The sequence below is a fragment of the Elaeis guineensis genome, chromosome 7 (assembly GCF_000442705.2).
Source record: "Elaeis guineensis isolate ETL-2024a chromosome 7, EG11, whole genome shotgun sequence".
NCBI lineage: Eukaryota > Viridiplantae > Streptophyta > Magnoliopsida > Arecales > Arecaceae > Elaeis > Elaeis guineensis.
The window spans coordinates 11,772,843-11,844,931 of record NC_025999.2 but is presented as its reverse complement, the minus strand read 5'-3'; the positions used below and the strand labels follow the sequence as shown (position 1 = coordinate 11,844,931).

The window sequence follows — 72,089 nt, the reverse complement described above, 5'->3', positions numbered from 1 at the left end:
AATCATTTAGAAGATTAACAAAATGATAACACATATTCTGAAAGAGTTGAGAATTTGAGATATGTATCATTGATGGTTAATTTCTAAATTACTCCTAGTTATAGGTATTAGATGTATGTCCTAGAAGCTAATCTAGCTGACACATTGTAATACATCTAGGGTATAATTTTGTACTTAATATATTGATTTGATCAATAAATGGGCAAGTTTAATTTTTATTCAAGAGTAATGTGTCTTTGAATCATCAATGAAATTAATACTTTGAATATATTTCTAAGGTGTTAAAAATTAGAAGCATGTATAATTAATTTTTAAATATTTTTGAACATAGTATCATCATGAAGATGATGATCAATTTGGATAAATCGATACACAAATCACTTTCTTCAGAATAGATGAGTCTCTGATCTATAGTGTAGAGACACTGAGCAATAAGTGCGAGTAGTTGTTAAAGAACAATTAGTACTGAGCGTGACCATATGAGAGATTACTTGAAATTTTAATCAATCATCAGTGATTGTCTCGATACTGTAGTTGTGTGTGATCCTTTAATCTGTGATGGTATGATTGCTCGTAGTGAGGCTACTGGAGTTTGATTGACACATAAACATGACCTCATTGAGATCTTGTAGTGGATGTTGATGACAGTTGATTTACTATAGGAGTAGGGTGCACAACTAGATGAAATCTATCAATCTTGATAGAGAGTAGTCTTATAAGATTTGAGAGGCTAAGTCTGAGAGTCTATGGTCATAGTAGTGTGATTGATGGAAAAGAGTTTCTATGAGGATTACAATTATGCTTGAGTTGATCAAATCTATCATATGACTGATGATGAAATTTGATGATTTATCTATGACCTATTGTCTAGTCAGAACTCATGATAGAATGACTGAATCACATGTTAACTACATCTTAAGATTTTTCTTTGGCTCTACTGGATTGTCACTATATACTGCTAGATGTCACTAGTAGATTATGAGAGTTCACTGGAGTTGCTCAGGATTGACAATCTTTGATAAGTTAAAGTAGAATTATTTTGACCCATTAAAAAGAGTTTCAATGATGCTATGATAGAGATCATAGTATATCTCACTATCAGATAGAATTGAACCTATGAGGTCACATAACAAAGAGATTAGATCTGAAATAAGTAATTGGACTTATGAAGTTTCAATTGAATTTAGAGAAACTCTATTGAGTTCAAGGTAACCTTGCTAGCACACGGTTGGATCCAATTTTTTTTATATTTAAATTATTTATTTGATAATATTAATTTAAATTAATTATCTATTAATAATCTTAATGAATTAGATTCATTGAACTTTAATTATTGAATATCTAGAGTTTTGGATCATATGGATTAAGGGATCGAATCCTTAATCAATTTTCTTGATTGTTTGCATGGGACGCCACTTGATTTGATCAAGTTGGACATGCCCACCTATAAGAGGATGTGTGGGACCAGCATGGGGCATCCCCTAGGCTCCATGTGGAATGTTAAAAAGTAGGTGCAAAGGCTCCAATAGTTGGCACCTAATGGATCTCTTAAAGGGGGTCAAATAATTAAGGAAATAAAAATTCTTAATACAAGTAGGACTTATATTGAGAGGCTATTTGATTTTAAATAGGATTCAAACCTTTTACCTATTTAAAGGAGCTTTCTCTAAGGCTCCTTACCTCTGATTTTCAGTAGCCCATGCCTCCCATAAATCCTTCCCACTTCCCCTTTCTCTTCTCCCTCTCTTCTCTCTTCTAGCTCCAACACCTAAGGAGCTTGGGCATCCTCTGTCTTCCATGCCCAAAAGGAGTTTGAGCATCCCCTTGCTTACTGATTTTCAGATCTTAATTGCTTTATAATCAAGAAAAGAAGAGTAAGAGAAGAAGAGAAGAAAAAGATCAAGAAAAAGATCAAAGAGTTGATCGTGATCCAGGCTTCATTTAGATTCACAGGATAATCATTCTTAGAGAAGAAAGATTAATATCAAAGAGGATTGATTCAAATTGATCTTGAGTGAATATCCATGGAGGTTGGGTACTTGCACGGCTAAGGGAGAACCTACTCTCTTTCAGATCTAGATTTAAAGAAAAAAATTATAAAACAGGTATGTGATTTGATCACATATTTAATTTCAGCATAAAATTTAATATATATTCAATTTCAGTATATGAAATAGATTCGTTTATTCTATATTTTATGTATATATGATTTAAATTAAAAAATATTTTAATCTTCTATTTCACTATATTATTTATAAAAAAAATTGAAACATATATGCATGCCTTGATATGAAATTCCAATAGTGGTATCAGAGCTACGGATTTCATATGCATGAAATTAACATACATATTTTGAAAAAAAATTTAAAATATAATTTTTTTTATATATGAGATATATAGATGATTATTTTGAATCTAAAATTTATTTTAAATTTAATTTTTAGTTCATATATTTGATATGTGAAGGCATACATAGATCTGAAATTTGTTCTAAATAATTTTTAATTCATATGTATGTGATATATAGAGGCAGATATAAATTTAAAAATTATTTTAATCTAATTTATGATTCATATATGAGATATATGATTATATAATTTGATCTAAAAATTAGTTTCAATATGATTTATGATTTATATATGAGATATATGAAATCATATTATGATCTAAATTTTTGTTTAAATCTGAATTTTATATACATATATGAGATATATGCTTGTATATTAAATCTAAAAATTAGTTTTATGATTTAAAACTTACCATTTATGTAAAGAATTTAGATTTAAAATTTAATTTTGGAACCTAAAATTTATGTTTATGCATGAGAGTTTTGGTCAAGAAAAAATCAAAAATAGGTCATGTAATTCGATTGCATCTCAAATTTTTGATTTGAACATAATGGGTCTAATTCGATTAAGTAATTAATCAAACTGAGTCAAATATTGATTAGAGTTATATTAATTAAGTTATAAAATCATATAATTATTGTTGATCAAATCGATTAAATTCATATGTAGAATCGATTAATCTAAAGATCTAATTCAGCTCGATGGTTTGAGCCTGATCGCTTAAGCTAATCTATTTGGATCAATTAACCTATTAGTATCTAAGATAAGTAATTAAAAAATAATTATTTAATTAATTTTGTTTACAGATCTAGTCAATTTATTGGTGTCTAAAGAAAGCAACAGAGAGATCGCCACTGATCTCCACTTATTTGATCAATTTGGAAGATTGAGTCTTGAATAAGATTGCTTGATAGTTTGGTTTAACCCATGCCAATTAGATCAATCATATGATGATTGATTAGATGAGACCTAAACCTAAATCTCCTTATAAATATTAAGTTTATAGGTCTTCCACCATTACAGAAGTACGGGCATGATATTGATGTTGATTGTTCTCGGCTGATTATAATGGTTTAGTTGCATCGAAAATACACAACCACTCTATTAATAAAGAGTTGCTCCAGAGAATGGATGGGGTTGGGTCCAATAACTGTTTAGTGAGGATTCCAATGACAGCTTTATACTTACTTGTGAATGGTGGGTCGGACTTAATTAAGGAGTATGGTCAATAATTATTACGTGAGCCCATATGACTTAGAGACCAAGTCACTGCAACATGCTTAGAGAAGTATCTGGACAAAGAGTTCTCTATGCATCGATATGCATGTTACTAATAACTGTTAGATGAGGTACATGGTATTGGTGGGACTACAGCACCCACTAAAAATCCAATTGTCGCATTAGAATTTTCATTTCTCACCCAGAGAGTATTGAAAAATATAGGCAATTTAATACATATATTTTAAAATTTTTTGAAATAAATCATAGAAAGAAGTAACAAGATTAATCATATTAATCTAATATGTATATGATCAGATCAATAAATTAACCTACTCAAGGATCTATGACATGATATGTGAGATATAAATCTAAAAATTAGAAAATAAAATTTGCATGCATAGATGTGAACAGTAGATCAAATCTACTTTTAATCTGAGTTCAAAACTCAATACTTGAGTATAGGTCGATAATCGTCACTGCTGATGAACATGGTAAAGAAGGTCTTCACTGATTGCTCACACCCGCACATGTGTTTGACCTCTACGGATAGTTTCAAAAATAATCGATCTCCTTACATGTGTTAGCTCATACGAAGATCATCTTATTGACTGATCTGGATCTTTTCTTCAAATCTCTCGAACCTTTCTAGAGGTTGAAGAAGGATATCTAGAGGAGATGAGGATATAGAAGAAATATGGAGAGGAGATATTCTTCTCTCTTCTTTTTCTCTCTTCCCAAATCCTTAGGAACAAACCCTAGAATCCTAGATTTAGCTCACCCAAAGAGGAGAGGGCTCTTCTCTTTTTCTCACACCATGACTTCCATGCCCCAACCCTTCATCATGGAGAATTTTTCAAATCTCTCTTATGCACGCACACAAGAAAAAAAATCTTTTTTATTTGACGTCAAAGTGATTAGGGTTTGAAAAGTCCAAGAGAGGTTGGACTCTTAAGTTATCGCCCCCTCTCACAAAAGCCACGCACAAAATATTGTGATGCCCCATCCCACTTTTCTTTCTCATGGTAAATCAGATCTCATCTAAATTCCTACACCACATATTCCTCATTTTGCCACACAAAATAAAAAGAATAAAAAGCATGGCATGAAGGTGGTTGGGATGAGGTCCAATCTCATCTTGATAAGGAGTTTCATTCAAATCAAATTCAAACTTTCCTTATCAAAACCCATCCATATATGGTGTTAAGAGAAAGAGGCAACATTTGATGTTTTTGGCATGGAGAAACCTCATGCAAAAATACTCTGAGCATGAGGAATGTTGGCATCCAAAATTTGAGTGGTGCAAGGGAAGAGTCCAACACTATATGGACTCTAGGATTCCTTATTTGATTCAAACCAAATCATATTTGATTAAGCCCAAATAAATAGATGAAACCCAATCTAATTAGGTTCATAAATTTTTTTATCAAATTTTAATTTAATTAAAAATTGATGGAACCAAAATCTTCATCAAATCAGGGATAATTCTCTCTTAGCGATTAGATCATTTCTTAACCTAATTGGATCAAACCTAATTGAATCAAATTTAATTAGATTTGATCTAAATTTCTTTGCTCAATCAAATTGAGCTAATCAGTAATCTAATTACTAATTAATCTTTCATTAATTCATCAATACTTAGTGAATAAATTCATTACAACTATTATATGAGGTTAACCATCAATCGAATTGACGATTAAACCTTTGAACGACTCTCAATCATTGATCAACCACATAATCAGTCAGAAACTTCTTTTGAGTATGATGTCACAAGTTGGAACCTAAGCTGATAGTATAGAAATAAAATTTTAAACTAATCGATGTAACCATCTAGCAATGAGATCTGACGTTCGGATAAGTCGAATGATTGCAAAGCAACATTCAAGAACCTACTGACGTCTGATTACTATATAATTCATCTCTTTGACCCTAATACTCAAGGATGACTTAGGATTTAAATATCAATCCTAAATAAGTCATCCACATTATATTTCACTTTTTTAAATCCATCATATGGATTACTTAGGCCCAAGTTTTACTAATTGAAATACACTGATGCATTAACTCCTTATTCTGAGGGATCAATTCCTTCTTGACTGACACACCGATATGACAAGTGCTTGACTGCACCTAGAAATCTTTCATCACTAAATTAAAAATTTAGATAGTTCGATATCAAAGTACAGTGAGTTGCTTGCAAGTCATCATAGTGATCTGAAATCAGAGAGACACTTATACCCCTACCCTTCACGAGCTACTCTTAATAGCAGAGTGCTCCGTAGTTGGTCACGTTTGATAAAATGTACTCCTATATCTCGCTTGCATGCTATACCAGTATCTCTACACTATTGGTTATAAGGACAACCAACGTATATGGTATACAACGATCTACACTTGATAATCGCTATCGTCCTAGTAATAACGTATCATTTGGTCATGAACCAGTTTAAGGACTATACGATAAATCCTCCTTTATCGATCAAAAGTAGTCTTAAGGACTTCATTATAATATAGGAGTTCATTAGAAGATATAATCTTATGATAAAAAATATCAAATAATTTTTATTATTGATCAATTCATATACATTTAGAAATAGCACAATCGTCAAACGATTGGCTTTAGGACATAATTCTCAACAACTCCCACTTGGATTAAAGCCAATCAATATAGTATCATATATCCATCTTTGATTTATCATCTTAAAACTCTTAGATACTGAGGCTTTAGTAAATGAATTGGTTAGATTCTCCTTTCCATCGATATTCTAAAGTTCGATGTCATCTCGATCCATGATTTTTTGAATATGGCGGTAGCGATGAAAAATATTTAGTAAGCTAATAGAACTTCGGTTCCTTAGCATAAACTATAGTTCTGGTGCTGTACAATATAGCAAGACTATCATTAGAGAGTGCTACTTCTAGCTTACCAATGAACCTCTACAATCACACAGCTTCCTTGCAAGCATCAAAGTTTACAATATCTTTCGTCTCGCAAATTGAATTGGCTATATTGTTCTGCTTGAAATTTTTCTAGCAGATTGCTTTATTATTTAGGATAAAGATGTATTCTGATATATTCTTGCTATTATTATATCCAATTAAAAATGAAAATCAAACTCCATAAGTTTTAAGTCAGATTCTCCATAATCGAGCCATTGGTCCTTAGTATTTCTCAAATACTTAAGGATGACCTACCAGTGATTTTCATCCAGATCTTGCAGATATCCACTCACTATCCTAGTGAGTATATTGTATCCAGTCTCGTACATGATGTACATGATAGAACAAATTCTACTTATAAATAATCTATATATGTGGATTGGGATAATCCAAGAAGCCTCTTAGATCTATCTCTATAGATCTTCATCCCTAGGATGAGGAATATTTTTTTCAAGCCCTTTATGGAGAATAGTGATAACAGTGAAATCTTTATTCTTTGTAATATAAAAAATATTATTGGGTATAAAATACCCTCAGCTGAAGTTCTTAACGGGATTGACCATCCCGAGACTCCTCCGATTTCGACCGTCGGTAAGCTTCGTTCGGACTCCTACAGGAGCCGGACTCCGTCTCCAACTTCAACCACAGACGAGCTCCGTCCGGACTCCTACGGGAGCCCGGCTCCATCTCCAACTTCAGCCGCGGACGAGCTCCATCCGAACTCCTACGGGAGCCGAACTCCGTCTCCAACTTCAACCGCAGACGAGCTCCGTCCGGACTCCTACGGGAGCCAGACTTCGTCTTCAGCTTCAACCGCGGAAGAGCTCCGTCCAGACTTCTACAGGAGCCAGACTCCATCTCCAACTTCAACCGCAGACGAGCTCCGTCCGGACTCCTACGGGAGCCAGACTCCGTCTTCAGCTTCAGCTGCGGACGAGCTCCGTCCAGACTCCTACGGGAGCCGGACTCCGTCTCCAACTTCAACCGCAGACGAGCTCCATCCGGACTCCTACGGGAGCCCGACTCCGTCTCCAGCTTCAGCCACGGACGAGCTCCGTCCGGACTCCTATGGGAGCCGGACTCCATCTCCAACTTCAACCGCAGACGAGCTCCATCCGGACTCCTACGGGAGCCCGACTCTGTCTCCAGCTTCAGTCGCGGACGAGCTCCGTCCGGACTCCTACAGGAGCCGAACTCCGTCTCCAACTTCAACTGCAGACGAGCTCCGTCCGGACTCCTACGGGAGCCCGACTCCATCTCCAGCTTTAGCCGCAGACGAGCTCCGTCCGGACTCCTACGGGAGCCGAACTCCATCTCTAACTTCAACCGCAGACGAGCTCCATCCGGACTCCTACAGGAGCCAGACTCCGTCTTCAGCTTCAGCCGCGGACGAGCTCCATCCGGACTCCTACGGGAGCCAGACTCCGTCTCCAACTTCAACCGCAGACGAGCTTCGCCCAGACTCCTACGGGAGCCAGACCTCGTCTCCAACTCCGGCTACGGGAAGACTCTGCCCGGACTCCTATGGGAGCCGGACTTCATCCCCGACCTCGACTGATGGTAAACTTCATCCGGACTCCTACAGGAGCCGGACTCCACCCCTGACTTTGATTGCAGGTAGACTTCGCCCAGACTCCTACGGGAGCCAGACCTCGTCTCCAACTCCGGTTACGGGAAGACTTCGCCCGAACTCCTACGGGAGCCAGACTTCATCCCCGACCTCAACTGATGGTAAACTTCATCCGGACTCCCACGGGAATCAGACTTCACCCCTGACTCTAATTGCAGGTAGACTTCGCCCGAGCTCCTACGGGAGCCAGACCTCATCTCCAACTCCGACTACGGAAAGACTCCATCCGGACTCCTGTGAGAGCCGGACTTCATCCCCGACTTCAACTGAAGGAAGGCTCCATCCGGACTCCTGCGAGAGCAGGACTCCAAGCTCCTCTCAGACGGATGGCTAGCCACCTCTCTCCGCCAGACACCCCAGCCAAACTCCGATCGATAGGCCTGGACCCCCTGGCAGGCCGCAGCAACAGCCATGACTCTGCTCCACCTCCTGCGACGGATTCCACACGGCTCCATTACCCCCTGGCAGGCCGCAGCAACAGCCACGACTCTGCTCCACCTCCTGCGATGGATTCCACGCGGCTCCATTACCCCCTGGCAGGCCGCAGCAACAGCCACGACTCTGCTCCACCTCCTGCGACGGATTTCATGCGGCTCCATTATCCCCTGGCAGGCTGCAGCAACAGCCACGACTCTGCTCCACCTCCTACGACGGATTCCATGCGGCTCCATTACCCCCTGGCAGGCCGCAGCAACAGCCACGACTCTGCTCCACCTCCTACGACGGATTCCACGCAGCTCCATTACTCCCTGGCAGGCCATAATAATAGCCACGATCCTGCTCCACTTCCTGCGACGGATACCGCGCGATTCTTCCATCCTCTGACAAGTCGCGACAACGGACACCGCTTCGCTCTCCGTGGCAGACTCCACGTGGCACGCCCCGATGATAGCCACGGGTCCACTCCACTACTCTCCATAACAAACTCCTCCTGACTCTGGGCGGCCCACTGCCAGACGGTTACAGACATCGTATCAGTTTGTTGCCCCTTCCACCTATAAAAGGGGGACCCCAGATACGTTATTCTCTAAGCTCTTATTTTTACCTAGAAACTCTACTAAAATTTCCATTCGAGCACTCCATTCTTATTGAGGCAGAGAACTGACTTGAGCGTCGGAGGATCTTGCCGGAGCAACCCCACCTCCGGTTTAGACTTCTTTTGCAGGTCCCGACGGCGACCGCACTCCCTCAACTCCAACTTCTCCGACGCTAGCGGATTTTTGCACCAACAAGATTGGCGCTAGAGGAAGGGGTGTGTCTTCACAGTACCCTTGTTCTTAAAGGAGTGCTCAACGGGACCGTCTTTGGTCATCTTCTTCGAGCATCTTTTTCGACGTCCTCTCCTCCTTTTTCCACTTGGTCTTTGCCCGATGCCCCCCGCAAGGCGTCCACACAGCAATCCACGGCCTCCGCGGCCAAATCTCAGGCTCCGACCTCACCTCCAGTTTTCCAGCCTCCTCCTCCTCCTCCGGCAATGACGGTCACCACGGAGCAATTTGATCTGCTGGCACAGCAGGTCAGAGGCCTCACTGAAGCTGTGCAGGCCATGCAGCAGCAGCCGCAGGCATCAGTGCGCCTGGAATGAGTGTCACCGAAACACCAGAATCCGGCGGTAGGGCGGGCCACTTGGGCCAGTAGCCCCATCTTTCCCGGGAAGATGAATCTGAGGGTGGAGAGCCCTCAATCGGATCATGACTCCATCCCTAGAAGATCTCTACCCCCATTCTACCAGAGGACCCTCAAGACCCGAAGTCGAAAGGACTTCCTGGATCGAAGACTCCAGGAGATGAACCGGCGGATCGAAGAACTCCGCCACGCTCCCCCCGCTTATGGTGAGGATATTTGCACTGACCCTCCCTTTTCTCAAATGATCATGCAGGAACCGATCCCGTCAAACTTCAAACTCCCTCAGTTCGAAAGCTACGACGGGACTTCAGACCCGGTTGATCATCTGGAGGCCTTCCAGACGATGATGCTGCTTCATGGTGCACCCGACGCCATTCTATGCCGAGCCTTCCCATCCACCTTGAAGGAAGCGACGAGAAATTGGTACTCGATGCTGAAGTCGGGTACCATCTTTTCCTTCGATCAGATGAGCCACCAATTCGTGGCCCATTTTGTCAGCAGCCGGCACCCTCGAAAGGATTCAGAGTCCCTCATTAATATCAAGCAGAGGGAGGGGGAGTCCATTCGGGCCTACATCAATCGTTTCAATGTCGCAGCGCTGGAGGTCCAGAATTTGGACCAATCGGTAGCAATGGCCGCTCTGAAGGGCGGCCTTCAGAAGAATGACCTTTTGTTCTCCCTGGAGAAGAAGTACCCCAGGGATTTTGCTGATTTGTTGGCTCGGACTGAAGGGTATGCCCGAGCGAAAGAAGCCTTCAAAATGAAGGATGAGGAGACTGCGAGAGAGCGGCAGGCGGGAGACTCGAGTAAGCCCGCAGTCGAAAAAGAGCCGAGGGAAGCTCGGCCACGTTCTCGATCCCCTCCTGGGCACAAGCGTGCCCAAACTCCTCCTCGGGTACGTAGACAGAGAAGTCCAGATCGCGGGGTGCGGTGGGGTTCTCCACCGAAAAGGTTCCGCAGCTACGCCCCCCTCAATGCCTCGAAGACCCAGGTACTGATGGAGGTCAGAGAGCAGCTCCCTAGGCCAGAGAGGATGCGCACACACCCCGGGAAGCGCAACCCCAACAAGTTCTATCTCTACCATCGCGACCACGGCCACGACATGGAGGAATGCATTCAGCTCCGAGACGAGATCGAGGAGCTCATCCGGCGAGGTCGACTCGATAGGTTCATTCGACGTCGGCCTAAGGATAGAGAAGATCAGCCAAGGGCCCTGCCACAACCTGAACCGCCAAGGAGGGAGGAGCAGCCCGGAGATCGACCTTCAATCGGGACCATCGACTCCATCACCGGAGGGCCTCAAGGAGGAGTAGACCTTCCATGATCATGGAACTCGAGAAACCTGTAAATATACTGCTCACGACTTTGCTTTGAATCAAAATTCTTTTCGACTTTGCATGTCTTTCCCTTTTGGAATGGATTTATCCCTTCAAACAATTAAAATAAGGTCATGTTAGGAACAGGAGGAGAACCTTATCCTAATATGAGCCAAATGAAAGTCCGATTATTTTAAGATCGGATCGGGGGAAGGGCCCATATAACGGCCCTTGAGTGCCCCCATGGTCATGTTAGGAACAGGAAGAGAACCTCGTCCTAACATGAGCCAAATAAAAGTTCGATTATTTTAAGATCGGATTGGGAGAAAGGCCCATATAACGGCCCTTGGATGCCCCCTGAGTCATGTTAGGGACAGGAGGAGAACCTCGCCCTAACATGAGCAAAGTCAAAGGCCCGATTCTTTTAGACCGGATGGGGGGAGAGGCCCTGCAACGCCCTTACGCACCCCCACAGCCATGTTAGGGACAGGAGGAGAACCTCACCCTAACATGAGCAAAGTTAAAGGCCCGATTCTTTTAGACCGGATGGGGGAAGAGGCCCTACAACGCCCTTATGCGCCCCTACGGCCACGTCAGGGACAGGAGGAGGACCTCGCCCTAACATGAGAAAAGTCGAAGGCCCGATTCCTCTTAGACCGGATGGGGGGAGAGGCCTTGCAACGCCCATATGCGCCCCCACAGTCCTGTTAGGGACAGGAGGAGAATCTCGCCCTAATTTGAGCAAAGTCGAAGGCCCGATTCTCTTTAGATCGGATGGGGGGAGAGGCCCTGCGACGCCCATATGCGCCCCCACAGCCCCGTTAGGGACAGGAGGAGAACCTCATCCTAACTTGAGCAAAGTCGAAGGCCCGATTTTCTTTAGACCGGACGGGGAGAAGGGCCCAGCGACGCCCATATGTGCCCCTACAGTCGTGTTAGAGACAAGAGGCGAACCTCACCCTAACAAGAGCTGAAACTTGTTATGACAGAAATAGGGAAAGAACCTCACCCCGACATTAATTAAGGTCTGATCATTCAAGACCAGATGAGAAAAAGGGGGACCTTCCCTAGCAGCCCCTTCACAGACAAGCTTCTTTCGGATTCCTATGGGAGCCGAACTCCATTTCCAACTTCAACTACAGGTAAACTCCGTCCGGACTCCTACGGGAGCCAGACTCCGTCTCCAACTTTGATTGCTGGTAAGCTCCACCCGGACTCCTACGAGAGCCGAATTTCACCTCTGACTTCAACTGCAGGTAGGCTCCGTTCGGACTCCCTCGAGAGCCGGACCTCGCCCCGACTTCACCTACGGGAGCCGAACTCCCGCAACCCCACCAAGAGCGGAGGAAAAAATCTCACTCGAAAAGGAAAAAGGGGAGAGGAGTTAAAAGGGAAAGCGATGGACTACGTCAGCGACGAATGAAAGACAAACAGTGTCAAAGATGCAGAGGACCCCATCTCAGCAAGGGTTGGAGTTCTTATCAAGAACTCCAGCTTTCAAGGAAGCTTTCAATGCAAGCCCGAGATGAGATGACTTTCTCAGGATGACGGAAGCTCAGACCTCCGAGCTTGAGCCCTAATGGGGGGCGCCAAACCCGAGCGATCCCAAACGAATCTGTGGCCACGGATGAAAAAGATGAGTCGATACGATGGCAATCGGATACCTCCGAACGATGCGAAGGCTGAAAAGAAGCTCGGCAAGCGACAATTCAACACACGAGTAAAAGAAGTAGCAGAAAATTCCCTTCTCATATTATTCGTCAAATATACATCGTAGAGCCATTGAGGTTAAGGGAGAAGGACAACTAAAAGGTGAGCTGACGTGACAACTACCGATGACCTACGGACGATGTCAAAAAGAAAAAAAAAAGAAGAAAAGAAGAGAAGCAGAGAGAAGGAAATACAACAACAACAATGGTAAAGGAAAGAAGTTCGGCAGACAACAATTCGATGCAAAGCACGAACGAAGTAACAAAATCTCTTTCTCATTTCTCGATTAACAAGATGTACATTACAAGACCCGGAGGGTCAGAAAAAGAAAACATTATTACAAGACTCGAAAGGGATACACCGGAGGCCACTTCGAGCTGTAGATTTCTCTTCCCGATTCTGTCCTTTCCAGTAGCATTTTCCAGACGTATGACAAGTCTCTCGGCTCTCGCCCCCCGCCTCGTTTCACTCCACCTCTGAAATCCCAACCCTAGGGGGAAAAGGATGGGATAGATTCCATGGGGCAGCAAGGGCAACAGCAGCGGCAACGACGACCTGTTTCAAGAAGAATCGGAATTACCCCGGAGGCAGTGGTGGCGCCGAAGACATGCACCACCGCCATGTGCTCCATGACAACCACCATCCTGGGTGTTCTGGTAAGGTCGGCATGCGCTACTTCCACCATCCCTGCAACAAGTTCTACTGCCCCACCATCGGTGCCGACCGCTTCTGGTCCCTCGGCCCCAACGACATCAAGGATCCCACCATGGCTTGTGATGAAAGCTCTGCCCCCTTTACCGGTGTCACCCCGTTTGGCTACTCCAAAGTTCTCGGGCGGAACACCTTCACCGGTTGTCCCCGTTATTAAACCCCTGTTGTTGAAGAAATTCTCCCTGGAGCCTCATTTAAGGTGGCGGGAATCCTCAGCGGCAGTTTGACAACCGGAGAACTCGCAGACTGCTGTTCTCCTCATTGCACTCTTCCTAGTCCGTGGCATCATCTTGAGATTGGCCTCCGGGGCGGAGGCCCCAGCGGGGGAACCCCTTGGAGAGACCCAGGGGACTGAAAATGGTAGAAAGCCGGCGGAGATGGCAAAGACCGGCGCGAAGGATGCTCGAAGTCGGAAGGGACACCGATGGAGTGGCTGAGTGGCTAAGCTCTCAGGCGAAAGAAAGATGTCGTGAAACCCCTGGAGGAAAGGTGGGGGCTTAAATAGGCAACGGAGCCTGGTGCAGTTATGGTGGCAGGTGTCCCTAGGCCAACCAGTACCTGCCGCGTGTCCCACTCACCGCGACCTGGGGTTGACCGTTTGCGGACTTTCATGGCACGACGCTTGGGATCACATCCCGGTGGGGGTTCCGAAAAGACTCTTCGGGTCATCCTAATCGGAAAAAGACTCTGGCGCACGCGCATTAAATGCCAAAATATCTGAGGACGATCGTGCACGGATGTCGAGGGAGGAACTTCGGCTGTGACAATCTTTCTGTACTTCTTTCGTTCGAAATTCAAACTCGAAAGTAGGGGGACTGGTGTTGGGTATAAAATACCCTCAGTCAAAGTTCTTAACGGGATTGACCCTCCCGAGACTCCTCCGATTTCGACCGCCGGTAAGCTTCGTCCGGACTCCTACGAGAGCTAGACTCCGTCTCCAACTTCAACCGCAGACGAGCTCCGTTCGGACTCCTACGGGAGCCCGAATCCGTCTCCAGCTTCAGCCGCGGACGAGCTCCGTCCGGACTCCTACGGGAGCCGAACTCCGTCTCCAACTTCAACCGCAAACGAGCTCCGTCCGGACTCCTACGGGAGCCAGACTCCATCCGGACTCCTACGGGAGCCGGACTCCGTCTCCAACTTCAACCGCAGACGAGCTCCGTCTGGACTCCTACGGGAGCCAGACTCCATCTTCAGCTTCAGCCACAGACGAGCTCCGTCCGGACTCCTACGGGAGCCCGACTCCGTCTCCAGCTTCAGCAGCGGACGAGCTCCATCCGGACTCCTACGGGAGCCGGACTCCATCTCCAACTTCAACCGCAGACGAGCTTCGTCCGGACTCCTACGGGAGTCCGACTCCGTCTCCAGCTTCAGTCGCGGACGAGCTCCATCCGGACTCCTACGGGAGCCAAACTTCATCTCCAACTTCAACCGCAGACGAGCTCCGTCCGGACTCCTACGGGAGCCCGACTCTGTCTCCAGCTTCAGCCGCAGACGAGCTCCGTCCGGACTCCTACGGGAGCCGAACTCCGTCTCCAACTTCAACCGCAGACGAGCTCCGTCCGGACTCCTACGGGAGCCAGACTCCGTCTTCAGCTTCAGCCGCGGATGAGCTCCGTCCGGACTCCTACGGGAGCCGGACTCCGTCTCCAACTTCAATCGCAGACGAGCTTCGCCCAGACTCTTACGGGAGCCAGACCTCGTCTCCAACTCCGACTATGGGAAGACTCCGCCCGGACTCCTACGGGAGCCGGACTTCATCCCCGACCTCGACTGATGGTAAACTTCATCCGGACTCCTACGAGAGCCGGACTCCGCCCCTGACTTTGATTGCAGGTAGACTTCGCCCAGACTCCTACGAGAGCTAGACCTCGTCTCCAACTCCAGCTACGGGAAGACTCCACTCGGACTCCTACGGGAGCCGGACTTCATCCCCGACCTCGACTGATGGTAAACTTCATCCAGACTCTCACGGGAGCCGGACTTCGCCCCTGACTCTAATTGCAGGTAGACTTCGCCCGAGCTCCTACGGGAGCCAGACCTCATCTCCAACTCCGACTACGGGAAGACTCCGCCCGAATTCCTGTGAGAGCCGGACTTCATCCCCGACTTCAACTGAAGGAAGGCTCCATCCGAACTCCTGCGAGAGCTGGACTCCAAGCTCCTCTCAGACGGATGGCTAGCCACCTCTCTCCGTCAGACACCCCAGTCGAACTCCGACCGATAGGCCTGGACCCCCTGGCAGGCCGCAGCAACAGCCACGACTCTGCTCCACCTCCTGCGATGGATTCCACACGGCTCCATTACCCCCTGGCAGGCCGCAGCAATAGCCACGACTCTGCTCCACCTCCTGCGATGGATTCCACACGGCTCCATTACCCCCTGGCAGGCCGCAGCAACAGCCACGACTCTGCTCCACCTCCTGCGATGGATTCCACGCGGCTCCATTACCCCTTGGCAGGCCGCAGCAACAGCCACGACTCTGTCCACCTCCTGTGATGGATTCCACACGGCTCCATTACCCCCTGGCAGGCCGCAGCAACAACCACGACTCTGCTCCACCTCCTCGACGGATTCCACGTGGCTCCATTACCCCCTGGTAGGCCGCAGCAATAGCCACGACTCTGCTCCACCTCCTGCGATGGATTCCACACGGCTCCATTACTCCCTAGCAGGCCATAATAATAGCCACGATCCTGCTCCACTTCCTGTGATGGATATCGCGTGATTCTTCCATCCTCTAACAAGTCGCGACAACAGACGCCGCTCCGCTCCCCGTGGTAGACTCCACGTGGCACGCCCCGGTGATAGCCATGGGTCCACTCCACTACTCTCCGCAACAAACTCCTCCTGACTCTGGGCGGCCCACTGCCAGACGGTTACAGACATCGCTATCAGTTTGTTGCCCCTTCCGCCTATAAAAGGGGGACCCCAGATACGTTATTCTCTAAGCTCTTATTTTTATCTAGAAATTCTGCTAAAATTTTTGTTCGAGCACTCCATTCTTGTTGAGGCAGAGAACTGACTTGAGCGTTGGAGGGTCTTGCTGGAGCAACCCCACCTCCGGTTTAGACTTCTTTTGCAGGTCCCGACGGCGACCGCACTCCCTCGACTCCAGCTTCTCCGACGCAAGCGGATTTTTGCACCAACAAATGTTATTTTCGATTAAGACAATGTCATCCATATACAAAAGAAGAAATACACTTGCAAAACTAGTAATCCATTTGTATTTATAGGGTTCTTCTTTGTTTTTAACAAAGCCATGCATTTTGATCACTTATCAAAATGCATGTTTCAACTCTGAAATATTCAACATTACCATAGGAGAAAATATTTCATTATGGTCAATACCATAATGTTGACGATATCTTTAGGCAACCAGATGGACTTTGAAGGTCTCCATCTTCTCATCTGCACACTCTGATCCTATTGAAGATCCACTTACACTATATAATTTTATCTTTTTGAGTGGATCAACATGTGTCCATATACCGTTGACTTTTATGGACTCTATTTCAGACTTTATGGCTCGAAGCCACTAATCAGAGTCAAACCTCTGCATAGCATTCATGTAGGTGATCAGATTCTTATTGTTCTTATCGGGTTCAATAGGATCACATTCCGGACCTAAAAATTGAAGTATCTATCCGACAGATGTAGTACTCTACCAGATCTTCTTAATGGTGCCTCTACAATGGGTTCTAGATTTGGTCTAATCAAATCTGATTCTATGAATTTTCTAGATTGTATCGATTCTTCTACTTGTCAAACTTCATAAGTTTCATATTAGAGACATCAGTTCCTTCATCAAGGTACTTCTTTTCTAAAAAGAATGTTAAACATCTTTTATTCTTTAGCAAGGTAGAAGTAATATCTCCTAGATTCTTTTGGGTACCCTATTAAATAATATTGATAAGATCAGGATCTAAGCTAATTGGTCTGCAAATGCTTGACGTAAACCAAACACTCCCAAATCTTAAGGTAAGAGAGTACCGACTTATGCCTAATCCATATCTCATATGGTATTTTTGCGACTGATTTGCTTGAAATCTTGTTGAGAACATGACAAGTAGTCTCAAGAGCATAATCCTAAAAGAAGACTAGCAAACTTGTAAATTCTATCATGGATCGAACTATATCTAACAAAATCGATTTCAATAAAAAAAAATTCTATTCTTTTTTAGATATGTCACAAATCTATTGGAAAGGTATTCTCCTCTTTGGTCTAATTGAAGAGTTTTAATACTCTTTCTGATTTATTTTTCTATCTCATTACAAACTTGTTTGAATATTTTAAATAATTCAAATTTATGATAAATATGTTCATAGATCCAACATATCATTATGTATCAGACTCAGAACATCATTAGCTTGTTCATCTTTTTCAGTAAAAGATGATTTGATTATTTTATCAAGGAGATAGGATTGGTAGATTGATAATGATTCACAATCATTAATTTTAAGAATTATCTCCTATTGATCCTATTTTTGTTTATATAACTGAGCCTACAGTGTCAAAGATAGGTATCTGTGATATTTTCTACTTTAGGATATTTGTTTGTTACTAATAGGTGTGACTATTTGTAAATACCATTTCTCAATTGTCGATATATGATTTTGACATTATCCATAATGATATCACAAAAATCATTCTATATTGACAATGTAAATCCATCTTTGGTCAAAAAGCCTATGAAAATTATATTCATCAAAATAAACAATGACAATAATCACTGAAAATGACATTATTAGAATCAAAAACTTACTTGATAATTCTTAAAGCCAAAACTGAAATATAACTTCCAACTATAACATTCAGAAATCTTTTACTATTTCCAATCTTTCTACTAACCTATAGTCTTTGTAACAATTTGTAAATATAAATCAAACTTTTGATATCTAATACTCAGATAGTATTACCACAGACAGAGAAATCACTAGGTGTTATCATATAAGCACTATGTCTAGCAATCATTTGCTGATTTCTCTTCTTTAGCCTGTTGGATTATGAAAAACTAGATACAAAGAATAATTTCTCTTCCAGTATCTCTGCTTCTTTTAAATGAAGTACTCTGCCAGACTCAAATTAACCTAAAACTTATGTGTCAGTTCGAGCTCCATAGCCCAAGCACGACACGCTTGCACCTACCTTTCCTATCCTTTCTCAAAAGATTGATGTCTTGTAGAAGACACATCCTCAGAGGTGCTAAAGAATTCCTTCAACATTTGAAAGATTCTTCTTTGGCTAGCATTCTTGAATTTATAATTAAATTTGTTGTTCGATGCTGTCCTCATATATATCACACCATGATTCTATCATTAAGCTACTTCTGTTAAATGTCTCTGATTTCATCATGTGCATTGGGTGTGGGAATATTAGATGCTGGATCCATAATCATATATAATATCCATTCATACTTTAGAATTATTTACAACTTTCGATACCAACTATCGAAGTTGGATCCTATAAGTTAGTCATTATCAAATAGTGAACGGAGCAACAGACATCTTGCTATTACTGAAAGGTAAATACAAGACCTCTATATTTATGAATTGATTAAATCTAAAGACTTAGACTTTGGTCTAAAGATTCTTTCACTATTTTAGTCGAAGTGATAGCCTCTACCTCCAATTCAAGAAATTATCCTAATTTCTTAATGGGTATTAGAATTCACATAGTTACACATGAGCCTGACTTTGATCGGCTCGTCTATGTACATCTATGAGTAGGTTCTTAATCAATTATTTTACTAAATAATTTTTAATAATTAATTTTGCCCCTGGATCCTAGCAATAGGCTTTGGCCTCCACTAAAAGGTCTGGTTAGGTCTAACTGTTAATATAATCATACTCAGAAATCAAACTACAAATGATCAGGTCCGACTTTGATCGATCATCCTGATCACCCATAAGAGAGACTCGACTGAGTCATCATATTATGAATGATAATTTTAATAGTAGATGAGCATCAAACCTTTGAGCCATCTAATGATCATTCAACTATTAGATCCATTATCATCCAACTTAATGAAAGGCTATTATCTAGTCATCACCATAACTATTTTATTTTTAGAGACCTAATAATTTTAAAAGATTTATTAATTGAAAAGACTTGATCAGTTATTCTTAATCCTCCCACTGACTTCACCAAGTCAGATCCAAAAGGATTAGGCTTAATCTGATCCACCCAACCAGTCATAAATCCATCCACTGACTTCATCAAGTCATGAAGAAGACTCAAAATAAGTTGGTCATTCCGACAAATCACAAAATTCTCCCACTAACTTCATCAAGTTATGAAGAAGAATACAAACAAGTCATACTAGGGATACCTAAATTAGTTATACTAATTTTTGAGTTAGCATGAGTCAACTTGAATCATTAAATAATCTAATCAAAATATAATTCACCATATTGGCCAGATAAGTAAGATCAGTGGGAGAGACATGCTATTAACTCACCCTAGACTTAATGTATGCGAGTAGCTCCCAATTAATGACTATTGATTAAGACTGCCAAACTTATCTTAAATACCAACTAGTTAATTGTTTCAATTTGATCAGCTTATAGATTTGAGTTCAACCGCTGAGCTAAAATCAAGATCCATTTGGTCTAATCAAAGACATAGACTTGATCAACTATAACTATTATATTTGATCTAGAGTATTCTTGACCAAATCTAAATCAACTTTTGGTTAGATTTGATCGACTATTGTTGTCTAGATATGGAGTCCAAGAGGGAGGGTGAATTAGGTGTTTTAAAATTTTTGTGATTAGTGCTGACAAGCAACGTGCTATACTTGATGAGTGAGGTGAATTGATTAACGAAAAAAAGAAGATCATCCATAATTAACGAATAAATAAGTATAGAGCACAATGAAGAAAAGAAAATATGCAAGCACAATAAACACAAAAGATTTATAGTGGTTCAATGCGAACCTTGTACCTACATCTACTCTCCAAGTTTTAATTTAAAAATTCAATCCACTAAAAAGATTTTCAATTTACAACATATCAGATTACACCGACCCTTGCTACCCAAGCAAGAACACTTATTTTTTGGATACAAACCAACCCACAAACCCTCCGATTATAGGTTCGGATCAACCTATCTGGATTTTAAAATCCCTCAAAACTGAAAACTCAATATACAATAGCAAAAAAAAAGAGTACAGAAATTTCAGCATACAAGAGCTCCTTAAATGAGCATAATAAAATAATAAAAATACAATACTCAAGGAGTAGAAGCTTTTGTTGGACACCCTCAAATATTTTGGACACTTGAATACAGCTGAAGAGTAGTTGGTGAGCTGATTGAATACTTTTTTTCTCTCTTTCTTGGGTTTTCTTTCTTTTTCATGGATTTGAGCTTGAATACTTCTTGGTTCTCTTGATTTTCCATCTTTAGAGAATATTTATAGTCTTCATTTTATCTTGAGAGTGCCTTAAAGTCGGTTAAGAGCTATTGGAGTATATTTAATGCTCATTCAATGCATCAAAAATAGACTGAAAACTAGCCATTATGAGTGCTAGCTCCGCATGGGTCGACCCATAGGATGCCTCACTGGGAATGGGTAGACCCATGAGTCATCTCATTTGGCTAGACAAGAAAGCAAGCTCTCTATTTTGGTCTCAGAGTCTCAGAGGTCGATCAATGGATCGTCCCACTATGTGTCACAAGCCAAAACAGGTGCATACCGGCTATCCAATACAATGGGATGATCCAGTTGGGTCATCCCATTTTGTTCCAACCTAATTTTTCATATATTTAAGGTCTGAAACTTATCAAAATACTATCAAACACTCTTAAATAGATTTGAATGAATTTGACACTTTCAAAAGACTTCAAAAATATCTCCAACTTACAGAATCTTCAACTTTGACATCCTTGAAGGAGCTTTTCAAACTCAACATTTTGGGACTACCTGAAATAATACCAAAGTATCTTTCAAGAATAAGAAACTCATTAATAGTCTCCTCAAATAGTTTGTGACCATCAAAAATAATTCTTGAGGCAACAACTATTCTTTTAGTCCATTAAATTGTTGATTTTAATCTTAGGTCTACCCTATTTAAAAGGATCTGATCTGAGCCAACCCATACCTCATATTTTATACAATATCATTAGATCTTTAATTTATAATTTTAGATCTTAGGATTCATCTCTTAATTCCTAATTAAGTGTAGGATTAACATAGATTAAAATTTTTAATTAAAACCATTTCAATATGTAAATCCCTTTACAATTTGTAAACTTCTATATATTGATTTTATGCACAAATATTTAGTTCTGGAAATTGAGTCAGTTTACCCCTGGATTGTGCCGGCTTCATAATAATGGGTCGATTAAGTTCTAAACTTAGTCGGCTCATTGAGATAAGCAATAATATTTATTTTCTACCTATGTAAACTGGATCAGCTTAACAAGAAGCTGAGCTGACCAACCAAGATATTGGATCGACTCAAATCAAAACCAAATCGACTCAGCAGGCAGAAACAACAATACTTTATATAATTTTCAAATCTAAATAATTTTACATAAACTAAAATAAAATTAATCATAAATTAATTTTAGATCTTATCTAAATTTATTTATGATTCTAGATTTTATTTTTTATAATTAAATATTTTTAATCACTAAGATTAGATGTTACTATTTTTCGTACAACTTGTATCACATACAGTAAGCTTAAGATTTTAATTCTGAATTTTATAAAAAAATAAATTTTTTTCCTTTTATGGTTCATCTTTATGAACAAATAGAACCCCTACATACAATAAGAGATCCCCATAGAATGAGAGGAGAGGGTTTTAAAATCTTATTTTCTCCTATGATCGGATAGTCAAGAATATCCAATCTGATTACTTGACTACTAGGCATCTAATCAAAACATATCATATATAAAAAAATTTAGATCAAATCTAAATCATATTAGATCTGATTTTAATATTAGATCATATCTAAATCAGATTAAAAATATCATATGCATCATATAAAATCAGATTTTATCAAAGATCGGTACAAACTAGGATAATATTTTTACTATAAGAGATAAACCATACAGCAGGACAATCTTAATTTAGTTTGTGCGATCAATCAATAATTAAATTTAGATCAAAGATATTATATATTAGATCTAAATAAAATTAAATTTTAGATCTAATGTGTACATATAACATGTCATGATGAACTTCAGCTCTGATACCACTATTGGAAAATGTAAATGATTTCATACATATATTTCAAAAGATTTTGAAATAAAATACAGCAGAAAGTAACTAAATTAATCATATTAATCTAACATGTATATGATTAAATTTATAAATCAACCTACTCTATGATCTATGACATGATATGTGATATATAAAATCTAAAAATTAGAAAATAAAATCTGCATGCATAGATGTGAGCAGTAGATCAAATCTACTTATAATCTGAGTTCAAAACTCGATATCTGAGCATGGATCGATATTGCCACTGCTGATGAACATAGTATAGAGAGTCCTTGCAGGTTGCTTGCAGTCGCATATATATCTGACCTCTGTGAATAGTCCACTCGAAGTCCTGATCTGATCGATCTCTTTGGGAGTACTAGCTCACACGAAGATCATCTTGTTGGTTGATTTAAATCCTTTCTTCAAATCTCTTAAACTTTTCTAGAGGTTGAAGAAGGATATCTAGAGGAGATGAGGATGTGAAAAAAATATAGAGAGGAGACTCTCTCCTCTCTTCTTTTTCTCTCTTCTCAAACCCTTAGGAACAAACCCTAGAATCTCAGGTTTCGCACACCGAAAAAGGAGAGGGCTCTCCTCTTTTTCTCACACCATAAGCTCCATGCCCCAACCCTTCATTGTGGAGAATTTTTTAGATCTCTCCCATGTATGCATATAAAAAAAATTCTTTTTATTTGGCATCAAAGTGGTTAGGGTTTGAAGAGTCCAAGAGAGGTTGGACTCTTGAGTTGTCACCCCCTCTCACAAAAGCCACGCACATAATATTGCGACGCCCCATCTCACTTTTCTTTCTCATGGTAAATCAGATCTCATCTGATGTCTCATGCCACATATTCCTCATTTTGTCACACAAAATAAAAACAATAAAAATAATGGTGTGAAGGTGGTTGGGATGAGATCCAATCTCATCTTGATAAGAAGTTTCATTCAAATCAAATTCAAAGTTTCCTTATCAAAACCCATCCATATATGGTTTTAAGAGGAAGGGGGGACACCTAATGTTTTTGGTGTGGAGAAACCTCATGCAAAAATATTTTTAGTGGGAGGAATGTTAGCATCCAAAATTTGGGTGGCACAAGGGAAGAGTCCAACACTACATGGACTCCTAGATTCCTTATTTGATTCAAACCAAGTCATATTTAGTTAAGCCCAAAAAAATAGATAAAATTCAATCTAATTAGGTTCATAAATCTTTTATCAAATTCTAATCTAATTAAAAATTGATTGAATTAAAGTTCTGATCAAATCAGAAATAATTCTTCCTTAGCGATTAGGTTATCTCATAACCTAATCGGGTCAAACCTAATTAAATCAAATTTAATTAGATTTAATCTAAATCACTTTGCTCAATCAAATTAAGTTAATCAGTAATCTAATTACTAATTATTTTTTTATAAATTTATTAACACTTAGCAAATAAATTCATTGTAACTTTTGCATAAGGTTAATAGTTAATCGAATTGATGATTAAATCGTTGAACGATTCTCCATCGTTGATCAATCATATGATCAGTCAGAATTTTTTTTTTGAATATAACCCTATAGATTTAAATCTAAATTGGTAGCACAAAAATAAATTTTTGAACTAATCGATGTAACCATCTAGTAATGGGATCTGACATCCAGATAGATCGAATGATTGTAAAGTAACATTCAAGAATCTACTAGCATATGGTTATCATATAATTCATCCCTTTGATCCTAATACTCAAGAATGATCTAGGATCAACTGTCAACCCTAGATAAGTCATCCATATTGTGTTTCAATCTTTCAAATCCATCACATGGATTATCAAAACTCAGATTTTACTAAATTGAAATACACTAATATATTAATTCCTACTTATTTAGAGAGGTCAATCTCTTCTTGACTCACACACCGACATGATAAGTACTTGACTATACCAAAAAAATTTTCGTTATTGAATTAAAAATTTAGATAGTTCGATATCAAAATATCATGAGTTACTTGCAAGTCACCATGGTGATCTCAGATTGGAGGGATACTTATATCCATAACCTTCGTGAGCTACTCTTGACAGCAGAGTGCTTCACAGTTAATCACGTCTGATGAAATATATTTTTATATCTCACTTGCATGCTATATCAGTGTCTCCATACTATTTAGTTATGAGAATAACCAACGCATATGGCACACAATGACCTATACTTGATAATCACTATCATCCTAGTAATAGTATATCATTTGATCATGAACCAGTTTAAGGACTATACAATAAATCTTACTTTATCGATCAAAAGTAGTCCAAAGAACTTTATCACAACACAGGAGTTCATTAAAAGATATAATCTTGTGATGAAAAAGGCTAAATAACTTTTATTATTGATCAATTCATATATATTTATAATTAGCATAATCGTCAAATGATTGACTTTAGAACATAATTCTCAATATGACTTAGAGATCAAGTCGCTGCAATATGTTTAGAGAAGCATTTAGGCAAAGAGTTATCCATGCATTGGTGTGCATATTACTAATAACTGTTAGGTGAGGTATATTGTATCGATGGGACCATAGCACCCATCAAAAATTTAATTATCACATTAGGATTTTCATTTTCCACCCAAAGAGTGGAAGGATCTAAAAAATTAGAGAGAGTTATTGTTTGCTTCTTAAAGTCTCTAAAGTAAATATAAATTTAAAGTACAAAAGTCTAACTTGAATCTCTACTCTCACAGTTAAACAATGTCAACTTCAAACCTTCTAGCCTGCATCCTTGAATCCAATTATTTGACTAGAATTAATTATAAAGATTGATTTAGAAATCTCAGGATTGTCCTGCTTTTGAAAAACTAAGCTATGTACTCGATCAGAAACCCTTATTATGATCAAATCGTACTATTGCTGAGCAAAGAACTGCTTATAAAAAGTGGATGGATGAAGATAGTTGGATTAAGTGCTATGTGCTGGCTTTTATGTCAAACAAGTTGCAAAGCTAACATGAGCATATGCCCACTGCTAGGACTATGCTCATTTATTTATAAGAGTTGTATGGTGAGTAGAGCCGTACAGCATGCTTCGAAGTATCCAAGAAACTCTTTAATCTAAAGATGCATAAATGACAGTCAATTCATGAGCACTGTATGACAATGATCAAGGATATCGAGGAGCTTGGGAAGCTCGAGCTTAATATGTAAAAAAAATTACAGATAGATTTGATCTTTCAATCCCTTATGAGTTCATATAGTCAATTTATTGTAAATTTTCATATGAACAAACTTGATTGTATTATATCTGAACTGGTCAACATATTGGTCACTACTGAAAGAACCTTAAAGAGTTCAAGGGGTACTATTCTCGCTGTGGAGCGGAGTTCTTCATCCAAGAGAAAGTCTGATTGGAAGAAGAAGAGTAAATCTACAAAAAAGCAGAAGAAAGAGAGTAAGCCAAAGGATGTTTTGAAGAAGGCTAAAGCAAAAGAAAAATATTTTCACTATGATGCTGATGGCAACTAGAGAAGAAACTATCCATTCTATCTAGAGAGTCTGAAGATCAAAAAGGATGATAAACCTTCAGAAGATATGCTCGTAATTGAATCTAACCTTATGATTTCTTCTACTTCCAGTTCGGTATTGGACTCTGATTCGAATGCTCATATATGTATTTTAATGCAGGATCTAATAGATAGTAAAAGATTGAGGTAAGGTGACATGATCCTTTAGATCGATAATGGAGCAAAAATTATTGTAGAAATCGTTGGCACTTATTCTCTTCGATTACCATCAAGATTTAGATTATATTTGAAAGACTCTTATTTTATTTGTAGCTAGCTGAAATTTGATTTTCATGTCTGTGCTAGCACAGGATGATTTTGATTTTAATTTCAATAAAAAATTTTATTCTATTTATTTATAAAATAAATTAATTGCATATGATCTTTTAATTGACAGTCTTTATCACTTACATATTGATGTGAATGTGAATTTAAATGAGTAAATAGTAAGTACCGTAAGTCAAAAGAGATCTAGAGATAAAATTAAACAAAAGTACTTGTAACATCATAGACTAGGCCATATTAGAGAGGATAGGATAAATAAATTAAAAAAAGATGGGATCTTTAACTCTTTTGATTTAGAGTTGTACCCAGCTTGTGAATCTTGTTTTCAAAAAAAAATGATCAAATTATCCTTTGTGAGATATGGAGAAAAGGTCATTGAGTTACTTGCTCTGGCACACACCGACATGTATAGGCCATTTAATGTACAGGTTAGAGATGGTATAGCTAATTCATCATCTTTACCAATGATCTGTCATGGTATAGATATGTGTATCTGATGAAATACAAATCTAAAGCCTTCAAAAAGTTCAAAAAATTCAAAAATAAAGTAGAAAAATAAACAGATAAATCTATTAATGTTCTTCGATCTAATTGAGGAGGTGAATATCTTAGTCAGAAATTTTTGAGATATCTTAAAAGCAACAGTATAATCTCTCAATGGATTCCTCTTAGAATATCTCAGCTCAATGAAATATCCGAAAGAAGGAATAGGATCATATTAGATATGGTTAGATCCATGATGAGCTTCACTGATTTACTCTTATATCTTTGGGGACATGTCTTGTTAACTGTAATTTATTTATTGAATAGAATTTTATCAAAATCTATTTCTACCACACCATATGAGATATGACATGGTAAGAAGTCGAGTCTAAATTATTTTAAGACTTAGGGACGTCTGACCTATGTCAAGAGATAGATGGATGATAAATTAGAGGATAGATCTGTAATAGCTCATTTTATAGGGTATCCAAAAGAATCAATAACATACTACTTCTACTTTTCACAAGATCACAATGTGATTGTGCATCAGAACATCATATTCCTAGAAGAATAGTTTATCCAGAATGATGGCAGTGGGAGGTTAGCCAAACTTGAAAAGAAGGTCTCTAAAGAGCAAAAAGTTATAGATCCTCAAGAATCCATTATTCATGAGCTAGTAGTTGATGTTCTTCTACCACCTCATAGATCTAGTAGAATATCCCGACCTTTTGAAAAGTACATAAATATGCTTACGAAAGAAATAAAAAAAATATTCCTTATAGGAGACAAGGGTCATAATGATGATCCTAATACCTTTAACAAGATGATGTCTAACATCAATTTTAAGAAATAGTTAGATGCAATGAAGTCACAAATTGATTCAATGTACTCAAACCAAGTATGAATTTTGGTAAATCCACCTAAGGGTACAGTATCTATTAGGTGTAAATGGATCTACAAAAGAAAAATAAATGCAGATGGTAAGGTAAAGACCTATAAAACTAGGCTTGTCGTAAAAGGTTATAGTCAGTGCGAAGGCATTGACTATCAGAAAATCTTCTCATCTATAGCTATATTGAAATCCATCTATACTCTACTTACTGTTGCAGCTTATTATGATTATAAAATATGACAGATGGATGTGAAAACTATTTTTCTGAATGGATATCTTGAGGAAGATATCTATATGTAGTAGTCTTTGGCTTTCATATCTGATGATGGTGATCATCGAGTCTGCAAGCTGTAAAGGTCTATATATGGATTAAAGCAAGCTTTTTAGAGTTAGAATTTTTATTTTAATGAAGTGATCAAATCGTTTGATTTCATCAAAAATGAAGAAAAATCTTGTGTATACAAGAAGATCAATGGGAGTACAATAACATTCTTTATATTGTACATGGATGTTATTCTCCTCATTGAAAATGATATTTTCATACTGATCTCAGTCAAAAAATGGTTGTCTCAAAAATTTTTCATGAAAGATTTAGGACAAGCATCCTATATTCTTGGAATAAAGGTCTATAGGGATAGATCTAAAAGGATACTAGACCTATCACAAAAGTTATACATAGAGAAAGTACTGAAGAGGTTCAGCATAAAAAACTCTAAAAGATGACTCTTACCTCTTAGGCATGGTATTAATCTTTTCAAGATGATGTGTCTGACCACATCTGAGGAAGTTCAGTGCATGAGTAATATTCCTTATGTCTTAATCATAAGAAGTCTCATGTATGTCATACTGTATACTCGACCTAATATTGTCCTTACTGTGAGTGTCACAAGTAGATATCAGTCGAATCTAGATGAGAAGCACTAGATAGCTATGAAGAACACCCTTAAGCACTTGAGAAGAACTGAGGATTTATTCTTGATCTATGAAGGAGGTTCTGAGTTGTGAGTCGAGGGATATATTGATTCAAACTTCATATCTGATCCTGATGATAGAAAGTCTATATCAAAATATGTGTTCACATGCAATGCTGGTGCAGTCAGCTAGAAGAGTTCCAAGCAACCCATCATAGCGGATTTGATCGCAAAAGCTGAATATGTCGTTGCTTCGGATGTTGCAAAAAAAGACTTTTGGTTCAAAAAGTTAATCTCGAAACTTGAAGTTATGACATCGGATGTCATACCACTTTATTGCGACAACAATAGAGCCATAGCACTTACTAAGGAGCTGAGATTTCATCAAAAAATCAAAATACATCAAGTGGTGGTTCCATATCATATGCGACTATCTCAAAAAAAATATATCGAGGTACGAAGAGTAGACTCTGCGGATAATGTAGCAAACCTTCTGACAAAGCAATTAAGCTAGCCAAATATGAAAGTCCACTTTGAGAAGATGGGACTTAGATTAATGGCCAATTGACTTTAGTTCAAGTGAGAGATTGTTAGATATATGTCTTAGAAATCAATCTGACTGATATATTGTAATACATCTCGGGTATTTTTTTATACTTAATATATTGATTTGATCAATAAATAGGCAAGTTTAATTTTTATTCAAAAGTGAAGTGTCCTTGAATCATATATAAAATTAATACTTCGATATATATTCTCAAGGTGTTGAGAATTGGAGGCATGTATAATTAATTTCTAAATGCTTTCGATCATAATATCATCTTAAGGACGGTGATCGATCTGAATAGATCGATGCATAGATCACTTCTTTCGAGGTAGATGAGTCTCTAGTCTATAGTATAGAGATACTGAGCGACAAGTATGGATAATTGTTAGAGAACCACTAGTACTGAGCGTGACTATATGAGAGAAAACTTAGATTTCTAATCAATCGTCAGCGATTGTCTCGATGCTATAGTTGTGTAAGTGATCCTTTGATCTATGATAGTATGATTACTTACAGTGAAGCGATTGGAGTTTGACTGATATATAAATATGATCTCATTAAAATCTTATAGTGGATGTTGGTGACAGTTGATCTACTATAGGAGTAGAGTACGCATCTAGATGGAATCTATCGATCTTAATAGAGAGTAGTCCTATGAGATTTGAAAGACTAAATCCAAGAGTTTATGATCATAGTAGTGTGACTGATGGAAAAGTATTTCTATGAGGATCACAACTGCGTTTGAGCTGATCGAAGCTATCATATAACTGATGATAAGATTTGACGATTTATCCATGACCTATCATCTAGTCGAAACTCATGATAGAAGAACTGAATCATATGTTAACTATACTTTGAGATTTTTTTTTAGTTCTACTGAATTGCCACTACATACTGTTAGGTGTCACTGGTGAACTGTGAGAGCTTACTGAGGTTGCTCAGGATCGACAATTCTTGATGAGTTAGAGTGAAATTGTTCTGATCAATTAAAAAGAGTTTTAATGATACTACAATAGAGATCATTGTATATCTCATTACCAAATAAAATTAAACCTATGGAGTTACACAACAAAGAGATTAGATCTGAAATAAGCAATTGAATTTATGAAGTCTCAATTGGATTTAGAGAAATCCTATTGGATTCAGGATAACCTTGCTAGAACATGGTTGGATCTAATTTTTTCTTTACACTTGAATTACTTATTTGATAAGATTAATTCAAATTAATTACCTACAAATAATCTTAATAAATTAGATTTATTGGGCTTCAATTATTGGGTACCTAGGGTTTTGGATCATATGGATTAAGGGACCAAATCCTTAATCAATTTTCTTAATTATTTGCATGGGGCGCCACTTGATTTGATCAAGTTGGGCATGCCCACCTATAAGAGGATGTGTGGGACCAGCATGGGGTGTCCCTTAAGCCTCATGTGGCGTGTGAAAAAGTGGGTGCAAAGGCTTCAATAGTTGGCATCTAATGGATCTCCTAAAGAGGGTCAAATAACTAAAGGAATAAGAATTTCTAATACAAGTAGGATTTGTATTGAAAGGCTATTTGATTTTGAATAAGATTCAAATCTTTTGCCTATTTAAAGAGGCCTTCTCTAAGGCTCTTTACCTCTAATTTTCAACAGCCCACACCTCTCATAAATTCTTCCCACACCCCCTTTCTCTTCTCCCTCTCTTCTCTCTTCTATCTCCAACACCCAAGGAGCTTGGGCATCCTCCATCTTCCACGCCCAAAAAGAGTTTGGGCATCCCCTTGCTTACTAATTTTTAGATCTTGATTACTTTATAATTAAGAAAAAAAGAGTAAGAGAAGAAGAAAAAAAAAGATCAAGAAAATGATCAAAGAGTTGATTGTGATCCAGACTTCGTTTAGATTCACAGGATGATCATTCTTAGAAAAGAAATATCAACATCAAAAAAAATTATTCCAGACTGATCCTGAGTGGATACCCATAGAGGTTGAGCACTTACGTGGCTAAGGGAGAACCTACTCTCTTTCAGATCTAGATTTGAAAAAAAAAATTATAAAACAGGTATGTGATTCGATCATATATTTAATTTTAGCATAAAATTCAGCATGTATTTAATTTCAGCATATGAAATAGATCTATATGGTCTATGTTTTATGCATGCTTGATTCAGATTAAAAGATATTTTAATCTTCTATTCTATTGTATTATTTAAAAAAAAAATTAAAACATACATGCATGTCCTGACATGAAATTCCAACAATAAGATGATCATATGGACGGTGATTGATCTAGACAGATCGGTGCATGGATTGCTTCCTTCATACAGATAAATCTCGAGTTTGTTGTATAATACTGGAGTGAGAGTACAGATGGTTATTAGAGAACAACTAGTACTGAGTATGACCAACATAAAAAGTCACATAGATGTATGCTCACTCATTAGTGACTTTCTCGATGCTGCAGTAGTGTGACTGATCTTTTGATCTATAGTGCCACGACTGCTCATAGTAAGGTTGCTGAAGTTTGACTACACAGAAACATATCCTCAATGAGTTTTTATAGTGGATGCTAGTGATAGTTGATCCACTATAGGAGCAAGATGTGCATCTAGATGAGATCTATCGACCTTAGCAAAAGGGAGTAGTCCTATAAAATTTAAGAAGTTGAGTCCTTAAGTCTATGGCCATAGCAATGTGATTGATGAAAAAAAAATTTCATAAAAATCATAATTAGACTCGAGCTAATTGAATCTATTATATGACTAATACTGAGATTTAATGATTCATTCATGACCTGCTATCTGGTCTAAACTCATGATAGAGGGACTGAATCACACAGTAACTGCACCTAAAGGTTGAAGGAAAGCATGACGGTTTTATACATGCATTTTTAAAATTTTATAATGAAATATATATAGATTAAATGATTTAATCTACAATACATGCATAGATCAAATCTAAAATTTTTATGCAGGATTTATGATATGAACTAATATGCATATATGTAAATCTGAAATCTAAAATTCAGCAAACATAGATCACATCTATATTATATTTAGATCATATATAAAATATAAATTGAGTTCAAAACTCCATATCTAAGCATGGATAGTAAATCACCATATCCAAAATCCATGGTAGTTAGTTTTTTATGATGCTCAGCAGCCGCATACGCATCCAACCTCTATGGATATCCACACGAAGTCTTTGTACTAATCGATCTCTTCGAAAGTGCTAGCTCGCGAAGATACCATGTTGTCGGTTGATCTAAGAGGAATATGAAGAAGATGAAGAACAAAGAGACCCTTTCTTTTTCTTTCTGGATCCACGTATTAGGTCTCTACGATAGAGATCAAAAGAAGAACCCTTTCTTCTCAATTTTTTCATGTACAAGAGAGAACCTTTCTCTATTCCTTTCACATCTTTAAGAAGAACTTTTCTTCTTTGATTTTTCATGATAAAAATTAAATCTAATCTAATTTTTTATGTAGAAAATAACATAAAATTTTAAACCCTAGAAGAGCCCAATAGAGAGATCCAAGAGAAGAATCGTTCTTCTCTTTTCTTCTCCTTTTTTCTCTTTGATTTAGAGCCCTAGAAAGCTCCAAACATCCAACCAGATTTTTTTAGTATTTTTTTTTAAATTTTTATGTTAAAAATTAGATTCAATCTAATTTTTATACTAAAAAAGTTTTAAAAAAAATCTAAGAGGAGAACTTCTTTTTCTCCAAGACTGTGCACAAGAAAGAAGACCTTTCTTCTTTCTTCTCTTTCTTTCGTTGGGAAGAACCTTTCTTCTCTAATTTTATACTGTAAAACCAATAGAGAAGTCTCTTTTTGATGCCTAAGAATCAATAGCAAAAGCCTCAAAAAATTCTTTCAAAAGAGGTTTGGAATAGGGGCTTCAACATGTGGGATTTGGGGCATCCAACTCTTGGATGCCCCCTCCTTTTTCGGCAACAACAAGAGGAGAGGGATGTCTTCTTTTCATGGAAGAGAGGCAAGAGGCATGACATATTATGGGGCATGAGTTATTCCATGGTAAAGAGAGATGTGGCATGGAGAATATATAAGAAGATGGGTGGTGTTGAGTTGGTTAAGTCCTCTTCCAAATAGAACTCATGATTCTTGATCCAACTCTAACTAATTCTTAGATCCAATCCTAACCAATTTAGGAATTAGTTATAACAAACTAACTAATTAGATCCTAATCCAATTATAAAATCAATTAAATTCTAATTCAATTAAAAAATAAGTTAGATTAAGACCTCATCAATCCAGGGATTTATTCTTCTCATCTTATTGGATATCAGGAAAGCTTTTGATCAATAGGGCTTGATCCAATCAAGCCTGTTATCCAATAGAGTTTGATCTAACTAAATCTAAATCAAATTAAATTAAATTTTATTTAATTCAAAATTTAATTGGCATCCCTAAGATCAATTGGAACGAGTCCTATTATCTATTAGGGCTGCATCCAATCAATCCAAAACAAACCTAATTGAATCCAATTCAATTAGATCTAATCCAATCCCCATTACTCAATCAAATTGAGCTAATAACAATCAAATTATTAATTAATTATTCTTCTAATATATCAATCATTAGTAAATAATTTATTATAATCTTTGCATAGGATTAATTATTAATCACATTGATAATTAAACCCTTCAATAATTCATAATCATCGATTAGCCATTTGATCAGACAGGTACTTTTATGTATGTAACCCCATAAGTTCGAACCTAAGTCGGTAGCACAAGAATAATTTCTATACCAATCGATGTAATCATCTAGCAATTGGATCCAACATTCGGATAGACCGAATGTATGCTCAGCAACACTCTAGAACCTATATGGATATAGTTATCGTATAATTTATTTCTTTGACTTTCGATGTTCAAGGATGATTTAGGGTTAAACTATCCATCCAAGATGACTGGTCCACATTGTATCTCAATTTCAAAAATTCTGACTCCTCACTTGGACTACTTTGATCAAAATTTTATTGAATTGAAATACAGTAATGCATTATCTCTAATTTTACTTGGAGTGATCAATCCCATCTTGACTCGTACTTAGATTTCATAAGTACTTGACTGTATCCAGAAATCTTCCATTATTGAATTAGAAATTCAGGTAGTCTGACACTAAAGTTCAGTGAGTTGCTTGTAAATTATCAAGACGGCCACAAGTCAGAAGGATACTTATACCCATATCCCATCAGAGCAATCCTTGACAGCAGAGTATTTCAGAATTAGTCATCCTCTACGAAACATACTCCTACATTTCATTCGTTTGTTATATCCATGTCACCACATGCTTTGATTGAGAGGATAACCAACTAATATGGCACACATCGACCTACACTCGATGCAATTATCGTCTTTGTAACAATTATATCATTTAGTCGCGAGCAGGATTTAAGAACCACACGATAAATCCTTCTTTATTATTTTGGAAGTAGATCTAAGGACTTCATCATAATATATAAATTCTATTTAGAAAGATGTATTTCTTATGATTAATCTGCTAGATAATATTTATCATTTTATAATTCATATACATATATGGAGCACAATCATCTACAACTTAGATAATTGACTTTAGGACATATTTTTCAGCAACTCTCACTTGAACTAAAGCTAATCAGATCAGTATCAAATAACCATCTTTTATTTGAGATCATTAAACTCATTAGATCCAATTGCTCTAGTCAATGGGTTGGCTAAGTTCTCCTTTCGGTCAATTTTCCTAAGGTCAACTTTATCTCGACCTTATCGAATAAGATGATAGTGATGCAGAAAGTATTTGGTCCTTATATGGAACATCAGTTCTTCAGCTTGAGCTATGGCTTCCGTACTGCTGTCAATACAGAAAGACTGGATCATCAATGAAAGGGCCACTCCAAGCTCGCTGATAAATTTTCATAACCAAATAACTTCTTTACCAGCATAAAATACTGTAAAAAGAACTCTGTATTGTAAATAAAACTAGCTACTGAATATTGCATGGAACATTTCCAGCATGTCGCTCCTCTTTTTAAGATAAAATCATAACCTGACAAAACTTTGTTACTACAATCCGACTAGAAATTAAAATCAATATTCTATAAGTTTTAAGTCATATTCTCCATAAACAAGCCATTAGTTCTTAGCATTTCATAAATACTTAAGGATGGTTCTCATAACCTTCCAAACTTTTATGAAGAATAGAGATGACAACCAAGCTTTTATTTTTTGTAATGTAGGGATATCATTTTTTATCAAGAGAATTTCATCCAAACGATACAAAGAATACTATTACAAAACTATCAGTCCATTTGTACATATAAAATTCTTCTTCATTCTCAATAAAGTTATACATTCAAAACGTATATTCCAACTCTGAGAAGCTTGATTCAATCTGAATGGACTTGAAGATTATCAAAAGAAAAAATATCTCATCATAATCAACACTATAACTTTGATGAAATCTCTTGACAATCGAACAGAATTAATAAATCTCCACCTTTCCATCTGCACCTCTTATCCATCTAAAATTTACTTACACCCTATGGGTCTTATCCCTTCAAGTGAATCAAGAATGCCCATACATCATCTATCTTCATGGACTTTATTTCATATTTAATGTCTCCAAGCTACTTCTCAAAGTTAGATCCCTATATAGCATCCATATGGGAGATCAAATTTCTATCTCAAATCTAAAAATCAAAGTATCTATCTGACTGACACGATACTCTACCATATCTTCTCAAGGATGCCTTTATAACAGGCCCTGGATTTGATCTAATCAACTCCAATTCTGTTGGTTTATGTGTTAGAGATGGTTTCTCTACCTATCAAGCTTCATCAAGTTTGCTCTTAACGGCATCAGTTTCTTCATCAAGGAACTTCTTTTCTAAAAAAAATATCTTAAGATTCATGAACATCCTATATCCATTAAGAAGATCAAAAAAAAATCTCTAAAATAATATTTATCAGATCAAAATCCAAACTAGTCAATTAGTGAATATTTCACATAATCTCGACACTCTAAATCCTAAGGTAAGAGAGTATCGAATTACTCAAGTCCATATTTTATATAAAAATTTGGTGATCAATTTGCTTGGAATATTCTTGATAAAATATCAAGTAGTCTCTCTTACATAACCTCAGGTAGACCAGCAAACCTACAGTGGACTGAACCATATCTAACCAAGTTTAATTCTTCCTTTCAGACATCCTTTTAAATGGTGGTGTCCCAGGAGAGGTCCATCGAGAGAGAATCCAGTTCTTTTCAAGATATGTCAAAAACTTATTGTAAAGGTATTCACCTTATCGATCTAATCGATAAGTTTTAATATTTTTTGTAGTTTATTTTTTTTACCTCATTACGAAATCGTTTGAACATGTTAATTGATTCAGACTTGTGCTTCATAAGCAAGACGCACCTATACCAAGATAGATCGTCAGAGATTTTAATGAAGTAGTAAGCCCTCCTCTAACATTTATATTCATCAGTGCAAATACATCAATATATATCAAACTCGGAATATTACTGGCTCATTCATCTTTTTTAATAAAAGGTGACTAAGTCAATTATACCAAAAGCAAGTTTCAGTGACAATATCTAATCTAGGATGCTAGTTAGACGTATACTTTATACTAATAGGCTATGGTCTGAGTTTATATTATTTTTAATTATCCACTCATTATTGCAGTATCATTCATAATAATATCGTAATAATCATTCTTATTGACACCGTTAGTAAGATTGGATAATAGTGACAATCACTTAAAATGACATCTTCAGGATTGAGAACAAGCTCAACAATTCCTAATGTTAAGACTGAAATAGATTTCTATCTCTTACATTCAGAAATCTCTTGTCGTTTTCAAATCTTTTACTATCCTGAAATCTTTTGCAACTAATTACAAACATGACTTGTACCGTCGATATTCTATATTTGGATAGTAGTATTACCAATAGAAAAATTTTAAAGAGTTATTATATAACTATCTTGACTAGCAATCATTTACTGATTTCTCTTTTAAGCCTATTTGGGTTAGCCTTAGACTTCTTGATCAATTAGCTCAAAAATTATACTCTATTTCTGATTCTGACTATCGAAGTTGGATCCGATAATATTGTCACTATCTAACAGTGAATAGAGTGATAATTTTTTAGCTATTTTTGAAAAAAAAATAATTGATATATTAGTATATGAACTATTTTAAGTCTAAAGACTTGGACTTTAGTTTAAAAATTCTTTAATTATTGGGTTAGCCTTAGACTTCTTATCAATTAGCTCAAAAATTATACTCTATTTCTGATTCTGACTATCGAAGTTGGATCCAATAATATTGTCACTATCTAACAGTGAATAGAGTGACAATTTTTTAACCATTTTTGAAAAAAAAATAATTGACATATTAGTATATGAACTATTTTAAGTCTAAAGATTTAGACTTTAGTTTAAAAGTTCTCCAATTATTTTATATGAATTGATAGCCTCTACCTCTAATTTGAAGAATTACTTTAGTTTCTTAGTGGGTACTAGAATCTATATAGACCACATTCGGATCTAAGTGTGGCCCGGCTAATCCTAGTACATCCATAGATAGGTTTCTAATCAATTATTTCTTCAAATAATTTTTCGTAATCAGATTTTGCCACAGATATCTCTTTAGTAGGCATGTGGTGCCTCTACTGAAAAATTTAGTTAGATCCAACCATTAACATGACTACATCAAGTGCATCCAGCAAATGAATGTTCAGGCCTGAGTATGGCTCGGCCAACCTGACCATTGATCTGAAGGACACAACAAGAAGATCATAAGATGAATGATAATTTTAATACCTAATAGATACCAGGCATGTGGTGTCTTCAATACCTATTTAGAATATTAGATGCATTATCATGTACCTTAATGGAAGGCTATAATCTAGTTATCTCCATAACTAGCTTATTTTATGAATATAATAATTTAAAAGATTTGATTAATATATTTTATAAATAATCAGTCGATCTACAAATCATAAATCCTTCCACTGGTTTCATCAAGTTATGAAAAAGACTAGAGACTAGCTAGTCCAATCGATAAATCATAAATTCTTTCACTGACTTCACTACATCATGAGAAGGACTAGAGACAAGTCGATCTAAGGCACCTAAATCAGTTATACTGATTAATCTTAACAACATGAGTCAACTCGAATTACTTAGTGATCTAATCAGCCTAATGACTCAGGCTCAACCATTGAGCCTCAATCAAAATCTATTTGATTTAATCAAAGATATGAACTCGATCTTCTATAACTATTGTGTTTGATCTAGAGTATTCTTGACCTAATCTAAATCAACTATTGGTTAGATTTAATCAACTACTCTTTTTAGTCTATTAAGTTTTTGATTTTTAACCTTAGATCTAATCTAATTAAAAGAATCTGATTTGAGCTAACCTATGTCTCATATTTTATGCAATGTTATTAGATCTTTAATCATAATTTTAGATCTAAAATATATTTTTTAATTTTTAATTAAGTATATCATTAATATGGGTTAAGGTTATTAATTGAAACCATTTTAATTTTATAAAATAATTTTACATCATTTTTTTATAAAATTTTTTATTTTGAAAATTAGATCGGCTCACTCATAAACTGAGTCGGCTCACTTCAGTAGGTCGACTAAGTCTGATACTTGATCGACTAACTGATCATGAATAGTAATCATTACTATTCAATCTGAGATAATTGGGTCAGATCAGTTAGCACTGAGCTGACTAAATCGAAGGAGTAGGTCGACTTAGTTCAAAACTGAGTCGACTTATTTGGCATGCCAACAGGCATTATATAGTTTCAGATTTAAAAATTCTTACATAAATTAAAATAAAATCAATCATAATAAATTTTTAGATCATATTTAAATATTTTATGATTTTAAATTTTATTTTTTATGATTAAAATAATTTTAATTATATATATTAAATATTTTATTTTTTATATAATTTATATTTTATATCACATACAATAATTCTTAGGATTTCGATATTTAAAGTTTTATAAAAAAGTAAGTTTTTTTTTCATATTCTTTTTCATGGGATTAAATCATATAGCATCCCTACACACCATAAGAGCACCCTATTGAATACGAAGAGAGAACCTTTAAATTCTTTTTGCTCCAATGACTGGATGACTTGATGATTAACCCAATCTAAGTACTTACTAATCAGATCATCTAATCTATTCACATATCATATATGCAAAAATTTAGATCTAATCTAAATTATATCAAATCTGATTTTTATATTAAATCATATCTAGAATCAGATCATAATATATCTCATGCATTACTAAATCTAGATTTCAACTCTACATGCATATATGTTCATATTATAATGAACCTTCACTCTGATACCAGTTGAAGAGAAGTATGGCGATTTTATGTATATATTTTTAAAATTTTACAGTGAAATATAAATAGATTAAACAATTTAATCTACAATGCATGCATAGATCAAATCTAAAACTATCATACAGAATCTATGACATGAACTAATATGCATATATGTAAATCTGAAATCTAAAATTCAGCAAACATAGATCGCATCTATATTATGTTGAGATGCGTAGGGGTTTCATGCATACCTTTTAAAAATTTTACAACAAAAGAATATTAGATTAAACTATTTAATCTATAAATGCATGTATAAGATCTGATCTTAAACTCCTACAAATGGATCTATGACATGAATTTACATGCATAAAATTTGAATTTAAAATAATAAGTATGTGAACAAAAAATCAGCACACAGCAATAGATCTAATCTACTACTATTAGAATTTCGAACCCAATATCTGAGCATGGATAGTCAAACTCTACGATCAAGAATGTAGATCTGAAAGTCCTCACTGGTTGCTCGTAGCTACACAAGTATCTAGCCTCTATAGATGGTCCACATGAAGTCCTTGAATCGATCAGCCCTCCGTGAGAGTGCTAGCTCGTGCAGTCGACTTCTGATGGTAGATCTGATTTGATTTTTTTTTTTGATCATCTCAAACATTTTCGATGTCGAAGATAGATCAAAGAAGGATGCTGGATGGTGGAGAAAAATCGAATGAAGACTCTCTTCTCTTTGATTTTTTTCTCATTCAAAAATTCTAGAATGATTCTAAGTCTCTCACACGAGGAGAGATAGATCTCCTCCTTTGCACACGCCAAGAAGGTAGAAATCCACTCCAAACCTCATGTCCCAAGAAGGATGTTCGGCCCCTAAATCCTAAATGCCAAACCCTTAACCCCAAACCTTAAATTCTTATCCAAATCCTAAATCCTATGATCCTAAACTTTAAATCTTAAATTCTAAATTAAAATTCTTAAACTCTAAATCCTAAATGATTTTGTTGGATTTTTTTTCACATTCTATCTCCTTTCGTTTTGAAAAATTTTTGAACTGAATAAGAAAAACTAACTCAAATTATTTGATCCATATGTGCCTGCTCTATAATTGGATCAATCTTGATTAGCCGGTTCAAGCTTTTAGCAGCCCTAGGGTAGTGGTGCCCCCAATCTTTTCGTGCTCGCAAATCAAGACTGCCCTTCTCCCCATCTTCTCCCACTCCACTACTTGGGACCGCCCTTCACCTACTCTCCTTGCCAGAGCCACCTGCCTTCCCTCACCTCCCTCCTTCAACTCCTCACTTAGCGACTTTGGTGAGATCTCCTTTCCTTTTCTCTTCTTCCTAAGATAAATATCTGCTTGTAGAATTATGGAGCGATAGAACCATGAACCCACACCACTCTACCATCCTTCTTCTCCATCATCTCTACCCTCGACCCCTCTCCGACTGCCAGCACAATCACTGCTGCCTCAGTCGATGTTCGATTCTCCCATCATCACCACTCTACCTCGCAAACTCATTCCTTAGAGGGCTAATAACTCCATCTTTTTTGCTACCACTCGGCCATGGGGTTGAAGACAAATAACCCCATTCAAGACCCTTTTTATTAATTTGAATTACACTTGAAAAGGCAATTTTTTTCCTTCCATCACATGCATCCTCCTGATGGGCTCTAAGTGAATAATTTTTCTGAAATTCTAATTAAAGAGGGGATTTCTTCCTCTGATCTCTCTCTAGATCCATTTGTTGGTTTGATGATTCACCCTAGCTTTCATCTTTACATGTTTTCTAATTGAGTTAAATCTTCTAATAATTTTGCATAATGCATAAGCAAGAGAATCTTTCGCAAGCTGATGCAGCTTATTGACTAAGACAGCAACAACATGGAGAGAGAAGCATAGAGAGACGCCAACGTCTTGCTTTCTTTGAGATTGCTAGGCTTGGGTTATCACCCTCCCTTTGCTTATCTCCAATCTAAACCATTGTGTAATCCTAGCCTTGGCTTCATCTCTCTCTTCGCTCATCCAAATCCTAATGTTTCTTTACATTTCCCTATTTTAGTTTTGTCAATCTCTTTTTGGGTTGTTTTGGGATTACATTTGGTTCTATCCAATCTCTTTTTGGATTTTTTGGAATTAAATTCAGTTCCATCCAATTTCTTCTTGGGATAAGGTCATCTGATCCCTAAGTCTATCCAAGGCGCAAGACCACTTGCTAGGTGTCATCCCACAAAAAGAAGCTACAAAGGCAATTAGAACCTAATGGGGGATGACAAGGCCTTGTTGAATCTAGACAATGTTCATGTGGCAAAGAGACCATCTATTAAATAGTAAATAATTCTTTAAAGCTTCAAGAAATCCACCAAAGGTTTTGTCATGGTTGGCACCAACCAAAAGAGGTAACAATCACATGGCAATTTGAAAAACAATTGCTAAACTCTAGGATAACAAAATAATATCAAATATCATGATCTAAAAGATAGCAGAATGATTTTTTTTAAACATAAAGAAGCTCAAAGAAACTGGCACACAACATCAGAAGACTTATATTTAACCTGTGCCCTAGACAAAATTTCTGGGGATGAGGATTCCGATCCAACTAGCCATGGTTGCAGAGTGAGATCCCAATGCTTCTACATGAGGACATTGCCTTTAAGGCCAATCTAATAATGATACAGAGAACAAAGAATCTAGCACTACATACACAATCTGTCGAACTAAAAAATCCTTCTGTCAAAGCCCTAAACAAAACCCCTAATGATCAATTTTTCATTACAAAATAGAATGCCAAGCTCCTAGCAGAAAACATGAAAATATGGAAGCTAAGAAAAAGGCAAAACCAATAGTAGATCGCAGTCAAGCTAAAGAACTTTGGATAAATCCTTCTGGCTGAGACATATAAATCTCTTTATCAAGGTAATTAGTAAGGAAGGTGGTCTTCACATTTATTTACTAAATTTTATGGTTATGATATGCTACAATAACAAGCATAATCCGAATAGATTTGAATATGACAATAGGTAAAAAAGTTTTATCATAATCAACACTTTATTTTTGCCTAAAATCTTTAGCCATCAATTTAGCTTTTATGAGAATGCCCAGTATTTGGGATGGGGTTGGAGGGTGTTGAGATATTTAAATATAAATTAGAATTTGAATTCAAACATATAAGGAGACTGTTGGAAGATAAGGTAGGGATCCATTTTAAAAGCAAATAAAGTAAAGCCAACTAGATGCTAGGGTTAATCACGAAAAAAGCTAAGGCTTCGACAGCTTTTTGAAAGTCTAATCCACTCCTATCAGATGAGGGTTGCACCAAAAAGTTTTTGCAAAAGTCTACAATGATTGTGTAGGGGACTAGGTCTGACAAAGGTTGGAGGTTGCTGAAGAAGTTTTGAAATCTTGACCTATCACTAGGGAAGGATGAACTGCCTGTGATGATTTGACTGCCGTCGGAGAAGGGTTGATTACTTTTTGAGTAGATTTGCCTCTGGTCTGATTGAGTAGGTCGACATCTTCTGTGTTCAGTGCCACACCAAAAATCTAGCTTATCTTCATTCATGTTGTCTTGGACATCACCGAAGGAAGAGCTAGAGTCATCAGAGGGGTTATGGATGCAACAGAAGTTGATCTAAAAACTAACCTCGATGATACTGAGGCCAACTATCACTTTGATTATTTCAGACCAACTGGATAGATCCTTCCACCTTGAACTAGACCTGCTTGTCCAGATTGGAAGGCAGAAGCTAGAGAGGATGATCCCCATAGCTTCACTATTCCAGCAGGTAATTGGCAACTTGAGTAAGCTAGCATGGATTCTAAATCTTAGTTTATAAGGAGAACTACCAATATTTTGATCCCAGTGATCAACTATCAGAATGAATCCATCCCTCGAAATGTGATCGAGGGATATTAAATGGTGTATAGTCTCGATGAGGGGCAGGATAGAAAGAATGAATTTTTCTTTGGTAGCATCCTTATTGTCCATGAACCATGAACACTCACCTTCTGGGCGAGTGTAGATGCGATATCATCCACCTTAACTAGACATCCTATGGCTTTGACAAATGCTGATTTCCTCAGGTAGTCTTGAGTTTCTAAAAGATTAGAGGAAGGTGGGATGAATACTTTGGCTTTCCGTGGTTGGGGACACAGTTGGCTTGGTTTGGTGGCCTTCGATGGGATAATTCATAACAAGTTGAGGAGCGGATTTGAAGTGCTTCCCCAAGGTGGTATTTGTTATTCAAGAGGGGGAGGTTGTCATAGGGATTAAAAGTTCTGCATTGCATGTATCGATGATCATATCATCTACGATGAAAATATTTTATTAGATTTCTATAGGATGCTCTGGTATGATCACGATCTCCACAGCGAAAATAGAAACCTCTTTTAAAGGGCATCGGTGATTGATTTGAGGAATGGAAGGAAACTGAAGGGATTCTGACACCAGTATTCTTATAGGATATTATTTTATCCCTGTCTATATCTCTCGTCATCCGGGCAGTCGAAGATTTATCCATTCAATTTTTGACAACTTCTATGTATGTGCATGCTTGCTGAACCTCTTGAGTCCCGAAAGTCTCGATGGTTTTTTAGGTACTAGTGGTGCCGCTCTCGCTGATCTCATTATTTCAGATGTTCTATAGAGTTTTAAAATTTAGTAGATGGATTGGTGGCGTACCTGAATGGTGGGATTGTCGATCACGAAAAGATGATGGGATGGGTCCAAGAATTTTTGCTTCATTTTGGCACAAATATCGATGGATAGATGGGGCCAAATTGTGAGGATGAAGTGTGCCCAGTGGAGTAGCATTGGCTCCTATAAGTTGTACTCGATTTCAGTCAGAAAAACTTCTATTTTGATTTAGATATGTGAAGAAAGTGCGGTCCATGCCCGATTGAGAGAGCTTTCATAAGTTTTGATGGGAAGTCGTCTTCTTCCTGATATTGACGGTATCTTGCCATCTTCCCTTCTCCTTTCTTTCAGTGTTTTCTCCTTTGATTTTTTGCCAGTTCGAAATCTAAATATTATTTCAGACCATGATGGGGCCCTTCGTTGCATGTTAAAAATATCCGATGGTTGGTGGCATTTCTTCTGCAACCAGAAAATGATATCTGGGTTTCTTCTTCTGGAATCTCTGGCATTCCTCTCTCTAAAAGCTTCCCATGTCATTGTGTGTTCGTTTCCCAATGGGATAGCATTTGCGTCAGTCGCTAGCGAGTGCAATGATGTGCCATGCCATATCGGGTCGTGCAAGTTCTTGTTGTGCCAAGCCCAGTCACCACTGCGAACCCACTGGGATTCCATGCCATGTCACCTTCGAAGGTTGTTTAGCGTTGTTCTCCAGGATCGTGGTCTCTAGAGTCGATGGGTGGTGATGAGGTGAGATCTGAGGCGAGCTCTTCTATCTCTCGAAAAACTCCAGGGAGGTTGATATTCTAAGGTGGAAGAAAGGTTCATTATTTGGGGAGGTAGTGAGATGGGTTTCTTCTCCTGATGTCACCAGAGCTTCTCTCACCAGTAGATATCTTCCAACTAGTATATTGATGTTCTATTAGTGGGGATTGTGTGCTGCTACATCGATATCCTGTTAGTGAGAATTGTACGCTGCTATATATATCGATATTCTATCAGTGAAGATTATATGTTATATATGTTAGTGGAGATTATACATTGGCGCTTTGATTTTTTGACTATTCTGAGCTCATTCTAGCTTAGCTATAGAGTATAATTATGATCATAGTTTTTGGCTATTAAGGTAAATCAGATGTTTCGAACAAAAAATAAATTTTGAAAGGATTGAATTTGCATGCATTTTATTTTGATAGTACAGTAAATTTTAAATTAGATTTTGAATTAATATACTTTATATATTTTACTTTCAGTATATTCTTATTGTTTGATTTATCTGACTAAATTGTTCATTACTTATTAGGATTCAAGCTTATTTTCTCTTTCTTTAGATTCAGATACTTGGTTCCAGATATGAATATTGCTTTGGATATAAGATTAGAAGCAAGATTCATTAATATCAATATTATTTAGATTTATATTTATTATTATTAATTAAATTTATTAGTCGAAATATATTTGATATAAATATTTTTAAATATATTTATTAATTAGATTTATTAATTAAAATTTAATTTTTAATTATTTAAATTAATTATATTATTATTTTGTGATATGGAAAAGAGATATCTTATATATTTATAGGAAAAATTTTTCATAAATATATGTACTCGTTGTCCCGGATAAGGGATGCCATAAAAAAAATAAAGACCGAAGATTTTCTCAATTTATGCGTGCCATCCAAATCTTCTCTGTGCCCTGTGTCCTGACAAAGACCAATACCTTTTCATTACATGTTAGACCAATGGATGGGTACACCGAATCTTTCGGTACATAAATACTTGAGGCAAAGGGCGAACATTGAACGAGGTCACCCGAGGAGTCAAATCTGACTAAATGCGTCACAAGACATCTGGTCCATCCAATGGTAAAGCAAGAGTTAAATATGATGTGATGAAGGGCTGGGATCCAACATCAACGGTCGGCTTCGCAGCGGGCCTGCCATGCAAATTCAAATGACGTCCTTCCCATCCCTCCGCCCCTTCTATTATCGCAACGTTTCCCATTTTTTTTCCCTCCTGTGCGGCTTCCAAAACCCCGGAAGCAAACCCCTCTGTCCCTCTCTTTCTCCCCCTCTCTCTCCTCCCCCACTCCTCCTGTGGTCAAGAATCAGCGGTGGAAGAAGCGAAGGATCTAGAATGGTGAAGTCTTGCCGAGTTTCTTTCCAAGGTGGTCGTTTAGCATCAAGAAAGGCAGAAGAATCTGGTTCGCCACTTCCTCTCTAACTCCATATCTTTCTTTGTTCTTCTTGCCTACTTTTCGTCTCTTTTGTTTTTTCCCCCTCCTGATCGTGGTCCGAAGGTTTCGTTTTGATAGGGTTTTGTTCTAATTTGCAGTCGTTTCCTGATTGCTTTGCGAAAAGAAGGATCTTTGTGATGGAAACTTGAGCTTGGATATCTTAATTTTGATGAAGTTTTTATCTTTCTGTTATTTTTGGGCTCAAATGCCCTTTTCTTGGGTTTTCTTGATCCTTTTGCTTTGGGTTTTGGTTCTGTGAATGGAGACCTTTATTTAGACTACCCGTTTTTTCTGCTAGATATCGGCTTTTTGGAACTTTCCAAGTTGTTTCCGAATTGGGGATTTTTTTCCCCCCTTCATATATTATTGGCTGGAATTTTTAGTTTTTGTTGCCTTCCAATCTTAGTAAACAATTCATGTTCTTCTTCTGGCAGCCTGCAGACGATTCCAAGCCGCCAACTGGCTTGAGACAATGGCCGGACCTCTCGGATTGCCTCCACAACACTCGGAGCAAGAATTTGTCTCTTGCCTAAGGAATGGTCTCATACTCTGCAACACCATCAATAAGATCCACCCAGGTGCCGTTCCAAAGGTACTGTGTATAGTTCTTTTTAGGCTTCTTTCTTTTTTTGCTTGTGCGTTCTGGTTCCTTTGTTACATGTGATCTAATTGGATTTGGTCTTGCATTACATTAGGTTGTCTCTAATCCATCAATTGGCACTTCATGGGAAATCCAACCTTTACCTGCTTATCAGTACTTCGAAAACGTCCGCAACTTCCTTGTTGCTGTTGAGGAGCTGAAGCTTCCAAGCTTCGAGGCTTCAGATCTTGAGAGGGTTGGAAAGCAAAACTACACCTGCTCCTTTTCTTATTTTCTACTATATCTTCTTCGGTTACCTTCACAATGTTTTTCTTGCTCCAGGATATCCTGGATGCTGGATCAGTGGCGAAAATTGTTGATTGCATTCTTGCCTTAAAATTTTATCATGAATGGAGACATGCTCCAATTGTTCCACAATCTGCCGGAAGGATGCAGTCACACACCATCTCATCAAGCTCAGCCTCTCGTAGACATTTAGACATGTTGACCACCTCTGAGAAACAACAACCCTTGCAGAAGGAGAATCAAAAATGTGAAGGTTTGCTTCTGTACAATTATTCTTGGAGGATGTTGTTCACGGATTTGAATAGTTTATTCTTTTATGTGTTTCATCTACCATTTGCTTTAGCTTTGGACGTCGGTTTTAATCAGATCGTGCATGGGGAACAGAAACTTTTGTTCGTAATGAATCTTAAAATCTCGATTCTCTGACATAAAAAGAAATGGTCAGCCAAGTGCGTGTGTCTCCCATCATTGCAAGATCTTAGGAGGATGCAACCTTACCCTTATGTAGAAAGGCTTTTTCCGCATTTCAAGCTCATTACCTCTAGGTCATGATAGAGCAATCTTACCGTTATACCAAGGCTCACCCTCTTATGTGGAGGTGCAATCCAATACAAATACAATAGTACCTCCTATTGTTTGGGTTTGGTGCCCAAACCATAAACAGCTGTAACTCATGACCTGCATATAGAAGGCCTAAGTTCAAAGCATCAGTATTGTCTGGAACATTAGTATAAAATTTTTTGAGAAGGTGTCTGAAACCTTTACATTATACATCATCCCTATTGCGGTTGAATCAAGAGAACCTCGCACAGTATTCCAGGTTTGATAGAATGGAATTTGTAACGGAGGGAGATGTACTTTAGGTTATTCATGATTATCATAGATAGTGCTTTGGTCTTCTTTTTTCTTGCTTGATATTATATTTCTTCAATGTGTTTCTTCAGATGCAATGGATTCACTTGTGAGAGTTCTATCTGATCATATGTTCAATTCAAAGGAAAACAGCGTTCAGTACCTAAAATCATGGAATCAGGAAGAAAAGGTAATATACTTCATGCTGAGAATATCATCTAATTTACCTGCATCTGAAAAATTAACAAGATATATTAATAATTTTTTTTGGTTATGCTTGCAGGATCCAATCAAGCTATTCATTAAAATCATGTCAAGTAGTCTGGAAGAGCCACAGGTATGTGCAGATAATGCTTTGATTAGCAGTTCCTTTTTACATACTTCTTCCTTTTCGAAACAAATAAAATACTTCATTCAGTGTTGTCAAAGCAAAGGCTGGAGGCCTGTCCCGGATATCAATGTGCATGATGAGGAGTCTAATACCTGCTCCATGGGACATTAAGTATTCCAGTCTGCCCTATCTCATTTCACTAGATGAATTAACCGTAAACTAGCAAAATGATACCAGAATTACAGTAAACTGCCCAATTGAGCTAAGCAAGAAAAATTCATTGGATGAATAATGCTGCAGAAGCCCAAAAGATGTGTTTCTATTGCTTAACATTTCCATTTGAACATAATGCATGTCTATTTCTTATTCATCACTTCAGCTTCTGCTAACATTTTATGTGTGGCCCGAGCATATGTAAAGGCTTTCATTTCCCCTTTAATAGATACGTATTAGCGAATTTGTAAATAGTTGGTTGGCTTTTGGGATTTTTTATTGCATTTTTTATATTTGTTTCCTGATCTTGACAAAAATTGGAAATTCTAATCCAAAGCCTCTTCAATGCAATTCTAAACATAGTTGAAATCAATGCTTGAAGATCTCATGTTGGAAGGGGCTATGCCGATCGATGGTCCAACAACAACTCAAGATCACAAGGTACTTCATTGACCGTTTCCCTTCTATGGACCTTCCATTTTGAAATTGTTGCGTAAAGGTCATGTCACTCATTGGCAAATAGTTTCGGATTTGGGTAGTCATGCAGGTCTCACTATTTATTTCTCCAAAATGGCCTAAGTTGCTTTATATCAGATCTACGCTTATTTTGGTCCATAGTTTGAGGGGTTTTAAGACTTTTGAGATTGTTTTCTTTCTTAGATTGTTTGAACTGTCTCTCATTTTTTCTTCCCTTTAGTACAACAATAACCTAGAGTCATTTGTACTCATAAATTCATATGGCGGTTGCATATTTTGCTTGTATCAATGCCTATCATACGCTACAATTGTTTTACAAATCTAACTTGAACTGGAATGCTTAAAATGTTAGGACTTACCTAGTTCTTCTTATATGGAAAGAGACTTGTTAATATTGTGAATTGTGTAAGGCAAAGAAGATAAGAAAAAGCATAAAGCGTGCAACTAAATAGGTTAGGAAAGTTTTTCATCTAGTTTGGCCATTGAAGAGAAACCATAGCTTGACTTTATTAGAGCGTATTTTTGAAATAATCAATTACTTGGTGTATGCTCATAATTCATATTAGGCCAATCAAAATTTTAGGATCACAATTCTTGAATTAGCATTGTCGAGCCATATTGGGTGATAAGTTTTGTAATGGGTACAAACTAATAACAAAAGGGAGTATTTGCATCTTATCCTAGGTATGCATTTTGTGCACTAGTTAGGCTATTTTTTCTCATTGTAGGTTATGTAACAATAGAAAAGATCAAAATGTCTGGGCATGATATCCATGGAAATATATAAATGGTGGCATTCTAATACATTTTAAGTGGGAAAGATTTGTAAAACGAAAGTTCAGTGTAACTTTAAAGGGAGAGCCTTAGCACAATGGTAAAGCTGCTCTATTATAACCTGAGTGTCATCGGTTCAAAATATGAAAATAGCCTCTCTACATGTGGACTTAATGCTGCATACATCTGATCCTCCTCAAACACCACAGTGGCAGGAGCCTCCTGCACTAGGCTACCCTTTTTTAGAGTTCAGTCTGACTATCATTTATAGGAGGGTTTAAAACAATGGTGCTCCAACCATTATAACTGCTGTATAAAGCTGTTGGCATATATAGCAACCATTATTTTCATTAATACTATTTTCAACTTTCAAATCTTTTGCATCAAGATTTCCTCCAAATTTGATTGTATGGTCCCAAAATAATATTTTTTTTATCTAATGAAAGTGAATGGAAAGAAAATGCTGTTAATTTTTGTTATTGACAATGTCATTATTTCCTATCATTGTCCATTATTTTCTGTTATAATGCCATTATAATAGTGAACACTATAGATATTTTAAAAGCTACCGAGGCATTGTAATTTTAAAAGCTACTATCGGCATTATTTTCTACTATAACCATGATAACAGTCATTAATACTTAACAGGCGCCGTTGTAGTGGCATAATGCTTTATCTAAAACCTTGATTTACATGCAAACAGGCACGCACACATTGATAAAAAATGCACAACATTTAGAATCTGGCCATTGAAAGACTGTGGAAACTTATGTTAGGACATCTTCATCGATTGATATACAATGATTTGATTGTGAGGTTTGGTCAAATGTTATACAGGAGATCACTTCTTACTCTTGCATTACAAATTAAGCTGGTCATGGTAAGAGAAATTCTGAAGAGACAGAAACATGCTATTTGCATGTGCATGAACATTTAAGGGCCGTGGTGGTCTTGCCAGGAGTGAGGCACATACTTGTCTTGAAAGGTTAGGAAAAGTGAAGCAAAAGGTAACGTAGATAAAAATTCTGCTGAGAAGTTTGCTCACAATAAATGTTTCCTCCAGTGATATAGATGGTGAAGAAAGACCAAAATGGTTGACATCTAAATAGTTGGGAAAGTTTTTTTTTGGGTCATATTAAAAGTGTAGAGTAGCTTTTATCACAATCTACGTATGATATGCTGTGCTTAAGCAAAGCAACTAGTTAATATATGATAGCTGAAACATGATACAGAAATTTTACACAGATGACGCTGTAATCATATGGATTGTGAAAATCAGCTTTGGTAAAAGTGTTGATTTTAGGAATGATTGGGAAGACAGATTATGAAGCAAGAGACAATGCTTGGAGAAATCAGCTGAATTATGCGGCAATGGGGCAATGCTCAAAATGGCCTTTATGATCAGTTCAACTCAATTTAGCATGTAACTGCAGTTGTGGAACTATGATTTGCCCTTAGGGAGGACATATGCTAACCACAAATCAATGCTAAAAGAAGAAATTTACAAGCCAGAAGGACCCATGATGAAATCTAATGAGGCTTAGGGAAAGAAAAAAAGGATTTGAGTATTTATGCTCTAGTCAAAAGAGAATATTTCAAAATCATAGCAAAACCTATGCATATGACAGGTTTGGAAAATCATCCAAGATATGAAGAACTTTAAGAGATTTATGATTGTTTGGTACATTTTTATTGCCTTGATATTGCGAATAAAAAGCTTCTTCATTGAAGAACTATAGCTGCAGTGGTGATAGGAATAAAGTCTGCATACAAGAATAAAGTCTGCATAAAATTATTATCATGTAAGACTTCTTTGCCACACTATCAGTTTTTGGGATCTAATCCTCCTTGTGTCAAAAAATGAAGCATATGGTTCTTGATTATGTAACTCCTAAATTCTAAATGGATACACAAGAAATATTTTGCCCTATTTATGTGGAACAAATATAAGTGAAAAACACTATCTTTTGTAACACTTTTGGTTTTGGTCTCATTGTAAAATATAATTCACTCATCAAAGTATAACTCTAGCCAACTCTGGATAAGGATGAATCTGAATTATATTATTACATTGTACAAAGATATTGAGTGAGCTTCATGTATATTTATTGAGCTTCATGCACATCTTATCTTGATATGTTTATAGACATAATAAAACAACACGTGTATGGACATAGTAGACAATTTAATGAGACTACAATTTGGAGGAGTTTTGAACAGTGGGCGTTGTTGTCCCTAAAGGATGATATAAGCCATTAAATTTTAGTCATACTTTTAAGTACTGCTAGAATCTCATTAAATTTTACACGAGAAAACACACATGCATGCACATACTCCATTCCTATTAAGCTTATTAAGTATTGAGTATTTTATAGATTAAATACCACTCATGGCATCTCAATCTCATTTCAGTGGTAAAACATGATAACCATAAGCTGCTTAAGATGTCAAAGATGAGATTTAGATAAAACATGCTGTGTTAAAAGCAAGAAACCGATTTCATATGGCAGCAATACGATCTTTGTTCTTTTCTTTGTTCTTCTATGTAAATATTGCCGAGAAAGTTGATCTATTAATTTTTTTTGTAGAAAAAAATTGAATTTATGCTCCTTAAAAATTTGTGTTCCATACTTGCTCATTCATTCAGTAAAGGTTCTTGATTTTTTGCAGCATTATAAATTGTGCTTGGGGAAAAGTGATTGTTATCATTGGAATCTCTTGGAAGCACAAGAAAATAAACTAAAGGTAAGCTAGCTTAGCATGTATGAATATTCTAGGTGGAAGTTATCAACATTTATGATGCTTCTCCAAAATGTATCCTACAGTACAAATAACCAAAAATAATTTGTCTTCCACATAATCTGTGTACTTGTTGTATTGATTTGTTTCAATTGAATATGTGTAATGTTGCTCCATGTGATTGACATATTAAGTTATGCCCAATGTTTGTCATACCGCTTGGTACGAGGTGTATCCTACCATACTAGTGTGTTGTACCATATCATACCGACACTATTGTACCGGTCCATACTGCATATTGACACTATAAAAGGATGGTATATGTATGGGGTCCAGTATTGAAACGGCGAATCTTTGTTATACCATTAGTTAATCTTATATAAAATGTATTGTAGATTTCTTTTTGGTTAATCTTTTAGTATGGAAGTCTTGAGTTTTAGCCTGGAGTCAGATTGGAACAATTTTATTCAAGATTGGATTGATTTGGCCAATTGTACTGTTGTCAACTTTAGAATGATAATATCAGACACATTTCAAAGGTGAGGTGATGTACAATGCATATTCATATCCTTGTTGAAGGTGGAATTTAATTTTTTTGCTTGTATTCCTAGCTAGTTAATTGTCTGACTTTCCTGGTCATAATTGGCTATTTAAACAGTTTGCACTGTCTTGGGTTATAGACTTATGGTTTCTATTCATATATCCGTCTCTAAATTAGGTGACTTTGATAAAGATCATTAGGAAGGGTATATGTGAATTAGCTTCTTGCAATAAGGGAATTAAGTATCACAGAGCAATTGAATACCGCTGCATGTGGGCAATAGTTTTCAGACAGTTCTTGTCATGACCTCTGGATTGAAAATCACACGAGATGCTCATCTCACTGTGGAATATATAGCTAAACTATGGAGCCTTGATTTTGCCTAGAAGTAGGTCATGTTTTGTGTAGATTGTCATCAATCTGTATCAAATAGGTCATATTAGTATGCCTGTGTAGCTAGATATTTTCAACTCATGAGTTCAATGATTAAAGGTTTGTTGTCCATATTATTGTCCAATATATCTGTAATTGATATTTTCCACTGTTCCATATAAGTCATCTATATTAGCCTTCATTGCATGGTTGGCAACTTGGTATTCCATGTCCACTTGTTATTCCATAGAAATACTTTTCAGCACATTTAAGATTGGACATTCATAATTTATCTATGTAACATTTCTTTGAAAGGGCTCATACTGGCACTCTGTAACTCTATTTCTATGACATACTGTTATTTGAGAGTTCATATAGCAGGCTCAGCTAGTGGGCATATGTGCTGCTCACTGGACTAGATTAAGTGATCAGCTGTAGCCACACTTGACATAGGAATATGATCCCTTTAGATAGTGAGAGTTGAAGATCATGGAGATCTTATTTTAGTTGTCCATTGTTGAACTAAGAAATGGCCAGTTCTGACGAGGATTGTTAAAAAAGTATCTATAACTTCACCATACGCTTGCTGGTTCACTTACAATATTGCTTTACACAGAGTCTCAGAGAATCTCTTATTACAGAGACTGATGTCCGACTTCCAAAACATTTTCATTGTATACAAAAGATCACTTAGCAACAAATTTCATTAATATCCAAAGTGGGTGTACCTTTGTTTGAGTATTTTTTTTCTTTTTCCCTTTTTTCTTTTTTGGGTGGGGGTAGTGGTGGGGTCAAATACTAATTTGATATACCATGCCCTTCTTCAGGTAAGAAATGATGATGGAATTCCCATAATTAAATGTACTTTTTCCTACCTGGATCCATGGTAAAAAGTCATTCTCTGTGAAATAAATGTCAAATTTAGGTTATAAGGTAGGTGTGCTGCATACGACGGTTACTCAAATGGATTATATAAACAGATGTAGCATTTTTAAGCTATTTTCTAGTTTCGAAGCCCGTAAAGTAATTTTCCATTTTCCAGAATTAGGCCCATGAGAGGGTCCTGTAGATCCGGAAATTGAACTTGAAAACCAAATTAATCATGCTATTCTACTCCCAGCGAAAAAAAGAAAGGAAGAAAGGAAAAAAGGGAATGGATTGTATTTGGTCCAAGCGGCATAAGGTATGGGCTTCTCGTATATACATTTCATATATCTCTTGACACAATAGAAAAGAAAAGAGAAAATAAAGAAGAGTCTTGTAGTCCTGCACAATTGTGCATCAATTGATATATATGTAAATTAAGAATGTATAATATAATCTTTTAGTTTAAGCTAGTCCTAGATTAGCCGAGGGGTGGTCTGTAGCTGGACAAGAATGCCTTGATTATGTTTGCTCAATCCAGACACAATTTTTTTTTTCTTTTTAAAGTCAAATCCAACTCGAACAAGGCATGACCATCCATGCCCTACGTTCTTGAACAATTGGAGTGCTTTTGGGTAATTCCACAAAAGTTTGCTCCATTATCTCCGCTATGTGGTGCTGGCTTACTTTTCAATGTTTTTGCAGCATGAAAGGAGAAAACCAATTGTTCAGGTGAAAAATGTGCAATCTACGAGGTAATACTTTTGTGATCGTGGGTATATTGTATAAACAGTTGTTGAAGGTCTTTTTGGAGATAAAATTCTTCCTTCAAATAGAGTAGATAGGAGTCAGCAAAGTTTCTATCAGATAACAGTTTTATCTACAGCTTCTTCTTTGTTCCCAAAAAGCTAGGAGGTCCTTTTTCACATAGTATCATAGTGTATTTGAGCTCAAACTCATCATTACTTCATCTGTACATATGTACAAACATGTATGGGAAATATGGTTCTGATAGTTTATATGCATCAGGGTTGTCTTCATTCAGACTCTAGAATAAACAGGTTATCAAGCAAAAATTATACTTGTTAGGATATAGTTTGTCAAAGGCCAAAGAATAAGGCTCTCCATCTGAACAACTTGTTCCTCCTTTTATGTTTTCCATTTCTTTCTGAATTATGCTATGCAACTAGCTTAAGTAGATCATTTCATATTTGAAAAAGTCTGTTGATCGGATAATGAGAAGAAAATATTGTCGCCACTTTCTGATCTTCTGTCCTTCAAGGTCCTAATACCAGTTTCTTGATTGTTTGCTTTGATCACAATGATTTTAATATCATATGTCATCATCATTCTTTCACTTGCATGACTGAATATTAGATGGAATGTTACTGAAGTTTTTCACTGACTTTACAGGAGCTCAGGACTTCACTATTGAACATCAGGGTTGAATTCACAACTCTGCAGACCCAATTAGAAAATGATCTTGCACAACTAGGTAAGCAACAAACAATTTGACATGGAACTGTTTCCAGTTTTTTTAGAACTTATGAAAGCATGAATACCGAATTTCAATGTATCTAAGGGACATCAAGTTTCAGGGTTTGGGCAAGTTTCCTAAAGTTTGTGCCCCACAGGCCATGCCTAACCCTTAGGTTATTGCAAAGTAAGCTAACCCAGATAAAATGGGTTAACTTACTCCTAAGTCCTAAGCCCCTCTAATCCAGACTAACACTCAATGCTATAGGGTGGAATCACTTACTCTGGGCGTAAATGGAAAAAGTAGCTCTGTCAACTTTTTCAAAATGTCCTCTTTGTCTTCGGAATAAAATGGCTGCTTTTCTTTTGATGCGGTAAAAGTGGAATAAATGGGTTGTAGGGGTCTTATTCCTCTTTAAACCAACCCCCCTTAACCTTGAACTAAATGATACAATGGAGAATTAATCAGAAGTGAATATGGATTCATTTGAAGATGTTGCAGTATGTGTAATCTCAAGATGTTCCAGTTTTTATAGTCTCACATTGTACAAGTTTTTCTTCTCTTTGGTTTAGGAATCCAGATTCAAGGGATATCTGCTGCCGCTCATGGGTATCATCAAGCCGTCAAAGAAAACCGGCATCTTTATAACATGCTTCAAGAATTAAGAGGTATGTTTGCATCATAGACTGACATATTTTATTTTGTGACATTTAAGGAGGATTTCTCACTCTATTCTTTTTAGGAAATATCCGAGTATTTTGCAGGATCAGGCCAATGTTCAATGAGGAAGCAAAATGTACAATAGACTACATTGGAAGTGATGGTTCATTGATGGTTATTGACCCAGCTAAACCACAAAATGCACGCAAAATATTTCAGTTTAACAAAGTTTTTGGCCCAACTGCTACACAGGGTAATTTCTTCACCATTTTATAGTTATCTTGGAAGGTTCTAACTTCTAACAATGCATGAACATCATTTCTGACCTTAATTGTGCAGATGAAGTATACCGGGACACCGAAGATCTAATAAGATCTGTCATGGATGGCTATAATGTATGCATATTTGCCTATGGTCAAACAGGATCTGGTAAAACACATACCATGGTATGTCCTTTTATGGATTCCTTTTACTAGTGCTCATATTAATTGATTCCAGGAAGTCTTGATTTAACTGGACTTATGAGTCTTGTACATGTTTCTGCATGTCAGTGTGGCCCATCAAACAGATCAAATAAAGACATGGGAATCAATTACATGTCGCTGAATGATCTATTTCAAATATCAAGTACTAGGGAGGATGTAAAATATGAGATTCGAGTTCAGATGGTTGAAGTTTATAATGAGCAAGTTCGTGACCTTCTGGTTGCAGATGCATCAAACACAAAATATCCTTTCATGCTGGATTTTTTATATGTATATTTGCTTGTTCTTGTTTACCAGATCTTTGGTTCTCTTACTAGTTTGTTGCTTCTTAACTACAAGAGTACGTTAGAAATTAGGAGTTGTTCAAGCGATGGTGGGCTTAGCCTTCCAGCTGCTAGCATGCACCTTGTGCAGTCTACTGCTGATGTTCTTGATCTGATGAAATTGGGTGAGAAGAATCGTGCATTTAGCTCAACAGCAATGAACCAGAGAAGCAGCCGCTCTCACAGGTTGCCAAATTTATACTTCTCCTGGCAGATACCAGCTTTTGGATTTCGCCTTGTACTGACCACAAAAATTTTCGTGTGCAGCGTATTGACGGTACATGTGCATGGTCAAGACATTTCAGACAGCACTACTAGCAGTTGCTTGCATTTGGTGGACCTTGCTGGTAGTGAGAGGGTGGATAACTATGAAACCACAGGAGACAGACTGAAGGATGCACACTGTATCAACAAATCTCTTTCCTGTTTGGGAGATGTCATTACAGGCTTAGCGCAGAAGAATCCTCACATTCCATATAGAAATAGCATGCTCACCCAGTTGCTACAAAACTCACTAGGTTCTAGTTCAACTCTTTTTCGTTTTGCTTTCCTTTTTTTTTTTTTTTTTTCCCTAAAAAAACAACTGTTCAGGGTTTTAAAATGCATGGGACATGCTTCTTATTTATTTTGTTGAAATGCCTCTAGGTGGAAATGCAAAGATTTTGATGTTTGCTCATGTGAGCCCAGAAGCTGATTCTTATGGGGAAACAATCAGCACGCTGAAATTTGCCCAAAGGGCATCCACTGTGGAACTTGGAGCTGCTCAGTTGAACAAAGAAAGCAGTGAGATCAGGGAACTCAAAGAGCAGGTATGGTTGGTGATAGTTATACAGTTTTTAGTTCGATACAGTGCCTTGGTAATTTGCACCTTGTGGTTTCTCATGCTTGCAAGTACATGATCTTCCACATATAAGCAATATGACAGTGTCCCACTGTGTTTTGAAGAAGAATTTGGAGTTCAGGGCCTGTTCAGATGTCTGGTTGTGGTAGGTGGTAATTTTAAGATATCTCAAGTTTCCCACACAGGCCGGACATAAGGAGGAAGGCAGAGGTGAGGAGAGAAAAGTGTGCTTTAGTAGGGGTTGTCAAGATCTCATGATACTTAGAAGAATGCACTTGCACCATTGCTTACTCTCTTTAGTTCTACACTTGTCTCCTGCTCCTATGCAATATTTCGCATGGGGACCACATGCAGACATATTAATATGAAAAAAGTAATGGGGTATAAGATAATGCAATCAGTTCAATGTTAGATGCGCTAGAGTTATGAAAATATGTAGGATTTTAATAACTATCACAAGGATACTTTTTGCAGATGGACAGTCTCAAGAAGGCATTGGCAATCAAGGAAGCTGAGAAGGCTATGCCTTCACAAAAAATGAAAGAAAATTCTCCAGACTTGGACAGATCAAAACAAATCACAGAGCAGAACCCTCCAAGTGCACGAAGGTTGAGCATTGAGAATCCTACTGCTCCGAAGAACCCTCCACGTGCACGAAGGTTGAGCATGGAGAATCCTACTGCTCCGAAAAATGGAACAGTGAACAACCCAGATGGAAGAAAGATGCTGAAGTCCCCTATATCAGCACTTAAACTTCCTACAGACTATGCTCCAATTTATAACCGGAGGTTGAGCTCAGACAGTTCCATGCGTGAAAAGAAACAGGAAGAATTTAAAACTGCAGCTCCAAATGTAGCGATCACCATCTATAGAATTTAATTATTGATGTAGTGGTTACAGTTTTTTGATGCTTGCAATTTTTGGATGGCAGATTTATTCAGAATTCTCTGAAGGAGAGACATTTAAAGAGAACATACTTTGTCATCAAGTGGAAATTCAAGACTCTGCTGATGCAAAAGCGATCTTGGATAACGAGAATTGTTGCAGTATAGTTGCTGCAGAGGCATTCCATCAATGCTCTCCTGGTACTTGCAATTCTTCTTGCTGCAGTCAGCTGCCAAAGATGGAGAGCAGATCTCAAATGCATCTCCATCAGAAAACCTCTGATCCAGCAGCAAAATTGGATGAGCTAGTGACAACTCCAGATGAGATTAGTTTTGTTACAAAATCTCAGACAAGGAGCTCCAGTATTAATGCTAGCAGAAGAGGATCTTATATAAGGAAATCTCTACAGAGCACTGGAAAATTTATTCATGGCTCCCGAAGAAGGTAATTTGGTGAAATGTTTGAATATCTTTAAATGATTCCACCTGTTTTGCTAAGCAGTATGGAGGGAATCTATTAGTAAATCGTATCACCTTTTTTCTAAGGCAAAAAAAATCCCATCAGAATTCATGATTTTTTATTTCAAATTACAGGAACATCCAGTGTCCATCGGAAACACCTTCAAATTTTGCTAAAAGCAATGATATTGATGTAAAGTCACCAATTACTGCTGATGCCAGGTTAAAAAGGAGGCAATCATATCCCAATGTTCAGGGACTGGGTTCGAATGTTCCACGGAGATCTTCTCTTGGTGGGACATCAGTGGGTTCATGTGAGTAGAAATCTAGATGGCTAAATGCTCTCTGAAAAGCTTGTCACTTGCTGATTCATCCTCCAATCCGAGGAAATTCACCCATGCATCAAATAACCTATAAATTGATAATAGAATAATATGAAAACACAAAGAATAATGCATATTAGTACATGATATTATAGCATTGTATCTGGACTTCTAGGGTCCTTTTAACATTTTGAGGTGTTTTCTTTTTTGAAATTATATAAATAGCTCAGCAATCTTTAGTTCCAAAGAAGTCTTGTAAACTTTTCTAGCTCCTGAAATTACAAGCATATGACCCCTTTGATGTCTTTTCTGGTCCTCCAATTTTACCCACTGCCAGTTTATCCTTGTTTCTACATCTTTTCTGGTATCCTTCTCTGCCAAAAGTCAGGACTGCCATGTCTAGCTGGTCAAGTGGCAGGGCTATGATTTTTGCAGGACTTCTTTTTATCTTTAGCCTTCACTTCCTTTCCATATAGACAAGTACACTATGCTGTAAATATGTTGTGGTATGGTGTCGATATGTGGGCACATGTGCTTGTGCATGCATGTTTCACAAATAATGGATATATATGTTTTAGTTTAAGATTTTGAGAACTAGGATGGATGGATTATATGGCAGCCAACTTAATATTCAGAGAACTCTATATTGTCACCATAGTCATTTGTATAGCTTTTTAGATGCAGATATGATGGTAAATTACAAATCTTGCTTGTTTCATTTCCTCTTCCTTTTTGGTTCATTTATGCTACTTACTGCTTCTATGTGATGGTAAAGTTATAGAATTGTGCAACATTTTGTTAACTCTATGTAGTGTCATTACTGAAAAAGGAATCCCATATTAAAAATTTTATTTTATATCTCATGTCTAAAAGGTAGCAAGGCAAATGTGATGTTCTAGTGGTAGGATTTCCATGTAAAGATAGTTTGTTTCATGGCAGGTTCAAGTGATTCCCAAAGTGCAAGGTCTCCATCCATCCAGTCCTCTACGAAGGCTAAAAAGAGATGGTTATGACTCTAATGCTACTGAAAAGGATAGCTCCTAATTTGTTTGATGCTCTGTTATTTATGTATTGCACTAGTGATTGCTTCTTCTTGAAGCTTTTGGAGGAAGATTTTTGGAAGCACAATTTTGTTGATTAAAGAAGCATATAATATTCTCCATTATTACTGAGAAGCCCCTGTCTGTTGTAATGGTAACTTTCATCAATTGATTCTTTTAATTTCCCAACCAGAAAGCAATTTTGCCTCTGACAATCTTATTGAGAAACATATTGGGTCACTTTTTTTCTTTGTCAAGAATATTGGTTCGCTTATACTTTCATGCAATGCATCCTGGATACATAATTAGTTTGCTTTGCTCTTGGGGACTGCACTTCAAGCAACATTAATAAATGTGTAGTTTTTTTTTTAAAATTTGAGCTTTCTGATAAAAATAAATTCAGCATTTTTGTTTTTCAGAGGTAGAGAATTTAGTTTGTATGCATAAGAATCCTTTTAAGGATATTGTTTTGCTTATTGGATTATTGCCTTGACATGTTATGAGAAACAATCTTTTTAGAGAGCAAAATATATGCAGAGATTCTATAATAAAAACCATAGCAAAATATATGCTGAGTTTTTCCAAAGTAGAAGCAATAGCTGCACGGTTATCATTTTTACTGCTTAGAATATGTTTGTTTAGATCCTGACTGAACTATACAATTACATGCAGACCTATACGTGCAACATGATTGGTGTAAAATTATTGAGCTCAATTCCAAATCTAACCTGGTTCACTTCATATATGATCAAGCGTGTATCAACCTAATTTTGAACTAGCCAGAGCATTAGTGATTAGCCTATTATAAATAGCTTATTATCCTTAAATTGCTCCAGAATGAAATCGAGGTTCATTTAGAAAAGTATAACCCAAGATCCATTAAGACCATTTTCTCTTCTATTCTCAAGCTTTGACTTCACTTGTTGGTGGGTTGATTATGCGTCGTGCCATTTCTGTAACCGGGAACTAACTTAAAGATATAGTTGGTATTGCTTAAAATAATTGCTTCAGTGACTTTTAAAATAAAAAATTATTCTATAAAATAAATATTTGATAAATATTATTTAAAAAGTTCTCCTACCAGAAGCAAAAGTCACAGGACACTTTTAGAGAAAACTAAAAGACAGATTTTGCCCTTCTCCTTGTCTTTTTATAAAGTAGAAACAACACAAATACAAACTTAAAGGCCTCTTGGTCCAACCCAAAATTCGGTAGGCCAACTAACATTGCCATCAATCCATCTCAAATATCACCTTTTCCAATATCCCTGGGGAAAAAAAAAAAAATCAAGTGCATGTCATTAAGTACCTAAATTCTTGATAGTCTAGCAAAGGGGAATTTGCAAATTGCCATGTAATCCTTGAACATTGAATTTTGTGGACTGGAGACAAGTTATGATTATTTAGGTTTGAATATATATCAAATACTTGCTTGTATTCTGAAATTTAGAAGGTGTCCATGCCCTCAATGGAAGTGTTCTCTACAACTTATCAACTTCTAAAATGTGAAGTTTAAAGTAGGGCTCTGCTATAGTTTGATCAAAAACTTGATCCAGTTAAGGAGCCCCTTTCATCAACTCTTTAGTCTCTTTTGCCAATTCTTCATGCCATTATTGCTCAAGTCTTCGAGCAGCTTCTAAGAGCCGAATGAATTGATAATAGAGGATGTTCAAGTCGAATGCTCTCATGTGAACAAGTCAAAGGTAAAGTTTTATGTTACAACAGAACTAGTCTTTGTCAGGTGAATATGGAACTTCCTGAATGGCAAGGTAATGATCCTTCAAAATGAATATCACAAGCAACTGGCAGCTCCACTTCTATCATATTACAGATAGTTTAGAAGTCTAGATCACATCCATTAAGCTTTTTCTACAATATGATCAATGGCAGACTACTTTCAGGGGATGCTTATATTGAGATAGTTTACTAGATTCTTTACTTCTTTTCGCCTCTTGAGATTTTAAATGCTACTAGCATGATGCCAAAAATTTGTCCAAAAATAACTGGTTTGGAGTACTATAGTATCTTAAGCGGCTCTGTGAACTGTTGTTTGTTTGGATGAATAACTTGAAAATACTTTCAGAAAGAAGCTTCACTTCGATGTGCCTAACAAATTGAAGATACATGGTCCTCATGCAACATCAGCAGTTATCTCTTTTGCTTCATTTTATGAGAGGAAGTTAATAAAAATGGTTTGTTCTTGTGTAAGGACAAAAAATATAGCATGCACTACTAAGGGGTGTTTGGTTGGAGGAAGTTGGGGCTTAGAATAGGAATAGAAAGGGATGGCTTCCATTCCAACCATTTGGTTGGGTGAGTGTTTGGTTCGTGACAGAAATCAGAATTAAAATTGGAATCGAATTTAGAATAAACTGAAATGGGAAGAGGAATGGCTAAATCCCTCGAAGCGTCTAGTTCATGACCAAAATCAGAATAGGAATGGAGACTTGAATCTTTAGAGGAGAGTTGGGATTAGGTTTTGGGGGGGATTGGGCCATCTATATGGGCCATACCTATTCTATCTCAAAATTGTAATTGGAATGGGACTCCCTCCAACCAAACAATTGAAATGAGAATCATCCATTTCTATTCTCATTTCAGACCTCAACATTCCTCAACAAACACCCTTTACATATTCTGATAGCATATATTTAGTATAACGACCTCTAGCATAACTTCTCAAGAGCCTATAAAAGAGGAGCATTAAGAAAGAACATTAAGGGTGTTAACTAGTACCATGATAGAAGTGACATAAGGGATATTGTTGCAAGTAGAAGTTTTTTAATGAGCATGTAAGCTAATATTTTATAAGACGAGCTAAATGTATATAATGGAGGTAGCGGACCACCATCTCTCTCTCTCTCTCTCTCTCCCCCTCCTTAATGCCATCCCCATCATTCTATTTCCCATGATGGCACACCGATTGGCTGATCCTCATTTGGCCTCAATAAGATTGGACCATCAACTGCAATAACCTTATTATCGTGGCTCATATCAGACCCTTACTTCTGATCTGGTTGGTTGTGGCTCTAATTTGAATGGATTTGGGATGCCTCACACTGTTGCTTAGCTAGTCTTGATCCTTTCCATTCTTTCATATTTTATTTCCCTCCAATCTGGTGATAATAATTTTGTAGAGATGCAGTCATCCACATAAGAAGCAATCTAGTATGGATCATACTTTCAAACCCTCAAATTTTTGTAAAACTTTAATTCTCATTGGATTAATTTTGGTTAAATTAATTTGAATTAACAAAGGTTAGGGAAAAATTAGGGGTTAGGGTCAATTTTGTTGGATAGTTGGACATATTAATTGGACATCGTTAGGTGTAATTTTGGATTGACTAGCTCATCTTGTTTGGACTTTGGTCTCAATAGAGGTAAAAATTTTCTTTGTATGCTTCCTTATATGAATGTGCATATGCATTTATTTATTATAGAGGGTAAATAAACTTGATTATGCTTTGTATGCTATAGTGTAAGTATGATGGATGTATGAAAATAATATAAATGAGACTTGCATAATTGATGGTTGGTGGTGGTGATGGACTAGCCATATTTCTTGTTGTCTATAACATTATTATTACCTCATCATAGGATGGAAATATAGTATTATTGTTTTCTAGTCACAAGCTAAAAATGTGACTATGGATGGTTCAGAGCCGAAATTAACTTATGAATACTTGATATGAACTTCTAGCAAGTATGGAAGGGTGCAGGCTACGGGTTAATCTTGTTGATATCATTGGCTTGTCATAGACTAGAAATATGATGTTATCTTGTCTTATCGGAAGTTGGAAATATGATCAAGATTAGCTCGAATTATATTATAATGTCTGCTGAATTGGATCCCTAACAAATAATTATAAATGTGAATGAACAGCGTAATGAATGTATGGAGTTATTTTACTTGCTTAATTATTATTATTTATTATTCTATATAGTTGGTGGTGGTGATGGACTTGCCACATTTCTTATTGTCTATAACATTATTATTACCTCATGGAAAGACAGCATTATTGTTGCCTAGTCATAAGCTGAAAATATGACTATGAATGGTTCAAAGCTGAAATTAACTTATAAATACTTGATATGAACTTTTGGTAAGTATGGAAGGGTGCAGACTATGGGCCAATCTCATTGATATCACTGGCCTATCATAGACTAGAAATGTGATATTATCTTATCTTATCGTGAGTTGAAAATATGATCAAGATTAGTCCAAATTATATTATGATGTCTGCTGAATTGGATCCCTAACAAATAATTATAAATGTGAATGAACAGCTTAATGAATGTATGGAGTTATTTCACTTGCTTAACTATTATTATTTATTATTCCTTGTAGTGTGAAACATAGAGAAATTCAAATACTAGTTATTTTGAATGTATATATCATACTTAATATATGGAAGAAATTTTTACCATGTTATTAGCTCATACCATGATTTTATTTCTCATTTTAGAGCTACATGATGGTTAAAACTCAATTAAATTTGGGCTAATCAGTGAGAAGTGGAATAACTAGAGCATGTATGATACCACTCAAATGCTTGGACTTATAGTTGGACATTTCAATGTTTTATTAGTTGTGAAATGATTTTTTTTTTGAAATAATGAACATGAATTATATACCATCCAATCTTATTGAGATTTTATGCTCTTTTGAAGGCTTTGCATATTCTCAAAGCTATGCATGTGGAATATACATTCGTGCCACACACCTAGCTTGAGTTTTGGGTTTACGACAAGATAATTTTTCTCAAGAAAGAATCTCATTGAAAGTGGTACATTTCTAACCATCGGACATGGAACCCTTTTTATCATGCCTGTATAAGAAAAGAATTCTAATCACCAAATCCAAGTGTGATCGATAAGGTTTTGGGTCTAGTTTTGTAACAACCTAAATCTAACCATATGACAAAGTGCCTGTGTCCTCCCTAGTTCAATATTTGAACTTAGAGATGGTAATTTTAGCTGACTCATTAGATATTCGATTAGAACTCGAGGTGCTTATGGGTTCTAAAAAAAAATATTTGAAGTAGGTTCAGATTGGATACAGATAATGATACACCCCACCCCCAACTCAATATGATATAATCTTAATATATATATTCTTTTTAAAATTATAATTATTTAATAATATTTATATGTAACTAATCTGATCCGATCTGATCTGCATCTATACACAATCTGATCTGAGGTAGGTATGGGGTAGATATGAGTTTTTAATTATGGGATGGGTATAGATATTGGCCAATCTGATCTGTAACTGATCTGTTATCATCCTTATTTGAACCGGAGAGTGTTGGTGTTTTGGAAGGAATTGAAAACTCAAAATTACCTCCAACCAATTCCAACCAAACCCCTAAGTTTGAGTTATTTAGTCATACATTGGATAGAGTAAAAATTGAGAAGAGATTTATATTGAAAATCCTTCTCATGGGCTCTGTGAAGTTCTGGGCCAAACCACACATGTGCGTGGCCCGACCCGGCCCGGCTCGCATGCGATCGCACCTGCATCTGGGGGGGCATACATTTTATTTTTCTTTGATTATTTTTTCTTTTAATAAATGTTACCATTTTTTTCTTACTTAATTTTGGGATAAATATGATTAACATTATTTAACATTAATCGCTCGATTAATACCTTTTTCTTGTTGGTTTTCTATCCATTCATTTTTTGCCCATTGGTTAATTATTATGTACTTAATATTTTTAACGTTGGATTAGCCCAAATGACTAGTGCTTGGGCCTATAAATTGGGCCCTTTATTAGGAGATGGGGTAAGCAAGAAAAAGGCTCTCTCTTCTTCTAATCTTATCTCTCTTATCTTCTAAACCTTCTTTTTCCATCCTCTTCCAAGCTTTCTTAATCTATTTTTTTGATCTTTCATCTACTAGATTGAAGCTCTGTCATCCTCTCTATGGCCATGGCCACAAGAAAGGTTTTTAGTTATATCTTGGGGCGGATTTTTTGAGCTTAATCCCACACGAGGGTCAGAAATCATCTTAAGACAGTTCATTGCAAGCCTCTAATCTATAAGTTTTTAGTTTAATTTACTATTAATTTTACAATATCAATTGATTATTAGTTCAATTAGATTGCAATCGGTTCTTGTAGGAAACAAGTTATATTGTGTATTCCTAATAATCTAAGATGAATACCCATTTCGATTATGATTTAATTACTAACAATATATCAAATATCTTAGTATAATATTTATTTCACCTTGTATAATTAGTTCCGTTAACTATAGTATTTGTTTCTAAAATTTTCTACATATTAGTCTGTTTAAATTTATTTTTTCTAAAAAAAATTTAAATTTTTATTTTATAGAATAGAATATTAGCTTTGTATTAAATTTATCATTTTTGTCAAAATAAATAAATAAATAAATAAACAACAGTAGAAAAAATAATAAATCTTTAAAAAATCACTAAAAGATTTCAATATATTCTTTATGCAGCTTTTATCCATTTTAATCTTGTTCCTTAGCTTTCTTTTTAGATATTTTCTCATGGATTCTGAGGACTTATCTAATCTCAAACCTGATAGATTCAATGAAAAATGATTTCTTAGATGATAAGAATAATTAGAAGCCTGATTGATATCTTTATATTTGTTATTTGCTCTAGAAAAATCACTTCCTTTCAAATCATCATCTTTTGGTACAGATTCTAAATCTTTTTCAGAATACTTAGTTGCCTATTAGATGAATTATATGAAACATATAAGAAATATAAAACCTCTAAAAAACTTTGGCAAATTTTAGAAGAAACCTATATCCGAGATAATGAGGAGGCTATGAGGTTCACTATTCAGACTTTCATAATTTTAAAATGATGGCCAACATACCCATCAACAATCAAATTCATTAGTTCTAAAATCTAATCTAAAGATCCATAGAGTAGGATCTACTCTTGATGAAACCTATTAAGTATCCTGCTTGGTGGACAAAATTTCATTCTTTTGGTCTCAATTTGCCTGTGACCTTAGAAGATCTCAGTCTTCTCTCACTCTTAGGTCTGTTCTTCAATCTATTAGGATAGAAGATCAATTTATATTGAGAGAAATTCAAGAAACTCAAAAAAACTAGCTTAAAGCTAAGGTCAACTTACTGAATCCTAAAATCCAAATCTGAATCCCAAGGGTCAAAACTATAAAGGTCATAACCCAGATTTCAAAGCTAAAAGTAAGAACTTTAAAGGAAACAATAAACCCAAGTACCAAAATCAAAAGTCTAGACCTAACAATCAAGTCCAAAGGCCTAAAGAATAAGATGGTGAGATCTTCTGCTTCGTCTATGGTCGAGACAATTATCTAGCATCTCAGTGTTTCTATTGAAAAAGCAAAAGGTTGTCTACATAAAGAAGAATATGAAAAATCAATACCAATCTAGACATCAAAATTTATGGAGAGAGGCTCTTTTATTAGCCTGCTATATCTTAAATAGAATTTCATTTAAGGATAAAGAAAAGATACCCTATGAACTTTAGAAAAGATATTCACCTAGATTTAGTTACTTTCGAGTTTGGGGTTACTTGGCTAAAGTTAGAATTTTTGAAACAAAAAAAGTTAGGATGGAATCTAAAACTGTTGATGCTATTTTTGTTGACTACTCTCTAAATAGTAATGTTTATAGATTTTTTGTTATCAATTTTAAAATTCCTACAATATCAAATAATATCATCATTGAATCTAGAGATGTAATTTTTTTCAAAAATATCTTTCCTTTTAAAAGTTGAATTTCTAGATCAACTACTGATCATCCATCTTCTTCAGATTTACCATAATTATTATCGATTCTTTCAGTAGAATTAACTCCTAAATCTGAGCTTAGGAGAAGCAAGAGAATTAGAATTGAAAGTTATTTTGATAAATGCTTCTTTATTTTCTTGATAGAAGATACTCCTACCACTCATCAAAAAGCCATAAACTCTCCTGATGTTTCATCTAGAAAGAAGGTAATAAATAATAAAATTGAATCTATTATTAGAAACAATACTTGGATTCTTACTAATTTACTTTTTAAAAAATAATTTTTTAGAATGCAAGTGGATCTTCAAAAAGAAGATGAGGACCGATGGTACTATAGAGAAATTCAAGGCATGACTTGTTACTCAAGGTTTTGGGTAAAAAGTTGATATTTATTTTTTTATACCTATTCACTTGTAGCCCATATTACTTATTATTTGAGTTATACTTGCTTTAATTTTCATCTATAAACTTATTATTTATCAAATGGATGTCAAAACTGCCTTCTTGCATGGAGATCTTGAAGAAGAGATCTAAATGCAATAGCCTGAGGGTTCTTCTATGTCAGACCAAGAGCACAAAGTCTGTAGACTTGTTCGATCCCTCTATGGGTTGAAGCAAGCTTCTAAGTAATGATACAAAAAATTTGATTAGGTAATCTTTTTCTATGAATTTCAAATCAATGAATCAGATAATTATCTTTATCATAAACCAAATTGATGATTGATTCATTCTTTTTTATCTTTATATTGATGATATTTTGATTCTTTCTTCTAATCTTGACTTAATCAATGATATAAAGAATTTTCTATCACATAATTTTTATATGAAAGATTTAGATGAGGCTAATCTAATTCTTGATATAAAGATTATTCGTACTTCTAATTTAATCTGTTTATCTCAAACTCACTGTACACAAATGGTTATTAATGAATTTGGATATTCTAATTACTCTTCTGTGTCTACTCTTTATAATCCATCCATCAATCTCTTGAAAAACATAAAAAATCTAGAACCAAGAGAAGTATGCTCAGATTATTAGTTTTTTAATATATCATTTAATCAGACTAGACTTGATATTGCTTATACTATTTTTAGACTCAATAGGTATACTAGTAATCCTAATATGGTTCATTGGACTGCTTTAGCGAGAGTATTCAGATATCTTAAAGGTACTATAGATTATTCTCTATATTTTGTGGGTTATCCAAATGTACTTGAGGGTTACAATGATTTAAATTAGATTTTTGATACATTAGATGTCAAATCTACTTTTGGCTATATTTTTCTTCTTGGAGGGAGTACCGTTTCTTAATAATCTTTCAAACACAAATCATTTTGGCTAGAAGTACTATAGAAGCTGAACCTATTGCTCTTAATTTTATCTATTCTAAAGCTGAATGGCTAAGAAAGTTTCTATTCGAGATTTTTTTAGGATCTTCTCCTGTTCCTCCCATGCCTATTTATTGTGATTCAAGAGCTACATAGATTTTTGTAAAAAGAAACTTATGAATACTAAAATAAATAAATATATTAAACTAAGATAAAGGTCTATAAAAAGAAAAAAAAAATTCAAATTATTCCTTTGAATCATATTGCAACTAACCTTGATCTTGTCGATTGCCTTACAAAAGGCTTGAATAAGACTAAGATCCCAGAGTTATCAAGGGAGATGATGCTTAGCCTATAAAGGACTTTTCAGTAGTAATAACAAACCTCTATGATAGGAGATCCCTTGAAAGAGATTTAATATAGTAATAACAAACTAATTGATTAGTTAGAAAATACATATGGTTTACCTAATATAGGAGTCATAGACTCCAGTCCATCCCTATGGTGATTAGTACTCCTATATAGTAGGTAAAAAGAGTTTATCTTTGAATGAGACGCAAAAGATACCTCGAGATGTGACACTACACATATTCATGGAGGGGTTCACCTATGTGAGAGTATCATATTTGACCGTGGCCAGAGACAGACAATTTTTATAAACTCTTATGAAATAATCAAAATATCCATACACAGTCATTAATATACAAATTTGCGACATGAGCTTCTGTATTGTGTATGTAATAGTAAAAATCTGAGTCAAAGGAATGTGGTTCAAGATCTAGTTGACTCCGCTTTCTTTAGCTTGATACTATTAACATTGAGTGAAGTTAAGTCATGAAAAATATTTTACCTATTGCACAATATATATCCCCAACAAAAAATTATTTCACATTATTAAATTTATAGATTTTATTTATTTTCAAAATTTTAATTTTTGAGAGGGATTATTGGTGTTTTGGAAGGAATTGAAAATTCAAAAAATTTTCTCCAACCAATTCCAATCAAATCCTCAAGCTTTGAGTTGTTTAGTCCCACATTGGATAGAGTAAAAGTTGAGGAGTTTATATTGAAAACTCTTTTCTTGGACTTTGTGAAGTTCTGCCCCTAACCACATGCGTGTGCATGGCCCGTCCCAGCCTGGCTCGACTTGCACGTGTGCATGCGATCACACTATGCCTGCGTTTGGGGCTGGGCGTACATTTTATTTTTCTTTGATTATTTTTTCTTTTAATAATTGTTACCATTTTTTCTTATTTAATTTCAGGATAAATATGGTTAACATTGTTTAACATTAATCACCCGATTAATACCTTTTTCCATTGGTTTTCTATCCATTAGTTTTTTGCTTGTTGGTTAATTATTGTGCACTTAATGTTTTTAACATTGGATTAGCCCAAACGTCTAGTGCTTGAGCCTATAAATTGGGCCCTTTGTTAGGAGATGGGGTAAGCAAGAAAAAGACTCTCTCCTCTTCCAATCGTATCTCTGTTCTCATCTAAACCTTCTTCTTCCAATCCTTGTTTAAGCTTTCTTAATCCATTTTTTTGATCTTTCATCCACTGGGTTGAAGCTCTGTCATCCTTTCCATGATTGTACCCGCATGAACGGTCTCTGGTTGTATCTTGGGGTGGATTTCTCGAGTTTAATTCCGTATAAGAGTCGGAAATCGTCTTAGAACAGTGCATTATACACCTCCCATATGCAAATTTTTAGTTTAATTTATCATTAATTTTACAATATCGTTTGATTGTTAGTTCAATTAGATTGTAATCGACTCTCATGGAAAACAAGTTATATTATGTATTCCTAATAGAATAAGCCAGTTGATCAATCACAACTATCCATCTATGGTGA

General features: G+C 36.5%; 1 protein-coding gene across 1 annotated transcript; it reads left to right on the top strand.

Moving 5' to 3' along the window:
• The first annotated feature begins 46,250 nt into the window (after positions 1-46,250).
• Positions 46,251-61,358, top strand: LOC105049169 (kinesin-like protein KIN-14A). The gene is made up of 20 exons (XM_019851659.3): positions 46,251-46,572; positions 47,040-47,197; positions 47,301-47,441; positions 47,528-47,744; positions 48,436-48,533; positions 48,627-48,680; positions 49,251-49,328; positions 52,809-52,883; positions 56,068-56,149; positions 56,704-56,799; positions 56,874-57,044; positions 57,131-57,237; positions 57,343-57,518; positions 57,621-57,785; positions 57,867-58,117; positions 58,245-58,408; positions 58,915-59,292; positions 59,372-59,769; positions 59,919-60,097; positions 61,046-61,358. Exons 1-20 carry the CDS (start codon positions 46,311-46,313, stop codon positions 61,117-61,119), a joined length of 3,324 nt encoding a protein of 1,107 aa, XP_019707218.2. The 5' UTR covers positions 46,251-46,310; the 3' UTR covers positions 61,120-61,358.
• Positions 61,359-72,089: the final 10,731 nt, after the last annotated feature.

Coding starts and splice junctions, on each gene's coding strand:
- LOC105049169 (XM_019851659.3), top strand. CDS start 46,311: ATGCAAATTCAAATGACGTCCTTCCCATCCCTCCGCCCCTTCTATTAT. Junction 47,442..47,527: donor AGGCTTCAGATCTTGAGAGG/GTTGGAAAGCAA, acceptor TTCTTGCTCCAG/GATATCCTGGATGCTGGATC. Junction 48,534..48,626: donor CATGGAATCAGGAAGAAAAG/GTAATATACTTC, acceptor TTATGCTTGCAG/GATCCAATCAAGCTATTCAT.